A 72,089-nucleotide genomic window follows, 5' to 3' on the forward strand; every position below is an offset into this window, starting at 1 on the left:
TGGAATGCATCTTCCCTTATTAACAAGGAAAATGTTATTTCCATTAAAGAAAAACAACCCTTCCCCCATCAGCCATCCGTGAGAAACTCTCACTGTATTTTCTGTTTGAAATTTAAATTTTTGCGTAATACCGCCCACTGTATGAAATGAATGTGATTAAAATTATGGTTTCTCTAATTTTCAATTAAAATATATTTTAAGTGTTTACCTTTCCACACTAAATGCAAATACAGATGTGTGGTGCAGCGCTGGGAAACCAGAAGGTGGAAACCCACTGACCCAGTTTCCCCATCCCAGTGGGCTAAAATGCAAAAAACCAAACAAAAAGCTGTAAAACATCCCACCTCCCCCTCCCCCTAGCCTGACAGGGCCCCAGAGTAAAATGTGCTGTGTAAAAGTCTCAAAACAAAAAACATTAAAAATTAATTGGTGCAGAAAATGGCAAATGTGGTGGGATTTGTCCCATCTGTGACTCCAGTTCCAGAGGTATTTGGGGGGCTCCCTGTCCAGAGAAGTCACTGCTCCTCACCAGGTGAGGTAAATTTTCACAGAATCCTTTAGGTTGGAAAATACCTCTGAGACTGAGTCTGACTTGTGACCGATCAGCACCGTGTGACCCAGTCCATGGCCCTGAGCGCCACGTCCAGCCTTCCTTACACAGTTCCAGGAATGGTGACTCCACCGCCTCCCTGGGCATCCCATCCCGATGTCTAATCACCCTTTCCATGAAAAAATTCCTTCTGTTGTCCAGCCTAAACCTCCCCTGGCACTGCTTTAGACCATGTCCTCTCTCCTGTCACTTGTCCCCTGGGAAAGGAGCCTGATTCCCACCTGGCCACAGCCTCCTGTCAGGGAGTGGTAGGGAGCCATAAGGTCACCCTTGAGCCTCCTTTTCTCTAAATTTCTCGTGATCAAAATGGCCACTAATCCTGAAAAATTGAAGAAATTGATTTAGTGTGTGCTAGTGTTGGATTTAACATGTATTTAGCATTCAGTAAATATTGATGTGTAATAAATATTATATACATATATGCTATATATATATATTATATATTACAATACATTTATATATGATGTGCTTTTACATTATAATAAACCGGAAATAAATTATATATACACATAATATTTAGATCTATTTCTATAATTATACATATTAATTAATTATTATATGAAAATAAGAATGGATTTATTTCTACTTTGCTACTGCTGACTCTGGGCGCACCCTGAGGCACCCCCACACTTGGTGGGGCCGGGGCTTCTGCGGAGGAAAGCCGGGACCAGCCTGCATCCCCTGGGCCATATCCCGGGATGGAGCAGGTCGGGATGAGGGATCAGGATGAGGGTTTGGGATGAGCGGGTTGGGATGAGCAGTTCGGGATGAGAGGATTGGGGTGGAGCCATTTGGGATGAGGGTTCAGGGTGAGGGTTTGGGATGAGGGTTCGGGATGAGCGGTTCGGGGTGAGAGGATAGGGATGAGGGTTCAGGATGGAGCGGTTTGGGATGAGTGGGTAAGGATGAGGGTTTGGGATGAGTGGTTCGGGATGAGGGTTTGGGATGAGCGGGTTAGGATGGAGCAGTTTGGGATGAGAGGATTGGGATGGAGCAGTTCAGGATGGAGCCATTCGGGATGAGGGTTCAGGGTGAGGGTTCGGGATGGATCCATTCGGGATGGCTCCGTTCGGGATGGATCCGTTCGGGATGAGGGTTCGGGATGGATCAGTTCGGGACGAATCCGTTCGGGATGAGGGATCGGGATGAGGGATCGGGATGGCTCCGTTCGGGATGAGGGATCGGTTCGGGATGAGGGTTCGGGACGGCTCCGTTCGGCGTGGCTCCGTTCGGGATGAGGGTCCGGGATGGATCAATTCGGGATGAGCCCCCGCGGTCTCCCCGCGCCTGTCCCCGCCCCGTGACGTCACGACCGCATGACGTCAGCGCCGCGCGGTCTCCGCGCAGCGGCGGCGGCGGCAGCGGTAGCGGTTGAGGGGCGGCCATGGCGCTGCCGCTGCTGCCCGGCTTCTCCCGCCGCCGCAACGTGAGTGACCGCCCGGGCCGCCTCCTGCCCGCCCTCCTGCCCTGCCCCGGGGCCGCGGGGGCCGTGCCGGAGGCGGTCCCGGGTGTGGCGGGGCCGTTCCTGCCGGCCCCGCAGGTGGAGGCGAGGCGCCCCTGGGTGCGCTGAGCTCCCCCGGCCCCAGCGGCGGGTGAGGGTGCTGTGCGACAGGACAGGGCGAGCTCAGGCCACAGCTGCGCCAGGGGAGGTGTGGGCTGGAGCCCAGGAGGAGTTTCTACACAGAAAGGCTGATTAGACATCGGGGTGGGCTGCCCAGAGAGGTGGTGCAGTCACCGTCCCTGGAGGTGTTCAGTGAAAGACTGGATGTGGCACTCAGGGCCATGGGTGACACGGTGGTGATCTTGGATGTGGCACTCAGGGCCATGGGTGACACGGTGGTGATCTTGGATGTGGCACTCAGGGCCATGGGTGACACGGTGGTGATCTTGGATGTGGCACTCAGGGCCATGGGTGACACGGTGGTGATCTTGGATGTGGCACTCAGGGCCATGGGTGACACGGTGGTGATCCTGGATGTGGCACTCATGCCTGTGGTCTGGGTGACACGGTGGTGATCCTGATGTGGCACTCAGGGCCGTGGGTGACACGGTGGTGATCCTGGATGTGGCACTCAGGGCCATGGTCCGGGTGACACGGTGGTGATCCTGGTGTGGCACTCAGGGCCATGGTCCAGGTGACATGGTGGTGATCCTGGTGTGGCACTCAGGGCCATAGTCCTGGGGACGCAGTGGTGATCCGTCACAGGTTGGACTCAGTGATCTCAGAGATCTTTTCCAGCCTCACTGGTTCTGTAATCTGGCAACTGCTTTGGGGCATTTTGAGCTCTTGGCAGCTCAAACAGAACAAAGAGAGAGGCAGATACCCTCTGCATCAGTAACCAAAAAGGCTTTGCCAGAGAGGGCAGTGACAGAAATGCTGATGTGCTGTTTCAAGGTTTCCAATACTATTAGTGCAGGCTAAATAGACAAGATGGTAATTTTATCACGGCAAACGTAAGAGGAGGCTGCAATCACTACTTCAAAAATCAAGAATAGCTAGGAATTCACTGAGTACACTCTAATGTGAAGCAGTGCAGGGGGTGGGGCAGAATTCGTGCACAGGGCTCTCACTGGTGCCTTCAGGAGGCAAATGAAACAGCGTATTTCAACGTTGTTAATAGTGTTAAAACACCTGGAAGAGAATCTATCATTTTCACACTATAAACATGTCGTGGCCAAGGTTTCCCGTAGAACATGTCAATGCCCCGTTGCTGGAAGTGTTCAAGGCCAGGTCAGGTGCAGCTCTGAGCAATCTGGTCTAGAGGAAGGCGTTCCTACCCATGAAAAGAGGGTTGGAACCGAATGATCTCTAAGGTCTCTTACAACACAGGTCTTTCTATGATTCCAGGATAGACACTAAGCTGCCCAGGTACGGGGGGCATGAAATTGTGTAGAAATATGTGGACTCCCAGAAATATTTTACTCTGTGTGTCAGCACTACACAGGTGTGTGCAAACATGGGACCTCTTTCAAGCCCAGCCTAGAGACAGGGAGGATCTTTCAGGCATCTTCTTCCCTGGAAACAGCTGGATACTGTTGTTTCAGAAGGGGTATAAAAAGAAGGTCTGGTGGTGAATACTCAGTCTCTTGCTGAACTGAGATTTGTTTTGTTAAGGATTGGTTGTGTGTGTGTAACTCTTGAGGTGGCTGCTGAGTGGGTGTGTCAGCAGCCCTGGAATATGTGTGTGCCATTGGTACCTCCTGGCTGGAAGCAGAATAGCTCAGCTCAGGGATATCTGTGGCTTTATTGTTCTCCAAACATCAATTTAACTTAATTCATTTAATAACTTCACATGCTTGGGAAGAGTTACTAACGGTGTGGAACACCCCATGCTGAAGTGCATACAGTGAGTATGTTATGAGAACTAAAGGTGTGAAAGCTGTCACCAAGTGCCACGAGACAACTTTATAAAACCATGGTTAGACCCTTGTTAGGGCTCCAGGCTGCTCTTTTTGTCAGTCCTTGAGACAGTGGAGTTAATAATGACAAGTCACCTCCACAAATGAGAGGCTGAAAATAACATATTTAAAGGAGAAAAAAGGTATCACTGCTATAGATAAATTGAAAAGAAAATGTTTCCACCTGTCAGGGCTGTGAGCATCACCATCAACACCTCTTATTGCACAGAAACAACAGTGGCAAAGCGTTCCCTGAAGAAGGATGCACAGGGGACTGGGGATTCTTGTTCCTATCAGCCCTTGGTTTATAATTATGGATATTAATTCCACTCATTGCTGTTCAAGCTCCTAGTGAAATTCTCTTGTCTCTGCTTCTAATTCTTCCACCTGCCTCATCTGTAGACCCACAAAAGGCATGGAATGGAATGGAGAGTATATGGAAGGGGAGTATATGTGTTCTGTCTACCTTGGATGGGTTTAATAAGGTGGCTGGGCTGCCTCCAGAAAATCAGAGCCTTAAGGTAGTGTTCAAAATCAAAATTACAGTAGTTTGTGTACACAGAAGTCCATTAATAAAAAAAAAAATCCAAAAAACCCTCCACCTCTTTTAAATCAGAAGTCCAAAGATCAGCTGCTCATCAGCAGTGCCTGTATTTTTTGTTTGTGGGTGATGAGGAAGTCTAACAACACAGGTATTTTGAGCACATGGTGGAAACACAGCATATAAAAGGTTTGCTTTATTACTGCAAGAAAAAGTTTGTGCATTTGGAGCCTGGACTGTGTCAGGGATGGCACTGGTTGCAACACAAGTACTCCCTTTATTAGTGTCCCTCGTGTGCCTCCTGTTCTCAAAAGCACCTGCTCCTTCTGATACTGGATTGGTGTCCTTGCCTGTGTCAGCAGCTAAGGAGGAGGGTGACAAACACGTATTCATACGGATCAGATTTGCCAAGTGCCAGCTGATCAGTGTATTTTCTTGCCTGATGTTTGAAATCCCTCTCAGAGAGAAAATCGGACAATAAGTTTATAGATCTCAGGGGGAAACTACATCCTTGAAAAACTGCAGAAAATTCTATTGCAAGCTCTAGTGGCACAGCAGAAATTCCATATCTTTCTTGTTTATTGCAGCAGCTTAGAATTGCCCTCAGCTGTGCTACTGTGGCTGCCTCTGTGTTTCCTGCCTGAAATATTTTCTGCTGCTCTGTAACCCACAAAACAGGACATTAGTTTTTCTTGACCAAGAACACTTCCCAACCTCTTTATAATTGTGTCTGCTCTCTTTTCTTCTTTCCCTGGCCATCTTTCCCTGAACCCCTTCCACTACCTCCTGCCCCTCAGCCCTGCTCCCCCAGATCTGTCTGTTCATGACCCCCAGTCCCAAATCTTCCTGTAGCTGCCCCTTGTGGCTGCATTTTGGGCCCTTTCCTTTATCCATCTTTTGTCTTCTCCCAGGCAGTAAGAGCAGGCCAGGATCACAGAATGGTTTGGGTTGGAAGAGACTTCTAAAGGTTATCCAGGCTATGAGCAGAATACCTTCTGCTAGATCAGGTTACTCAGGGCAACCTGACCTTGAATATTTCCAGGAATGGGGCATCCACCACCTCTGGGCAGCCTGTCCCAGTGTTTCACCACCCTCATTGTTAAAAATTTCCTCCTCATACCTAACCTGCATCAGCTCTCTTCTAATTTAAAGCTATAACCCCTTGTCCTTTTGCAACAGGCTCTGCTAAAATGTCTGTCCCTATTATTCTTATACTCCCCCTTAAAGAAAGGCCACAATGAGGTCTCCCTGGATGCTTCTCTTCTTTGGGCTGAGTAACCCCACTCTCTCAACCTGTCCTTATAGGAGAGGTGCTCCAGCTCCTGCTAATTTTTCTGGCGCTCCTCTGGACCTCTTGCAATAGATCCCTGCCTTTCCTGTACTGATCTACACTTATTCGTGTTGATGCAGCTTATTTTGTGATGTTTTTAGAGTGGCACCAGAGTTGCTTGCAAGATTGTCTTAGGGTGTTCCTCCTTTGCCAGTACACTCAACCCCTGAACATCCTGAGACCTGTGCAGCAAGCAGGGGTGATAAAAGAGTTGGAAATCAGTCACATGAATTTGACTGGCACAGTGTGTACCATTTGCATTTATTTCTGTCACTTAGCTGAAGCAGCCAGGAGACCTTATCAGCAGCCTAGAATAGTTCAGAAGTGCCACAGTTTGTCCTGATACAGAGTTTGAGCAGGACATCCAGGGTGCAGCTGCTGTTCCCAAGGTGGGAACTACAGATGGGTACTGGGTACAGAGCTGTGCTGCCACTCCTGCATAGCTCCCTGTGGGATTGAGTTAAAAACGTGGCTTCTGAGAGCTCACTGAGGGCTCTCCCATCACTCCAGCTGCTGTGCTGGAAGATTTCCAGCTGTGTTTGGTTCAGCTGGAATGTGCAGCTCCCTGGGGAGTTTGCTGTGACTCTATTCCAGAGCAAGATGGAGCGAGCATGAGGCAGCGTTCCCCGAGGACTGCAGGGGCTGAGTTTGCAGAGCCAAGAGCTGCAGTCAGAGAACCCTGACCTTTGTATTAGTCACTCTTGAGTGCATCCTCAATATTTTTCAGGCTCACCACACAGAAAATGTCCAGCTTTGTTCAGCAGACCCATGGCCTGTTCAGTTGAGCTGCATTAGCACAGCAGACACATTCAAACTTTCCCTGCTCTCTGAAAGCTTTCTGTTAGAAGTCATTCAATGTGGAGGTGAATGATGAATGATGTTCTGTCACTATTTTAGGCCGGATGTGGTCTGAGTTCATTAGCTGAAGTTTCCCAAATGTGATTTTTCCCTTTTGTGGTCCTCAATTATAACTAATCTTTTTTTAAAACTTTCTATTTTTGTTGTTGTTGTTGTTCTGTTGTTTGGTTGTTATTTTTTTTTAAGACATAACTGTTCAGATTTTGAGAAGAGATTGTTTTGTCTATGGATCTAGGTGCTTTTTGGAAGAAGGGGATAAGAAATTATGTGATTAGGAATCTAAAATAGTCTTTTTGTCAAACCCTAAAAAGTTACAGGAATGACATAAAAGATTCTTAACAGAATTGAAGCTGTTTCATCATGTATTTTTCATATCAAATTTTAAGAATGTTGTGATTTTAGCCCTAAATTCTGGAAATTCCAGCAGGGTTATTCCTGGATTACTTTGATGAACACTTTGCCATACTTTTGCTGCTAAACCCCAAGGACATATGAACAGCAAATGCTTCTAGAAGAAGTTTTGAGGACAGGAAAAGCTTTCCTTTGCTCAGGAAAACTGCCACCCTCACTGTGCTTCGCTAACTGTGCCTTTCTCCCTAACACATGCTTTGGTAATAGAGGGAAAATAATTAAATACTTGCTGTGCCAGAAAGTGGATCTGTTCTGTAGCACCTTCAGTTTAAATCAGATGTTTCTGCCTAGAAAATCCCCTTTTAAAATTCAGCTTGACTGTAGTTATTGTGCATTTGAACTGATAAATGCAGAAAGCTCCCTTCCTTTCTGACTTCTCCCCAGCTCTTTCTCAGCTTACAGCGGAACAAAATTATTTTTAAAAGAAACAAAAGAACAAAGAGAAGCTCGGTAGCACCCAAAGGAGAGAGAAGAAACCATCCCAAGTGCAGATGTGTTACAAAGCAGGTGCCAGCCCCTGTCAGTGCCTGGCTGTTCCAGATTCCAGGAGAGCACCTGTCCTCACTTCTTGTGGGAGAGGTGGGATAACCACATGAAGCTCTGCTTCTGATGCCTTCAGTGCTCACACTGAAGGATGGCATTTTATGTCACAGCTCACAAATATGTGCTGATATAAAATATTTAATTTTGGGCATCATTCCTGCAAATGTGACTGGTTAAATTCCTGGCTTGAGGAATGCTCTGTGGTAGGGGAACCCATGAGCTCCTAGTCTGCATACAAGCATTTCCTTTTATTGGTTTTCTCTTTTGTTCAGTAACTCTTGTTCTTGAGTTATATCTTGAGGAGAAATTTTCTGTTTCCTTTGTATTATTCTTTAAATTATGATACTTTCTGCATGCTCTTTTATTCACCTTTGTTCAAAACACTGCTTACCTTTAAAGTATCTTCTTTGGGGATGTGCTCTCATAGCTCTGATTGTTTCTGACCCCAGTATGTGAACCTTGTTCCTGTGGAATAACTGTTTGAAAGGGTACTGGCTAGCTCAACTTTTTTTTAACCTAAGCAAGGGTATAGCCATTGATTATCATGGTATTAAAAAGAATTGTTTGTAAAAATAGTAAGTATTCTTTTTCATACTGCTGTCCTTGCAAAAATGGTGCAAAAGGATTTTAAGCAAGGTTAAGCTAGAGCAGTGATTGGGCTGTTCATGTCAGCAGCTCTCTGTCTTGAGCCATTGGATTTGGAGCACCTGAGGGCAGGTGGACAATTCAGACTGTGGCCCCAGTGTGCAGGAGTTCCTGCAGATTGGTGTGGATAATTCTGTGCCATGAGGCTGGTTCCCTGCCTTTCAATTCCAGACTCTTTCAGGCTGGCAGAATGAAATAACTGCTTGAGTACTTTCAGGTTTTGCTGCTTCACTGCTTGCACTTGCTCCCAGAACTGCTCTGCTGGGTGTATGTTATGTTATCTTGGAACACTTGAATGTTGCCATCACGAAAAAGGATTATTTGTACCATTTTATGATTTATGATATTAACTTAGAACTCTCTACACCTTTTGGGGGAGTAGTGGTTTATACATATGCATGTGATAATCAGTGATGCCCAATCTTCCAAATGGAGTGGGGAGGCAATTTTGTTCCCCTGCTACTTTATTGACATGCTGCTCTGGTGCTGCTGTGAAAAATTTTGATGTGCAGCCTTTTCCTCTACCTTTGCTTTTCTCACCCCTAACATCAGTTCCCACTTCTGCCTCATCTTCCCTCAGGTTCCCCCAGCCCCAGGCCAAGGGAGGGCACAGCTCCGATGGCCTCTCCCTTAATGGGCATGCCAGGGTGCAGTGGCCCCTCCTGCTTTCCCAGATGAAGTATTTTGAGGATTTGAGAGGGCAAGAAAGAGAAGAATAGCAGAGTGAGAGGAGCTAACAAGTCAGGATTATTGCTCATGGAAAGAAGTGGAGTTTTCCATTGGAATTTTCTATTTCCCTGTCCTCTTCTATGGGACTGACGTGTGGGGTCATTCGGAGATTGCTGCCCAAGCCCAGCTCACACCAGCTGCCTCTGGCCAGCAAAGCAGGCAGATTATTAGGAGGGACATTCCCAGAGACAGGAGTGATATTTATGTGAGCTCAGAAGCTTTTCTGTGTCACTTGAAGACTGGCTCCAGCCCCAGCCAAGAAATTCAAGTGGGCAAGATGGTTTTCTTTGCTGTTGGTTGTTCCTATATTTTTAAGCGCTCCATCTTTAATTGCCTGAAAAATTAGTAATAATACAGAGGAATCACTACAGAGACCTTCTTTTGAAATACTCCCAGATGAAATGAATGTCTGCCTTTATATTCAGGTCCAGCCTCCTAAAATTCAAGTGTATTCACTAGTACAGAGGAATTTATTTGCACTCAGGGATGCAAGTGTAAATAAGATCTTTGACATGAGTAAGGAGAGCAGGCTGTTCTCTGAGTCCTGCTGAACTGTTTCCATTTGTCCTCTGGAGAGCCGTAGGAAAGGCCTTTCCCCTTTACCTTTTACAACAGTTCTTGGAGGTGATTTGATTCTTTCCCTACCACATACCTCAGTCCTTATTGAAGGGAAGGAGTGTTGGGGGTAAACATCTGGTTCCATCCAGTCTCTCATCCTAGGTAAATGATTGGAATATTATTCCATTTTTGTCTATAAGACTGGTAAATTGGCCACTGGAACATGTCACTTCACTTGCAGCATTCCAGTTGTTACAGGTTTTTAGAGTATTTTTTAAAATCTTTATATTAAAAGTAAACATAAAGAAACTTTTGCATGATTAATTCTCCTTGCCTGGATGGTCAGCTATCATGGACTTCAAAACAAAACCAGAATTTTTTTTCTCTTTTTCTTCTGCACTTTTGACAGACTGGGGGAGAAAATTTCCACAGATCACAGATCTGCGGGTACAGCAATAATGTTCGGAGGCTGTTTGAAGATAAACCTGGAATAGGAGGAGAACTGTTACCTGGTCAGACCCTGAAAATTACCAACAGTGTGTTTCCTGAAGCAATAGGAAGTGGTCCTCCTGCTTGGATAGCATTTGACAAGCAGGTATGTAGAAAACCCTTTTTTTTTTTTTTATATGAATGGCTACAATATGACAGAGTATAAAAATGAAATTTCATTAGTCAGACATTTCAGAAGATTATTTTGTGCATGCAATAAAAGCTCCTTGATAGACAAAAAGAGTGGTAGTGAGTATTTATTTTTCATTATATTAATGTATTGGGCAATTAATATAAACATATGTCATGCCATACAACAATATATAGAAGTGTTTCTGTGCTGGGATACATCTCCTACAGGATTTAACAAAAATAAGGGGGTGAGAAGCATATTTCTTTTTAGTGAAAATGATGACAGTAAGGGAGTTATCTGGCAAGCTGGTAAGAATGAATGTAAGGTAATCCTCAGTCCAGGAGAAAGTGTGTCTGGGCACTTGGGAATCATTAAACTCAGTGGAGTCCTACATCTTGGGGTTCACTCATGCCCTCATACTTGTATGCTCAAAGTCCTGTTGACTTCTGGACTTCTGTGTAATTTGTTATTGTGTAATTGTGTATGTCTGATACAGACACAGAAATTTAAAATTAGAGTTTGTTTTTTTGTTTGTTTTTGTTTGGTTGGTTTTGGGTTTTTTTGGTTTTTTGGTTTGGTTTGGTTTTTTTATTGCAAGAATTTAGTTACACCTTTTAAGTTAAAGAGTTATCAAATAACTGTAACCTGTGATGACAGGAATTTTGTAGCACATTGTTGTTGCTTGCTATGTTTAAATTCACATTAAATTCTACTTAGAGATGTTTTATTTCTAAAGCAAAAAGCCTACAATCAGGGAAGGAAAATGATCCAGAGAAAGGAATCATTCAGCAGATCTCAGAAATGTTGCATGACTAAATGATTATGGTATTTAAATATTGGGAAGAAAGGTAAATCTCATAATTTTTGTTTTAAAAGAGAAGCCATGCAGGTAACTGGAATACAATTACACATTCATTTTTGGCAGAGCAGAGCTACAACAAGAAAATGTAAGGTTTGAAGAGCTCACGTGCCTTTGGTTGGCTTTGCCTCTGAGATCCCTGGAATTGCTCACAGAGCAACATGCTTGGGTATGACCTGGTCCAGTGTGCCCAGGTGGTAAAGCTTCAGCCAGACCTGGACTTGCTTTTCCTACTCCCTTCTTGGAACAAGGAGGCTGTATTGCCTCCTCAGGCCTCGGATCCAAGCCTATGGAGTCAAAGGGGTTCAGTAGGAAGCAGAGGGACCTTCCAGTGAGCATCAAGTCCTGGCCTTGGCTGGTGAGAGGAGCTTGCTGGCCTTTGGCCATTCCTGATCTAATCCATGTGTGCATCCACAGGGCAGTCCAGGACAGGAGTTTGCAGGTTCAGAATTGGCCTCTGGAGGGCTCATGTGTTTGTACTAATGGCAGTTTGTTGCAGGGTACTCACGATGCAAGTAATTTAGCTTCCCCAGTTAAGAGCCTGGAATGCAGCTCTGTCCTCCAGTGCTGCAGTTTGGGACTCAGCAGAATGCACTTAATGCAAAAAGGTTTGAGTAGGTGTTTATCTTTTGAAATGTAAGCTGCTTTCTTACCACTTTGGCTGTTAACTTTCAATAGTACCATAGCAACTGGAAGAAGGACAGGCATAAAACTTCATTATTAAGTAAGCTGAGAAGTAGTCTTTGTGGTTTCACTTGCCTAATAGGAAGCAGGTGTAAATTTAATTTCTTCTATAATTAAGTACACACACAAGGCATCCTGGGCTTTGGAATTATATTTATAATTTGACTACCACAGGCGCCAGAGAAACTTTGTGGCACTTTGCAAAGTGCTACAGAGTTTATTCAATATTTGTTATTTTGGATTTTCATAGGTAACATTTAATTTTTTAAGGAGTGGGATGGGAACTTTGTAGTTCTGTACTGCAGATGAGTCTCCAGTTAGGAAGTTACATTTTGAGTATTTCTAAGACTAACTTTACTCCAAAATGAAAAATAAGTCATCTTCATTTCTGTTCCTTCCCCTCCTCACACTTCCTGAATCATCTGCTTTGATCTGCAAAATTTCAGTTGGTTGCTGCATATATTTCAGTCCCACACTAGCATGTTGATAAGAGTATAAAGAGAATAAAAGTGAGTGCAAAAGAACCTGCACAAACTCCTCAAATGGGATAAACCAGGGCATAAGTGTGTGCTCAGAGAAAGAAATAAATCCAGTGTATTAAGGATGTGGTTGGGCTTGGAGTTCTGTGCAAACAGACTGCTTTGTCTAGCTGGTGTCTCATGAGACAACAGTTCTCAGAAGAGATCATTGACAAAATTAAGAACAATTAGTGATGAAGCAGAGCTCTTGAAGAGTATTCTAGTGGGACTGGCAGAATAGGGATGAGAGGGTGCAGAAGTTTCCATGTTTTGAGTGATTTCATAGGTTATCAGCAGCTTGGCGAGGAATGAAATTCTGATCCTTGCCAGCTGAAGCCCAGGAAGTTCAGACTGGGATACAGTGGTTCTCTCATAGCACCTTTTATGTCTTTTATGTTCAAGAGATTTATACAGGCCTCCTGGTCATTCCAGAACAGCAGCTGGAGGCCAGGAAGGATCATTTGGTCACCAAAAATGGCAACTCTGCACAGTGTTTAGACAAATGGAAAGAGGAAGAGATGTTGCAGGTTGATGGTTTGTGTTGCCTCTGTTGTATGTCAGACATTTTGTCCAGTGTTTTTGTGTTTGATACATGAAACAGTGAAATCCACAGTTTAAAATGTGGACAAGTAATAATTTTTAAATTTATTTTTAAGTCTGTATGTTGTTCAGAAACTTGCATGTTGTACTAATTAAACAAACTATAAATGAGTTTTCTAGATTCCTTTGTGTGAAGATCTAATGGCATCAGTTTTAACAGGTAATGGTTATGTAATTTAAATTTTATTCTCTAGTGTTGGAGGGTCACAGTGCAGGAGAGTTGATGCCAAAATGTGTCTGTCATACTGTTCAATGTTTGCTGAAAATCAGTGGGATCTGAGCCTTTGAAATAACTTCTGGAAACAGAATTATTCTCATCTTGCACTTAACCTGCCTAAGAGAAGGGAATGTGGCTGAGAAGTCTGAGCAGGACACAGGGTGGCTGTTGTTGTGTGTCCTTGGACAGGCTGCTACTTCTCTCTTCCCAGATGTAGAAAAGGAGGATGTTCTTGTCCACGAGGTGTTATAAAATCTCTGGATGACAGAGTACTCATGAGTACTCCATGAGTACTCCTGGAAGTACTTTGAGATTCCCAAAGGCACGTGCAAAAGGAGTGCAGACTATTAACCAATGTGTTCTGTCATGCAGGGAGCTCAGCCAGCTTATTAGATTTCAAACATTTCCAACTCATGATCTGCTAGATGCTTGTTGAAACATAGGGAATGGCTAAACTGTCTTTTTTTCAATGCTTCAGGTTGTCTGATGAATCAAGAGTAAAAGTAATTGCATTTATTAAATATAACCAGTGTGGAAAATAAATTATAAATTAACAGTCATTTGACCCAAATGTGTTGGGGGGACAGGATGGAAACCTGTTTTAATTAATGCCTTCCTGCACATACTTACATTAAAGCAAGCATCCTGCTAGATAATGCCCTAGGAAGTAGATACATCTCTCATGTTCCCTTAACGTTGGTGTTGGTGGTTAAAAACTGATACCAAGAAGTGCAAAATTTGTGTAATGGTGTCTGAGTTTGAGCTGGGATCTCCAGGTATGAGGGCCAGTGAGCACCTACCCCGTGAAGGTGGGTTTTTTTTGCATTCTTGCTGTTACAAGAGACCATGGAGAGAAATGCTGCACTCTGTGAGATTTCCCCACTCACTGAACTGCAGAACCAGGGAAATTTTGAAATGCCCACATCACACAGCTGTAAATGCCTCCTGAAAAATATAATTTCTATTTGATAGTCTTCAGTACCATTCATTTGAACACTTGCAGGATTTGCTTAAAAAGAACTCTTTCCACTTTCCTTGATGGTAACGCCGTTGCTGTCGTCATGCACTGTATTTTCCAGTAATTCATAGAATAGCAGTCTAAAATTTGCTTCAGTACCTAGGCAGCTCATTGAGTTACCAGAAACGCTTTGTTTGGAATATTTTCCAAGCAACCTGCTGATAGTTTTGTATTTGATTTATTTCTTTACTTTAGAGTTCCATCTCTGCTTACATGTTGTGACAATAAAAACGCCAAGCTAAGAATTTTATATTTATGTGCTTTAATGTGAATTTCTGTTCTTACATTTCTGAGAAACAAATCTACCTCCTGAAATCCATACATTTAGTTACTTATGACCTTTACAAGTTTATTTGACATATTTTGCAAAAGCATTGGAGATTTTGCTGCTTTATATTTATTTATTGTTTTTACTAGGTGTTGTGTTTTTATGCCTATTTTGAAGAAGAAGTGCCTGAAAAAAATCAAGAGCTGTATAGAATCAGACACTGTAAAATATATTTCTACCCTGAAGATGATACAATCCAAGTGATTGAGCCTGTAGTGAAAGACAGTGGCATAAATCAAGGTATCTGTTTTTATTGGCACCTTTTTTCTTCCCCTTTATATCTCTTTTCTCTGCAGTCTTGGTCCATTCCAAAGGATATGAAATGGGAGTTCTTATAGCCAAAATGGGGTGTAAATGCACAGGTATAATTGTCTTTTCTTGTTACAGATCATGATGTGAACTTCTTTATTGTCTTAGTTTCTGAAGATGTGGGTTTTCTAAGGCTCAATCTCCTCCCCTACTCAAGCATACAATTTTTTCTCTAATATAGTAGTTTGAAATCATGGTGGTAAGGTCTTTGTCAGTGTTGTGTCTGTCCTGCAAAAACAATTTGTGTTCTAGATCTCCATTCCTGAGCCTGGGTCCTCCCCTCTTGGCACTGACAGGGAGTTCTGTGGCAGCAGCTCTGTAATTGTTCATGAGCTACTTCAGTGTCTCTGCCATTATTGAATAAAAGAGTCTTCTGTGCCTCTGGCTTTTGGTTCTGTTATGATTAAAGTGCTCTTGGCACAGTAATTCTTCCTTGATGTCTTTTAAGTTGAGGAGCTGCCTTGCCTCAGTGTCACAGCCCTGCTCTGGGACCAGCCTGAGGACTTCAGCAGGAGGGTTTGCTGTGCTGATTTACTGGGGTATTACTGGACTTGGTTTATATTAAGAAAATGTGATCTAGCGGTCAACATCCTGTTGCAGAGGGGGAACACAGCTGCTGCTTCTTGGTGTTTATGGGTCACTGCCAGAATTAAAAGTTTTCAAGGGATATAATCCAGAGAAGCAGGATGTCTTGGGATGACTGCACCTCCCAGTCCCCAAAGATGTTTTGTACATTTTATACATTCTTAGCACAGCAATTTTCAAAAATAAGTTAACCATTTAACTACCCTATTCTTTTCCCAGACCAGCAGATGCTATCAATTTCTCTGTCTCCAGAATAAGATCACATTTAAAGGTGTTATGTGCATCATTACTGTTAGGACTGGGATAAAATTGCTTGTGAATCCCTTAAAATGGTATTTCAGGCACTGCTGTTCCTGTGTTGAGTAGTTCCTGCCAGAAGTTTTGTAGGCTCATCAACAGGGACTGATTTTGAATGCAACAAAACCTCATCCTACTCCTACCTGGGCACGTGCTTTTGCATGTGAAGAAAATCATGTTGGAGCTCTTTTTCCTTACCCCCAGCCTGCACCCATATGCAAGATGTGGGAGACATCATAATTTCCTTGGCTTGTGTGTCCCAAGAGTGGGAGCAGCTGCTTCTGGGGTTTGTGGCTTAGAGGAAATGTCCACTGACAAAGGAAGTACAGAGAGTCAGAGGTGATGCCTTTGAGAGAGAAGGTGGAAGCCAGATTCTTTAGAGCAGGATAAAGCAAATTCAAAGCTGATTCCTTTGAAGGAGTTATTTTCATTGTTTTTGTACTATGGGTTGTGCAGGCTGCCTCTTCAGCCCTAATGTTCCTGGCAGTCTAGTCCTGTTCTTTTGGTGACAGGAAGGCTACAATTTCCTCCTGTTTCCTTGGTTGTATCTTGTGTTAGTGATTGTTGGAGTCACCTTTGATACTGGACCTAAAATTAACTGAATAGTATTAGAGAGAAACAAGAATTTTCTCAATCTTCCATGCAAGGATGTTTTGAAAGTCTCTATGAGATTTTCTGAGTATTTTATATGAGATAAATATATATATGCAACATATTTACCTGATGGATTAAAAATAAATGTTCCAGGATCTCCAAAGTGCACTTAATTTATTTGTCACTGGTACCTGGTCTGGTAAGGAAGCTCTGTGTATTGGTTGTGTTTAGGAAGGAAGAAAAACTGTAGATTGAAAGGCCCAGGGACTATTTGGAATGTGTTTGGGCTTCACAGTTGATGCACAGATACGGGGCCTATACTTTGTCATAAACATTTCCATAAATATTCCTGTTGTCCTAGAAATTAGTACGATGTAGAGTGAAAGAGGTGATGGAGACACTCATCAGAGGATTCTCTACTCATATGCACTTGGAGTTTGACCTCATGCTCCATAACTGAAGACCAATGACAAAGTTATTAAGTTAAAAGCTCTAAAAATTTCATGTTGAATACATGCAAAAGCAGTATTTCTTTAAAATATATACTAAGTCATGAACTGCTAATCTTACAATTTTCAATAAAGAATTGTCCCATTCCCTCTTTTAATATAATTCTGTCTATCTATCTATCTATCTATCTATCTTACATTGCTGTCCCATTCACTCTTTTAATATAATTCTATCTATCTGTCTATCTATCTATCTATCTATCTATCTTACATTGTTTAAATTTTTTTATTCTAACTGGGAATTTTTAAGCCCAAGAACAACAGGAGTGGAACTGTCTGCATTGTGAAGCTGGTAAACTGAAGCACAAAGGAATGAAAATCTTACCCGTAATCTTACAGAAAAGGTCATAACAGGGTGAGGAACTGAACTGAGCTGAAGTTCAGGATCTTGACCATTATGCTGCTCTCTGCACATCTGCTGAAATACAACTTTTCAGTTAATTAAAATTCCAGGGATTTGTAGAGGAGAGTTCAGCTGTAGGAGAGCTTGGGCTGCTAAAAGGCAAACTGCACTGAACAAAAGAGCACAGGTGCATGAAGAAAAATGTGTGAGGACATCAGGAGCAGGATGGGCTCGGTCTGTGTGAAGAATTGGAGAGTTGCAGTGCCAGGAAAGGGGTTGTGTAAAGGAACAGCAAAAACCAGTGATGGGTAAAGTAGAATTGAACTGTTGAAGGCAGAAGTTGCTGGTCACTCTAACTTGGATGTTTACCCTGTCAAAAAGGATGTAAGCCAGACAACTGGCATGGCTGTTTTAGGGAGGCTTCTTGGAGAGAAGGTAGAGCTGTGACAGGGTAGATCAAGGGTATCTTGGCTGGTTAATGCCTTGAGGCCATGGGATTACCAAAGCTTGTGCCATAACCCACAAATGAGACTTTGATGGTCTGAATGGGTGTCTGGGAATAGTGGGATTGGAGAAATGCAGTAGTTTCCCCTTGTCCTCTTGTAGTGCTTGTGGTTTTGTGGAAAGAAATTTGGACAGGCTTACAGACTGCAGGAAGATCTGGTGAAGGAACAGTGGTCAAAGAAGTTAGAAGAATTTCTAAATTGAATTATGATTTTACAAAACGAAAACAAATTGGCTTCAGAGAAAAAAGCAAGAAAATGTGTTTTCACCATTGATCAAAATCTCAAAGTAATGAAGTAAATGATCTGTGGGAAATGTTTCAGTGACTTTAAAAACTGCTTTATGAAATTGGCTGCTGTACTTGGACATTAATTTGGACTTACAAGGTTGCTACTAAATAGCTGAAATTTAAACTTATTTAATTTTGGATACTGCCTTGCTATTTGGCAAATATTAGAAACATTAGAAGAAATCTGTACTGAGGAAGGAATGCAGAGACCTTGAACCTGAGAAACTAGAATCAAAGCAAGAAACAGCAGGACAATCACAGTGCACAAGGCCCAAGTCAGGATAAGGAGAGGACAGTAAACTTGACCACATAACAAACTCCAACTGCTTCTTCCACCGCCAGAATGATAATTACTCTTTCAGTATTTAAAAAAAAAAAAATCCCATAGAGAGCCAGGCTACGTATAGCAGTTGCAAGTGTTTTGTACATATAATTCCCAGTTAACAGGACTGTGGCTGGCTGATACTGTCTTATCAAAAGGTCATTTCTGTTCCTGTGGGGATGACTGTAGCTTCCAGTGCAATCCAGACCCTGCAAGCCAGAGCAGAGTGGAGCAGCTGGCTGGTTTCCCCAAGGTCAGCCAGCTGAAAAAGAGAGTGGAGCTGCCTCCTGGCTGGGTTCCCAAGGCTGGCTGGCTGAAGAGAAAAGTACAAGTGGGAAAGTGAAGTTGCATCAGCTCCTCCAATATAACAGATTATCTAAGAGTTTAAGCCTCCCCCAAGGCCTTGAAATAATTGTGATTTTGCCATATTTGATGGTGGCCAAATCATGACCTTGCTATGTTCTGGAAGGGTGAGTAAGTGAATGTAAGAAGCCTCCTTGTTTATTGGGATTAATTCTTTGTGTTGCAAGAATAATAGTGGTGGCTTCTCCTCCTTTCTGTGAAGCAAAGCGTGTACAAACTTCAGGTGTTACTCATTCCTCTCCTCTCTCTAATGCACTCTTGAGCTGTGCAGAGTCAGAGAGCTGTGCTGAGGAAATTCTGTATACCATTTAATATCTTCTGCAGAGAAGAGAAGCAGCAGACAACAAATCATTTTCTGCCCAGCTCCATTGACAAAAGGCCTTCACTGCTAGTGAGATTTCCTCAAGCAGCTGCTGGGGTTGCTAGATAACCCAAAACCCCAAGAGCAAAGAAGATATGCTACAAATGATGGTGTGGGAGCTCAGTGCCACCACCACTGTCAGAGAAAAGCAGTATCTCAACTCCCTTTCCAAGAGCACAGTAGAGCAGAGCTTTAGTCTGACCAGATGCAAATGTTTAAATCAACACTCGGTGGTGCAGTAGAATGTCCTGTTCAATAAACTGACAGCCAAAGAACCATCAGAATTCTAAATGTCCTGCTCAATAAACTGGCAACTGAAGAACCATCAGGATTCAATCCATCCTCAGCAACCTGAAAACTGCACAATCAGATGCTCCTTTAATATCTTGCAACAAATTTCTAGACGAAATGTATTATTTTCCAGAAGGAAGAACAATTTTAAAATGATGAGACCAAACCCCCGCTGATCAGGTTTTATTAAATTTCAAATTCAACATTATGAAATGTACCCTCTACATGTGTACATCAGGCACAGTGATACCTAATAAAAGCAAAAAATTGCTACAGATAATATCTTTACAAGACATTTTCCATTAGGAAAGAAATTCTTCTCCCTCAGAACAAAATGGGTATGTGTCTTTCACTCTTAAAAGTGATATGAAAAACAAGCTGAGGCTGATTCACCAGACCTGAAGTGAATATAATCTCTGGAAACACCTCATATTAGAAAATCATCAACCATTACCTTTTAGTTAGAGTGATGATTCAACAGGATTTGCATGCTCTGACTTACCCCATTATCTGTTGATTGACCTAAGAATTAGCCAAGATCAGGTAAAATATTTTAAAGTATATGGGTTTTTTAAACCTAATACAATGCAGTTATACATCCCACATTTTCTAACATCTTTCATGAGGATACATCCTAAATAGATATATAATATGCTTAAGCAGATACAGGTTCAAGTTTATTTTACAGTCAAAGGTCAGTAACTAGAATGTTGGATTCAGTACATGTGAAACATCAGGATGGTGAATGGGTCTTAAATAATTATTTTAATGGGAACATAAAGTAAATCTGCTTTATTGCTTTATTCCCCTGAAAAATTAAGGATATATTTTCATTGTAGGAATTAGAACTTAACAAACAACTCTGATAATGTAGCAAAGAAAGGTATTTCATACAAATTAGTCTATAGGGAAATAAAGTGAACCATAAAGAATTTCCGTGGACTAAACTAGGAACAAAGCCCTTTAAACACCAAAGCACACAGTGGTATCTTTCTCCCTTCTGCTCTGTCTCTATCCCCTCTCTTCCCTGGACCCCTTAAGTTGGTTCTAAAATTCCAGTAAGTTATTTCTAAAATATTTGTGGTATCCCTAAATCACTGAGGTTGGAAGGGATACCTTAAGATTTTCTAGTCCATACCCCTGCTCCAAGCAGAATCAGCTGGAGACAGCTGCCCAGGGCCATGTCCTTGTGGGTTTCTTCGGGAGTGGAGACTTTGCAACCCTTTTGGAGAGCCTGTTCCAGTATTTGATCACTCTCACAGTAAAAAAAGTGGGTTTGTGTGCTCAGCTGGAATTTTGTATCTTTTCATTTGCTGTCATCCTGTCAATGGGCACCATGGAGAAGAGCCTGGCTCCATCTTCTTCATTCCCTCCGATCAGGTATCTGTAAACTTTGATACGTTTTCCCCACCTCGAGTCATCTCTGTTCCAGACTGAACAGTCCCAGCTCTCTCAGCCTTTCCTCATTTGAAAGATGTTCCAGTCTCTTGCTCACAAGCAGTGAGTACTTTTGAAACATCACCCAATTCATCAGTGTATTTGAGAGTTTTCAGTTGAGAGGCCAATAGCAGTTTCTTTGTCTTTTAATCCTCAAAAGGTAATAAAATTCAGTGCTGTCAGGATAACAGTCCTTTCATTGAAAGACTATGAATAAGAAAATTTAAGTATTTGATTACTTTGTCAAAGTTAAAATATCTCTCTTTTTTCTCCTCTCTCCTCTCCTTTCTTTCTCTTTTGGATAATGTTCCTTTTAGACTGCGGGTTGTGATATTGTGTCACTGTATTTTTGAGATGGATTCTTTGCTTCAGACCAGCAATCAGCCCAACTCACCTCTCTTGTCTCTACTTTCCACGTGCTCCTTAAGGAAGCTCAGTTCAATGTCAGTTTGATGTCCCTTGATAAGTCATACTTTTTTCCCTGCTAAGGCAGATTTTTCTTCTCTAAACCTAGTTCTGTCAGGATGCTTAGAGCAAATATTGTTTACTAATGAATTTACTCTGTTTTCCAGGAACTATTGTTCGACGGCACCAGATTCCACTTCCACCTCCTCATGAGGATCAGTTCTATACTATGTATCATTTCAATATCAACACAGAAATAACCCTTTATGGCCGAAAATATAAGATTATAGATTGTGACCTGTACACAAAAAATTTCCTGAGGAAGATAGGAATCAGACTAAATCCTCCTGCAAGCCGTCCAGACGACCCATACACCACAGAACGGCAAAAGGTCAGGAGGGGCAGCAGTGCTGAAAACTTGATTTGAAGAAAACTTGAATGCATATTACTTATATGCATTACATACATTATTTCTTTAATATCAAATAGAAAATAGCTATTTCAACATAGTAAATCTCAAGAGAAGACTTAGGTTTGAAAATTTTGGTATGTGCCTCATTGTACTATATACATAATTTTCTCTGGATGTGTTTGCATACCTTTTAAAACAGAATAAAATTAATTAGGAAAAATAATATAAGTCTTTCAGTATTAAACTGAAAAGAAAAGAAAGATGTACCTATTACACATTCTACTGTCATTTGCATGTTCTATTAGGATTTTGCTTGAGCTAATCTAATGATAATAAACATTTTAAAGTGTTTAAAGAAGATCTCATTGGAATTGTGGTTCCAGCCCACCCATGGCTTCCTGCAGACTCCTTTCTTCTATTCATATGCATCTTTCATCTCTACTCCAACATGTTTTTAACAGCTCTTTACATGTGTAAAGCAAATTCTTCTGCCATACAGAACCCAGTGTTCTGCAGTTTTAAGTTGAGAGGTTTTATTTGCATCCCTTTTTTGTAAGTGTATGGGATCACATATACACAAACACACACCTCCAGAAGTCTCACTGACAACTCCTAGATTCTATGTGGATTCCCCTTTGCAGGATTGGTTGTTTGTTTTTTTAAATTTTTTTCCCTTCTGGGAATAGTAATGGAAGTGATATTTTCTGTTGGGAATAATGACAAGTTTCTTTCAGTTCTGTTTTTCTTGACTAATATGAGTGCAAATGGCACTTGACCTGACTCTTAGCACTGTTGGCCCACCATATGCAGCCTGTTGTGACAGATCCAGCCTGGTCCTCTGAAAGCAGCAAATACTCCCTGTGTCTGTGGCATCCTCAGTGCTCCCAGTGAGAAAACTGCTGTGGGCCTCAGCAGCAGTAATGGAAGGTGGCTGTGACTGAGATGTGTAGGACAATTGCTATGTCTCTGAGGCACTCTCAGGCCGACAAGTTGGTTTCTCTTCATTCATGCTGCTGGGCTTGTGCAGTCCCCCAGTGAAAAGCAGCATTTGTAACACATCTGGTTCTGTGTTGTGGTGACTCAGCCTGGCCATGGGCTTCTTTTCCCTTACTCAGCCCTTGTAGGTAACAGCTGTGTATATAAACACATGCTGAGTTGTCTTGATACTGTCAGACTGTGTCAACATTTTGTATGATACTGCATAACCCACTTAGGCTTTAATATTTTTTTTAACAAAAAGCAAAACATACAAGAATTGGGCATATCAATCCCTAAAGAGAATGGAGAGGGAAAAAGGTTTGAGAAATAAGAGCTTCAGAAGACAAAAAATTACAAAAAATGATGTCTTCATGTTCTCAGTTGTTGAGAAATTCCAGAAAAGTTATTTAGCAGATTCTGGCTGCCTTATGCTTTCACTTTTCTGTGAAAAAATTACCACCTAATTTGTGGAAGGTAATTTTTTTTTGATTGCTCTGGGCTACTTTGAGCAAAATTAAATTGGTTTTCACTGGACTCCTAGTACATGGCCAGAAAATGAAGGTATGAAGGAAGGTAAGGAATGGGATAAGATAGAAAATGAGGCCAGTGGAAAGTGCAGTAAACCATTCAGACTCATATTTCACAGAATTACAGAACCATTTAGGTTGGAAAAGACCTCTGAGATCATCAAGTCCAACCTGTGACCAATCCCCACCTTGTCATCCAGACCAGATCGCTGAGTGTCTCATCCATGTGTTCCTTGAACACCTCCAGGGATGGGGCCCCACCACTTCCCTGGGCATCCCCTTCCAATGCTTAAGAACCCTTTCCATGAAGAAATTCCTCCTGTATTGCTGGAAATGGTATTCCATGGATGAGAATAGTATTACCTGGTTCTGTGGCTGTGTTTTGTTGCCTATTGCATCTTCAAGGGTCAAGATGGAGGAAAGAGAGCACTGGGAAGGTAAATAACTTGGTTCTGCTCTCTTTATTTTAATATTTGATGCTCTGAAAGAATGGGCCTTTTGCCTCTCAGATTTTTAAGGCCAGAAGGTGTGTTAGTGTGTAAAGAGAAATTTAGACAACAATATAAGCTGTCCACAGTCAACACTGTTTTCTGTTCAGACAGTTCAGTTCACACTGTCTCATCAATGTCTGTCACAATTCTTCTTTGGAAGCAACTTCGTAGATGAGAAGGATTATCTCGTCCCTTTTAATGCACTTTGGTCGTGTGGATTTGGATTTATGAAAAACACTCTGTTCAGGTCACCATTTCTAGATGTGAACTAACAGTATAGAAATGCAGTCCCTGGACTGGATCATCATCCTGGGACCCAGTTTAACCCAGTGCTACTGGTTTTGCAGCAACCATGACTGCACGAAGCACCTTGTCACATCAGCTGGAATATATCTTTAGTTGAACATTGCTGTTCCTTATTAGACCCATGGGTGTGTTTTGAGAGGAGAACAAAGATACCCAGTACCTGCCAACTGTGTAGCATGAATCAAAAGTTAAAAATCTATGTTTTAAAGTTGAACAACAGAAAATACCAAAGGGAAAAGAATAAATTGATTCTTTACACCACATTATCTGTAAGAAATAATTTTTAAGGAAGTAAATCAGGAAGAGTGATGCTATTTGGCATTCTAGTCATCTGATTACCACAGGCAGTTTCTTGAAAATATGAGCTATACTGTAAATAATTTAACAATTCTCTGATCTAGAGGACCTTGTTGCAAGAAAAACAAGGATTAATACCAATCCAAAATTGTTTTCACGTGTTTTATGAGGGCACAGCAACATTGTAAATACTTCTCTGATAATGGCATACATCATATTTCATGTATTACAATGGTGTGGTGTCATTTGAAAATCCTAAAGCCATGTTCTAAGGTTAGGCAGCACCATGCAGTTGTGATCCTGTTTTTAGAGTAAATAATTAAAAATACATTTCTCTTAATTTCTCCTTTACCAGAGACTTCTGGAGAGCACAAATCCTTTTCACCCTTATGAGCGCTTTGACACTTTGAAACAATTTCTGGAGTTTGATGGACAAGTTTTGGGGTTTTCTTGCGTGTGGAACGACCCAGAATCACAGCTCTCTGACCCACGGGAACTTGTTCTTCGTTATTATTTGTCTGATGATACTATTGATATAAGAGAAATTTTACCATCAAATTCAGGCCGGGATGTAGTTCCATTTTTCCTCAAAAGAGATAAGCTTCCAAAGGTGGGCAATAAAAATTTCAAATTCTTCCGATAATTAAGAAATGTTGAATGCCTTGATTTGAACATCCTGCATTAGGATTGTAATGATATTTAGAAGGTGTTTTCAGAGTATTAATCATAATTGCATGATTTAGATTTTGCACACATACTCGTGTAGTAAATTAATAAGTGACGGAAAAATATCTTTAGGCATGTCATGCTTAAACTAAAAGGAGCATTTAGTCACAGCCATGTCTTACGATTTTCTTTCTCCTATGCTAATGTATTAAGGTAACTGTACAAATAAAACTCTGCAATAATGGAAGACAGGAAAATTAATAATGATGAACTTATGTAAAAATGAGGTGAATTCAGATTTGATCTATGACTTACATTTGTAGCCTTTGGAAAAGTCAGTTTTAGTATTCTATAACATGACTTCTTCATAGCAGATCTGGTGTGATTTCTTAAAATTGAGTTTCTGGGTTTGGGACATTAAGCAAAGCCAATTAAAATCAATACAAACCCATCAATAAGCTTTCTTGGGCATTAATCATGAGAAAGGCTCCATTCAGAGAAATCTTCAAAGGCTTTGTATCCTCTGTAACATGTTATGATTATAAAATTACTGATCTGGATACACTTCTGTATCACTCCTGACAGATCCTGATGATAGAATAACATCAGCCAACAGATGGAATAAAATACTTGGGAGTAATTTCCTCCTTTGCTTCTAACAGTGATAATCTATTTGTGATACCATAGATGTACCTGAGATTTTATAATAAAAACCTACCAGCAAAATATTACACTTTTCTCACCTTGTAAGTCCTGTGTTCTGAGATGCTGATTTAGCAGTGGCTCTATGATATCAGACCCCTTTGACCACAGAGGTGCATGTTGCAATTTTAAGGACTGGATTTTTCCTCTGAGAAAGGAAACATTTTCCATTTTGAGAATAGCAGCAGAGGAATCAAAAGCTGAGGGGTCAGGAGAGGTGGTAAGACAAAGTAACTAATTTTGATTACCCTGCATCAGCAGTTTATTCATAATTTTAAAAAATGTGACATAAATGTATATTAAGTTTGATATTATTGGGATGAATTACTTCTGTAATTTTAAAACTAACAATAGAAACAAAAACACATCTTTGCCAACAAAATCATGCTGACTTGAATCTCCTGTGTTTGTGTAGTGGATAGGACCAATCCTGGATGGTTCTTTGCATGTTTTTATAATTATTACCAATCAAAATAATATCCTTCAGAGCAGATGTTGACAATGATGTGGTACTTTGGGTATGCTGACCTTTGCTTTCTGTTTGCTTCCAAGAGAAAGGAGACTTTACCCTTGGAGAGAGAATAAGATTCTGAATGCTGCTTCTGGCATATATACATTCTGGCTTTTGGAATATACACTTTTGTCTTTTAGGTTTGGTAGTAGAATCTTAGAATTTACTGAAAAATCTCCCAGAAAATACTACAATAACATCCAGTGTGTAACAAACCTGCTGGTTCTAAGGTAGCAGAGTTCTCTTTCTTCACTGTCACCCATAATTCTGAAGAGTTGTTCTGTTTCCTTGCAGAATGCTCCTGCTGCTCCATATCATCCAGGCACCATCACCAATTACACTCTGCTCAATGTGTTGGGAAAGTCAGAAAGAAACAAAGGCTATTACATTCGGGACGTTCTACAGGTCAGAAATTATTGAGTGCCTCCAGTTGTTGAATATCTTTATCACAGTTTTTGTAATTTCTATGGTTGTTATCCTCTGCAACCAAGAGAGTTATTTATGAAATTGTGTTGCCACTAGAGAGTAGCTCAAACAAGAGCTACTGAGATTCACTGTATGTAAATCCCACATTTGTAAAAGTGAAGGAGCTTAACTTGGGTTGAAATACACTTACCAATGGACTCCAAAGGTTGTTAAATCACACACACTAAATGACCTGGGTTTTAAAAAAGGTTGTGTGATTCTGAAATTTATGGAACTGCTGTATAAATGTTCCTTCTTTTATTAGACAGGAGCAGTGCATCCGGAATTTTACAAAGACAGTGACTTGAAAATAGGGGCAGTAATTAATGTTTGGGGAAGGCAAATATTACTCTGTGATTGTGATGAATTCACTAAGGAACATTACAGGAAAAAGTATGGAATTGGTAAGTAGTGGTCATTATCCTTTCCTTATGAGCATTTTTATACTTCCGAATTTAGCAGAGCTGTCTTCAAATTTTATTACTGACAAAACATGTTCATTAAAACCTTTAGCAATAACAATCTGTTGTAGGCTGTTAGCAGCAAAGCAGTAATTTTGCAGGTAACCCAGAAGGGCTTTCTTATACATTGCTCCCTTGAAAACTAGCATATGATGTAGGTGTTCTGCTCCTAATGCCTCTATTTGAAAACTACAATGACAAAATAGTCAAATGGATAGACTGGCATTTCTTCTTCTCTCCTTTCCCCTCCGCTTTCAATAGCTGTGTTTGCAGTCAGAAAATAATAAAGAGCATGTAGTAAGTGGATAAGTAGAATGAGCTCAATTATTCCCCCTTATATTTCATTTTATATGGACGTTAGAATCCTCACATAATAAGATTTTGTGACATGACAGTTTTAGTCTATCACATCATTGGTTTTTACAATGCAGTTTTGTGTATTCTGGACCATTAGAGTGTGTATCTTGTGAAGTTTCAGTACTAAATTCTAGAAACATTTAGCAACTATGTCCATTATGGAAAAGCATTTTGGAAATGAATAACAATAGAGGCTTTCATTTATCTGTCTTTGAATGTCTCCAGTCAGACTTGCTAATGGTTCCACCATGGACATCTTCCTGCAAAAATGACTTAGTTATTTTCTGTCAGTTTATTCATTCAATAAATATAGCTGAGCATCTGACTATTCAGAGATGGTTGGAAGAATCCTACTATGGCCTTTCCCTGCCACTGTGAAATAAAACACCTGAGCAGACTATTTCTGTTACCTTGTGGTCAGATAGAAGTGTGTGTATCAGCTTGTCTGCTTCATTGGGGGAATGAAATGCTGTAGCATTGCCATTCAAACACTAGATTTATTATTTGGCAAAATATTTCTCATTAGGACTTTTTCAATAATACCTTGGCATGTCTGTACCAAAGTAAACCTGATCTTGCTAGTGTGTGAGGAAGCCATATTCAATAACCATGGTGTTACCTGTAATAATAGCAAATTTAACTCTAGAGATGCAAAATAGGGGGTTCTGCTCTGAGAATTTCTTCAGCCAAGACCACTGCTGCTTTTTGGCAGCACTATCCTCTGTCTGAGCAAATTATCCTGAACAGAGAATGGGGATTTCTTACTCAGGGCAGGCAATAAATGAAATGCAGCTGACCATCCTGGATCAAACAAGCAGTGCAACCAAGTGATACACAAATGCAAAGGCCCTCCCCCTCCTCTAATGCTGGCTCAGTAATTACTGCTTATGTCTCTGGATGTTAAAAGTTAGGTGGTTTGCAAGTTAGGGGAATTCAGAAGTTGCTGATGTGCAGAATTCTGGAAAACTGTAGGTGGTCTAGTCTGTTCCTGTTCTGCAGTAAACGAGATTTCTTTGTCTCCTGAGGTATTTTGTCCTAACCTCATAGTTAAAAATGCTGCTTAAAAGCTACTCTGAGGCTGGTTTGTGTAAAATGAGAGAGTAAATTTTTTCTCTTATCTCTGTTGGACTTGGGGAACAACTGCTCAATACTCTCTTTTAATAACCTTGTACATATCTGAACATTATTCCAATACAAAACCTTACTCCCCTGCCCCCATCCCAGGCCACTTGCTGCTAAGGGAAAACATTTCAGTCTTTCTTCATAGTCCATTCTTTTCTATCTCTAATAATTTTTCTCAGTGCTCTCTCCAGTTTCTCTGCCTCGTTGACACCAAACACACAAAGATGTGCTCTAGCTGAGACCTTTGGGAAACTGGGAAGTGTTTTACACATACCTTTAAGGATATATGATGGCAGAGACTCTGGCTGACATGGAAAACCATCCATCTTGATGCAACCTGTCTTGTTCACAGACAATACTTTCTTAGAGCTAAGGGATTCACACATTTGGCTGTAAAATTCTTTCCTGCTTTCCCCACAAGGATTAAAAAAATGTAGGTATGACTTTTTAACTGGAAAGGACCAGGAGTAAAATCAGGAGACCAGGGTAGGTTTTGGCTTAAAAGCAGGTTTTTGGAGAGAATTAGTGAGTGTTCACCTTTTACTCTTAGTGATTTACACATTTTGTGTGTGTCTGTGGATGTACAAGGTACTCTCAGTGGACTCAGTCCCACAAAGTGCTCAGAATTCCACTCCCATCCAATTAAAACTGGAATGGACTTAATTGCGGTTCCAGTCCAGGGAGACCATTTACTTGAGTAAGAGTAAGCAAGTAGATAAATTAGTTCTTACATCAAGGCACAGTACTCAGCACCTCATGGCACCAATCCAACTGTTTTGTTATTGTGTTTTTATATTGCTCCCCTTCAATTTATACTCTTCTGCCAAAGCCATTAAAGAAGCTGACATTTATTTTTGAGTCTGCAGTTTCAGCACAAGTCGCTTGCTCACAGAATTTGCCTTTTAGGAGAATGAAGAGTAGTTTAGATTTCTCTTGAAAAACGTGATATATTTCTAATGTGGGGTTTGCCTATTTTAATATGTTTGTGAAAAGCAGAGTTTTTCCATAGATGAATGTAGCTAATGCTCTTTAGTAGGAAGCTGATGGCATTACTGTCACCTAAAAGTACTATGAATGCAAGAGAAAATGCATTAATGTGTAAAGTTACCTGTCCAGACTTGCTAGTGCAGCCTCAGAGGAGGAGAAAAAGACTCTGTAGCCATGTAGGTGTTGTGGTCACCCTGCTGAAATGGGAAACAGGGTGATGTGCAGCAAGGGGGAAGCTGGTACTTGTCCTTCTCACTTAACACAATATCTTAGCACAGAGTATAAAGTATTCTTTCTTAAATAACAGATTACTCAAGATGGAACAAAACCAGGAAAATCTGGTTTCCTACAGCTTTTTCTTCCCTGTCCCAGCACCTCCCAAGCCTGGCTGTTGAGGCTTTTCAGAGCACCCTGCAATCCCTCTCCTGTGCCGGCTCTCCACCCCTCCCACCCCCTCATTTCTCAGGCTCCGGCCCTGACCCGCTGCCGGGGCCGGGCCGAGTGCTGCTGGCCAGGCAGCTGCTCCTGGATAACGGGGATAACAGCTGACTCCTTGCTTTCCCCTCAGCGGGGCACTAAAGCCTGCTGCCAATTTTCACTAGGCTCGGCAGAGGTCAGTGTCTCTGGTGTTTAACCTCTCCACTACACGTGGTGGAGACTGAGCAGCAACTTCTAAATATACTTGTGAATATATATATATATTCCTCTTTTTTGCCAAGGTAACTGTAATAATCATTAAGAAGTAAGACTCTAAATGGAGATTTTCTTTGAATCAGGATAAACAGTGTTTCAAGCTGCATGGACAGTTCTGTGAGCACTAGATTTTCTTTATTTCTGCATGTAGAAGTTCTTATTTTCTTCTTATTTTACTTCTTACCTGAGTTGTGAAGTAGACTGTCACTAGAAGGTCTCAGCTGTTTGTCATACATCTTCTCTGATATATAGAGAACACTATGCTAATTGCCATCTCCCAGGTTATCACCACCTCTTTATATTGTCCAAGTCTAGTGGGATTTCTGTTTCCCGTTCCTGGCTTTAATGTTCAGAGGTGCCTGTCCTCTTCCTCTGAAGGCAGGATTTCTTTCCTGCTTCTAAATCCTGATATTCAGTATAGTTATCATTCTAATCCAAAGTATGTAGCACTTGGCTCTTCCTTGAAATATGGTCTTATCTAACACATGAGGGTTTTCCTGCAGTTCTTCAATGAGGGCAGAAGGTAATCTCACACTCTGTACCAAAATCTCAGAATGTATATTGAAATTGAAATCTGACATACTCATTCAAAATGGTTTAATGCTGCCTCTCTGGCAACAAATGCTTCATGAGGAATTTAATTTTTCTTACTAAGGCTTTACTGTCTTCAAATTGTTTATATGCTAAGGATGTGGCTGGAGCTGTTTTGTTTCTTGCTGTTCCCAGTGCTTGTTCCAGTCTCACTCAGGTTTTAAAGTTGTGAGAAATCTACAAGTATGTGGTCCATGTTTGATAAATGAAGTGAAATAACCCCCCAAGTTACTGCAGTAACAAGGGATGAAAATATACATGGCAAAAATACCTGTGCTATTCTTTCTGGAAGTAAAATTTGTAATCCCAGACTTTCACTTTACTCTTTATGCACTGTAAATTTCCACTGAAAATGTTACAGCCTGGAGGAAGCGAGAATTGATTCATTTTCCAGACTGGACAGAGGTAATTTTCTTAAACATCAGTGATCACCTTGAGAAGAGTGCATTTTGTATGTAAGTGCCAGCTGTCTGTCTGATTCTGCCCTAATGCTGTGTGGCAGAGCAAAGATGAAATGAGTTTTGAGCTCGGGTAGCTGGCTCTTCACAAGTTTCAGAAATGAGTTTTTGACTAGTTTTGTAACCTGTATTTTTCCATGGCAATTTCTTTCTGAATTTCCTCATTCACAGAAGAGAATATGAATATATAATCCTTTAAAATCCTGGAAAATATAGGTGACACAAGGCTGGATGTTTGTATTTTTCTACTTAGTGAACCTAGACAGGTGAGGATTGGTCTCTTAGTTAGCAAGTGACAGGACAATATGAAACAGCCTCAGAGGAGGTTTATATTGGATATTAGGAACCATTTCCTGACTGAAAGGGTTGTCAAGCTAGAGCAGACTGCCAGGAAAGTAGTGGGGTGTAGTCACCATCTCTGGAAGTGTTCAAAAAATGTGTAGATGTGGCACTGAGAGACATGGTTTAGTGGTAGACCTGACAGTGCTGAGTGATCTCAGAGGTCTTTTCTAAAATTAGTAATTATATGAATGACACAAGTTCATTTTACTTCAGGGATGAGCTGGGAACCAAAGGGCTGAACTTCCCTTTGGATTTTACTTATTCCAAGCTTCACTTGAGAGGTATTCAACACATCCCCCAGGGATAAAACATTATTCCTCTTAATTTACAATTTCCTTCTAGTTTATAAATCTAATTTTCATCCACATGCGCTGAAGTTTACAAAAGGGGAAATGCTTTAGCTTGTCTTAATTAATGCCTTATGCATGGGTGTGAATGTGCACACTGTGACCAGCGTGTAAACACAGGAGCCTCTTCTCCTCTGCTGCCAGGGTCCCGTGCAAGTGCCCTGGTACTCCGAGGAGGGGTACCTGCTTCTGGCAGGACCTGTGACACCTGAGCAAAAAGGCGGGGCTCGTGTCTGCCAAAATCCGCTGTTCCGTAATGTCTAATTAAAAAAGAGCGCTCGGGCTGATGAGCAGCGTCCGCCCCCCGCCGCCTCCGCCGCGCCGCCACCGGGTGGCGCTGTGGGAGCGCGGAGCCGCCGCTCCCGGCGCGGGACCCGGGAATTCACTGGGAATCCAGCGGGAATCTCGCCGGGAATCCAGCGGGAATCTCGCCGGGAGTCCAGCAGGAATCTCGCCGGCGGATCCTGTGCACTACCTGCGGTGCTCAGCGCCTGTAGGCATCGGGGTTTACTCTCCTGCTCTGTCTATGCAGATTTACAGGCTCCCTTTTATGCTATCAGGAATTGCCTGTATCAAGCACACGCTGTGAAAATGTGGTGTTTTGGTCAAAAACAGTGCTTAGAAAATAGGGGATCTCATAAAGTTTGACGGGAATCACGTGAGGTTTAATAAGAGCAAGTTCAAGGCACTGCAGCTGGGCTGGGGCAATCCCCAGTATCAGTGCAGGCTGTGGGATGGGCAGATCCAGAGTATCCAGGCAGAGAAGGATTTGGGGGTGCTGGACATGCCCTGGCCATGTGCCCCCTCAGCCCAGAGGTCAAGGGTGTGCTGGGCTGTATCCAAAGCACTGCGAGCAGCAGGGGAGGGAAGGATTGTGCCTCTCTGATCCACTCTTCTGAGACTCCCCCTGCAGTGCTGCATCCAGCCCCGGGGTCCCAGGACATGGACCTCTTGGGGAGTCTAGAAGAGGCACCAAGCTGATCAGAGGGAAGGAGCACCTCTCCTGTAGTCAATGGCTTGGAGAACTGGGCAGTTCAGAAGGCTTTGGGATGACCTAAATGTGGCCTTCCAGTACCTGAGAACAGACAGGAAAAATGGAGAGAGACTATACAAGGGCCTGGAGTGACAGGACAAGGGGCAATGGCTTCACACTGAGTGTGCTGAGGTCAGGTATTAAGAGGAAGTTCTGTGCTGTGAGGATGGTGAGGCATTGGAACAAATTGTCCCAAGAAATCTCAGATGCTCCATCCAGAGCAGGTCCAGAGAAGGGCAACAGAGCTGGGGAAGGGTCTGCAGCACAAGTCCTGTGAGGTGTGACTGAGGGAGCTGGGGGTGTTCATCCTGGAGAAAAGGAGGCTCTGGGGTGATCTTATCACTCCCTACAACTCCCTGAATGGAGGTTGGAGCCAGGCAGGGCTGGGCTCTTCTCCCAGGCAAGCAGTGACTGGCTGAGAAGAGCCTAAAGCTCTTCTAAAGCTCAGTCTAAAGCTGCTCCAGGGGAGGTTTGGGTTGGACATTAGGAAGACATTCTTCACAGAAAGGATGATTACACATGGAAATAGGCTCCCCAGGGAGGCAGTGGAGTCACCACCACCAGGTTTTTAAGGAAAGACAGAACATGGCATTCAGTGCCATGGTCTGATTGACAAGGTGGTGTTTGGTCATAGGTTGGACTTCTGATCTCAGATGATCTAATTAATTGTGTGATTTCTGGAGTTATTCAAGGCCAAGCTGGATGGAGCTCTGAGCAACCTCTAATGGAAGTTGTCCCTGCCCATGGCAGGGGGGTTGGAATGAGGTGATCTTTAAGGTCCCTTCCAGCCCAAAGCATTCTATGATCCTATGAGTCTGTGATTTTGGTGCATGTTTACACACACATACTCTTTCATGGTGAAACTTACTTTGAAGATCTCTGAATGGTCTTTCTTTGGGCTTAGCCTTTTTGCTTCTGAGTCCCAGAAGGGGCACATGTAGTTTTTATGGAGAAGAATGCTGGTGTGGTTTTGCAAAACCCTTTTTGACTGATTCAGGTGAAAGTATCAGCTTTTTTAGTCAGACCATGTTCTTCTGAGAGGTAAAGGCTAAAGGAGAACTAATTCTTTACAGGCTAAAGAAAAATTCTGACATCTGAATGCTTGCTTTATTTTTCAACTCACACTGCTGTTAGGCAAGTCAGATTTTAGGAATGTTGTCCTTTGATCTTCTGATATAGCCATGTTCAAAACATTTTAATCACAAACCAGTTCAGTGTTCAAAGTGACAGCAGTTTTGTCACCCTCTTCTATTTGCACTGAAGCCCATACTATTAAGTTTACGTTATCCATCTCCCTTCAGTTCTGGGTAGGAAAGTTAAGTTTTAAAGGAAAAAAATCCCTTTATTTAATTTTATCCACTTTTATGCACTGTTCTCATATCTCGTATATTCCTCTGACCTGAGGCAGATCCTGTGCTGAGCAGACCTCCTGAGGTCCTGCCCAACCTGAGTTATCCTGTGGCTCTTTTCTTCCTTTGCCTCAGATCTGCCCATTTGCTTTCTCCCATAAGTTCTTCATTTTCCTCTCACTTTTCCATTTTCCATGAACCTCATTTCAGCAGCAGACTGAGCTCCTCTTTGAAGTTTTATGTGAACACACTGGAAGCTGTTCTGCAGCAGAAGGGCAGTACAGGGGTGCAACAAGGGGCCAAATGGGACAAGATTTTCACCAAGAGAGCAGTAATGAGAATCAGGGAAGCAGCACTTTTGGGAGGTACCTCTGTGGGAATTGAGTGCAGGTCCCTGGCCAGATGTGCCTCTGCTGAGTCAGGACAGTTCCTGCTGTGTACCTGGGATAGTCAGGACCACTGATCACTGCAAGGCAAGACTTGAGTCTGGGCGAAATGAGGAAAAAACAAAGTTTCCTAAAACTCTGGATATATTGAGTTGTGGGCTGAAGTTATTTGCTTTAGCGTACCAAAGACTTTTAATATATGTATGCTTGAAGTAATGAATAACATTTTATTTATTTATGTATTTTTTTTTTCCTCTAGCCAAAAGCACAGGGCAGGAATCTCACAGGACAGTTATTTACTTAATCACGTTGTCTCAAAGGATGAAACTGAAAAATTTAGAATTTTTAATTTACTATTTTATCCCATTTTGAAACTGTATTTGTCTTTCCTTTTGCCTGTGTATCTTAATGATATTTTTCAAACATTTTAAGATTATAGATGAAATCCTGAAACCCTGAAGAAATAATTTTGCTGTTGGCTCTATGGAGTCTTTTTTTACCCTGTAACAGTAGGAGGGATTCTGGTTTGACTTTGATCTGTGGTCTGTTACAGAAGTAGGCTAATAACTATTCATATTGAAAGTTTAAATCCTTGGTAAAATGCTTTCATCACCAGTAACAAATAAGTCTTGCTCTCTTTGCTGCAGTGGATTTCACCCCAATTCAGTATAAGACTCCACCACCTCCAAAACCAGAAACAATTATTCCTCCTTATAATGGATTTGGTTCTGAAGAAGATTCTTTGAGCTCCTGTAAGGGTGTGGTTATCCAGGCTGCCCATAAGGATTACAGGCAATTCCTGGTGAAAGACAGGTATTTTGTGTGAAAAACTATTTCAGTTTTTTAAATTATGTATTTTTGTGAAGGAGATAAATGTTATGTGGGGATGTCATTTTTTTCCAGCAAAATATACAGCTCATCAGACTTTCAAGGGACAGGTGCATGAGGCCTGGGTCAGTGACATGGTACTCCAATTTTCTACAAACTCTGCAAAATTTCTCTTTGGAGAAGGCAAATATTATGACCCTTCCATCCTCCACCTCCTTCCCTCTGCTGTCTTCAGTGGCAGTTTGACAGAAATCTTAGTCCAGGCATTAGTCAGAAATTTTGGATGATCCAGCAGACCAACACAGATTTGTTTTTGTTTGACTTTCTGATACTTACTTTTTTTTTTTTTTTTTAATCTGCTGAATTTAATGCAGTTTACTGTAGCACTACGAAAGCTTTAACACTTTACTTTCCATTACGAAATGGTTTATTAAGCTGCCACTGTTGAAGCCAAAGCAAAAAAGCAAAGTCTCCTGTTACAGATTCACCTGGAGAGCCTTTGTAAAAGAGGAAAGCAGTTAGAAACGGCATGTATTGATAGTATGTATACAGACACTGCAAATTATTTAAAACACAATCACTTAATAAATATCTAGCTAGTAAGGTCATCTGGTGAACCTGAATTTGTGGGTGATAATCCTTGTATGAATTGCTATTCAGAATTTGCTTTGTAAATATACATACCTGAATGTGTTCTTCCTTTAAAAAATTTCTGGAAAGTAACTTCAGGCTTGATTTGCAACTCAACTTGAATAAAAATTAATTCCAGACCTGTGGCAGAGAAGTAATTTTCCCCTGAAAATTACTCCTTTCTGTCTGACCGACTCTATCTGGTTCTGTTAATTTAAGCTGAAAAGGTTTTTTGACAAAGTAGTGAATCTTATCCATTTTCCTTCTTGGTGCAGTAATAACACAATTAATGTATGTTACAAAACTCAGGAGAAGGCATCTCTTAGGGGTGAAAACTTTTCTCACACTGTTTTTGATTTCTTACCTGTTCCTTTGCTTTTTTAGATATGGCATGGACAGCAAGATACTGCGCTATGCGGCGAAACTCATCACGGACATGGCCGTGGACAAGGATCGTAAATTCATTATTTCCTTCTTCCTGAGTGATGACACCATTTCCATTTTCGAATATACAGAGAGAAACTCAGGTGAGAGGTGGCAATGTCTCTGATCAGCCCCAGTTCCCCTGCTCATTTGGTTGGACTTTGCAGTAAACATTGTGGCCAGATTCAGTAGTAGCAGAAGCAGAGATATGGATTTTTAAAGGCAGTGGGAATTACATCAGCAGGCCTGCTGTGTTATCTTGCATAGCTGGATGTCATAGTAATTCATGATCTTCCTCACTCAGGATTACATTGTTCATTGCATGACAGTACTTTAAAATATCCTTTGGGAACTGCAAGTGTAATGCCTTAGAACTTTTATTGCATTTTAATTTGAAAATCTGACCTTTAAACATTTGCTTTTGTTGTGGATAACATACAGGAGTAGTATTGTAACTGATGATAAATAGGGACAGGAAATACAAGACATCAAGAATGAAAGACTAAATCCTTTGTTTTGCAAAATTGTGTTATGAAACCTATACAGCATCCATTGTATAGAAGCAGCTCATGAAAGCCAAACAGCTGTGACACTTTCTAACATACTTTACCATTAATTATGGAGTGCTGAGCATTTAAAGAGGGAAGATTGCCCTGTGCTAGAGTCTGGATGTGTGTTTGTGTACAATACTGAACTGTATTCCAGGAGCCAAGCTGACAGTACTGAAGTGACAAATAAATGCTTTGTTACTTCTCAGTTCCTTGGCCACATTTATCCTATTGCTGGAGCATGGTGGCCAAATGTTGACATGTTTAAGTTCTTTTGGCCTCTGTTTTCTGTTTTAGGCTGCCTCCAGCTGAGGATATGAAGGGTTTTGTGATTTTCAAGCATCTTTTTATTTTCCAGAAGGGTCTTGTGGCCGGATGGAAGGACACAGCAGTGGGAAGGATGTCAGGAAGTCATTCTGTAGTTCAGAGAGATGGGGGAGCTTTGGCTAAGCATGACCCTGATGGAGAGATTATTGTCTTTCTGTGAAGCCCACTAAACATCTTTAGCAACAGTTTCAGAGCAGTTAACATCCTGAAGTGTCTTTTCAATCCAGAGATCCTCTGATGGCATCTCTGCTTGTATCCAGACATATTATGAGTAATAATAAATAGGACCCTCAACCCCAACTGAAATACAAGCAATTCTCTGAGAAGTGTTTTGATAAGGTGTAGAGTACCTGCTTAGGACTTCAATGACATTCCCAGTTAATCCTGCTCCACTACATCATCAAGATTTAGCACTTTTATGGCAGCAATGTCTTGTTTTCAATACTTTATCTACTTCCTGGGATCCAGTGGCCTGAAACTTATGAAACTTCTTTTGTTGCAGGTAAATACACATACACACACTTATGTATATATTTAATATGTAATGCTGCTGTGAGGCTCAAGAGCAGCTCAGTTCTTCACCACTGAATGACATGTCTGTTTGGCATTTTTTATGTCCAGAGACATAAAGAGTGCTAAAGGTACAGCTACACTGTTAAATTGAAGAAGTCCAGGAAACAGTTTGAATCTTGGGCCTCAAGCATGTCTACTGCCTGTTCAGTCATTTCTACTTCTTTTTTTGCACCATTTCAACTAAACGAGGCCCCAGAGAGCCTTGAACATAGAGTAATAATAGCTGTGACTCCAGATTTATCCTGCAGCACCCAGAGAAGAGTCAAACCTCGCACTGCAGAGCAGATGTGGTCAGCTGGTCAAGTCATCAGCAGCATGAGTGCCAGACCAGAGATTGCTGCCTGTCTTCCTTTTATTTTGGAATGAGAATATGTCCTGGGATTTCATCTGGGAGTCCACTGAACACTGTTGTCTGAAACAGTAAATGTGAAACAGTAAATGGGCAAATTTGCCCACTAATAGTAACAAATGCTGCAAGGCACATATGAAAGGCATGTGTCTGTAAGTGGACTTTTGACTTCCCTGGGTTGTTAAAATGGATGGAGTAGCTGACTTTTAGAGGTGGTAGAAAGGTGAAATGAAAGGATGTGGCTGAGAACTGGCCACTGGAGAGTTTAGTGAGAACAGCATTGAAAAGGCAAGAAATTTGGTGGAGGAGGTAGAGCAGCAGTTGGAAAGGGGCCTGGGTCTGCTCAAGTTTGTTTGTTCCCACCTTCCTTTTCTTTCTTTTCTCTCACTATCCCTCCCTCACTTTAGTCATGTCTGAAGGAAAAGTGAACGAGTTTCTTCAATGTTAAGAATGAGAAGGTTTTGTAGAGGTCAGGTAATAGCGGCTAAGGAAAAGGAGTAAGACATCCAAAATTACAACCTGGCTATGTCTCTTGTGCACAGGTTCAGAGGGCTGAAATGTTACTTTTTTTATTTACATGAACTGGTACAAATTGGCAAGTAATGCTTCAAATCCCAATGCTTCAAATCCCAATGCTAAAAGGGAAGTAGTAAGTTGCTCTTAGTTTTCTTGCTTCAGCAGCTTGAAGGTTTCAGAGAAGTACTTCACTCTAATATTAGTAACACTGAAACTCTATGAAATTCACAGGGCTGGACATCTTGAAGCACTTCTTGAGATGGGGATCAAAGCCTGAGAACTTTGGCTCCCCATGAAGAAGATCACAACCCCGTTTTTACTCAGTGTAAGACCCAGCCAACAGCTGTACAAACACCTGCAAACTCTGATCTGATCTTAATGGAAGAGGGTCTTTCGTAGTGGTGTTTATTTTGTGCTTTGAGCCTGGCTTTTGTAGATTTCCATCAAAACTCCTTATCAGGTTTCAGTGTAAAATCTCTAACTTAATGATATTTTCAGTCATTTTTCTTTATACCACTTGTAATGTATTAACCTGTAACATTTAAAAAACTATTATGGGACAGAAGTAGGTTTCCAATATAAGTGCACAATTGCAGGGGAATAAAGAGGCAAGAGTGAATTTCCACTCTTACAGAGACCTATTAAATATTAAAAAAAGTTGCCAGGATTATATAACCTAAAAATGTCATATTTGTTTTTATAGCTGAGTGAAAAGGAATGTGTTAACATTAGAGTCACATTAATGATTTGAATTGTTTTTTTGATTCAAGCAAGATCTGATGACTACCATAGTGGAGAGGTTTTTTTGTTTTTTATGGTGCTAATAAAACAATTAACACAGACATCTGCTCCAAACTCTGGTTTAATAAGTAGTTTGGGTTTCACACTCATTTATAATTTTGTCTATAAAAGGCATTTGATTACAGTGTTCATCAGCCTTTTTTTACTGGACTTGCATCAGTACCTGGTATTAAGGCGTCATTAAATGTTACTAAAGGAAGATTTTGGCTTTTGGCTTGGAAGCTGAAGTATCAACAGGAAGCAAACCCCAGAGTTGTTGTAGGGCACAAATCCCAGTGAAACTAAACACATGACAGAAGGTTTTCCAGAAAGCTTAGTACATGCAATGCAGTCCTGTGGTACACCAGAAGTTAACAGAGGAAAGTGAAATGTTCCTTTTAGCATCTTACCCACCCTTGAGTACCTCGTGCAGTTTCTACTGACACAAATGAAATCATTATACTGTGAAAAGGAACCATGTGACATATCCACCTCACAAAGCAAAGAGCAGATCACAGTTAAATTGCAGTGGCAGAACAATGTGTGGAAGACAGTATCATGTCACTCCTACGTCTTTATAAAATTTCAAAAGCCCTTTAAAGGAAGTTAGAATTAAAGTACATCAGAATTCACAATCTTTGTAGAACAGCACTCTCTTAAGTGCTGATTTTTATTTTCCTTTTTCTTCTTTTAACAGTTCAGGGGTAATTGCCTGCATCTTAGTGTTTGGATCTTAGGTTTCTCAAGGGCCAGTTCCAAGGCTGGTGACAGGGTTATGGGAACGATTTGAAGAGGCACATTTCTGTCCCATTTTAAAGAAAAGCAAAGCAGGGAAGGTGTTTGGCAGGCATTCAAACGAGACGTGTCACAGAATGCACACAATGTCGCTGTTGCTGTGGACACTGGCAGAGACAGTCCTTTTAGCAGTGAGAGGGAGGGGAAGAGACTGTTCTGAGACAGGAAACTGGAGCACAAAATGTGGTATTTAAATAAAAATACTCTAGTTTGGGGTGTCTTTTTGCTGATGGCTTGGACGGTTTTTGTGTGCATGTGTTTTTTTTTTTTTTTTTTCCAAGTAAAGGTATAAATAATTATTTTTAATTCTATTCCCATAGGGATAGCTGGTGGGAAGTTCCTGGAAAGAGGTCGCATTAAGAAGCCTGGGCAGGAACTCTTTAAGAGTGAGCCATCTGAATACTACAAGGTTCAGGATCTGTTTGTTGGAGCCAGAGTTTGTTTCCATGGTCACAACTTCATTTTGGTGGATGCTGATGAATACACATTCAACTACATGGAGAAGAATGCAAATGAGGTGAAGCAGGCTCTTGTTAATTTCTGTTATCTCTCAGGACTGTGGTTTATCCATATATTTTTCAGAATTATTTATACTTCTTCCTCAGCCAAGTCTCACAGCCCAGTGCTCTCTGTCTAGCAATGGATTTAGGGGATGGCAGCTGGGAGTACAGGCAAATCTGGCCACTCTTTACTGTCCATTCCCTTTTCCTTTCTCAGAATCCACTCAGTCTTCATTAGGGGCTGTGACAAGGGATATCCTTGCCAATTCCTTCTTGAGGGTGTTCATGAACCTCTTGTGCCTGAGCTGATCTAACCCTTGCTGAAGCTACAGATACTGTCAGCTTCCACAACTTTCTGTGGCAGTAGGATGAAAAGTTCACTGCCTGCTATGAAAATCAAATATCTGATAAAAGAAGTATCTTTTATCTGTTTTAAACTACCCTCCCACTAGTTTCAAGCCCAGTTCTACTGTTCTGAGGTTTGGGGAAGATCCTATTCACTTTATGCACCACCTTTATAGTTTTGTAAACCTAAGACATTCTTTCCCCTCAGCCTAATCCTGTGCAGTAACAGTCTCACCCTTTTTAGTCTGTCCTTGTAAAGTCACTGTGAGATGTGGAGACTGGAACAGTGTTCAGTACTCAAGATGTGGACACATCCAATTTAGTCTTACTGATGAGGGTATTTTATGTCCTAATTTGATTTTTTGGGTTCATACACATTCTTCTACCAAAACATTTCCTTTGTAATCTTAGAAATTCATATCCCAGTTAGGAATTCAAGCTTAGAGTGTTAATTGAGTTTTACTGTCTTTTCTTGTTTCCTTCAGAGAGGAGAGCAATAAATTGTGAGCTGGGGTGCTTCTGCTGCTTTATACTTTAGCAGCATGGTGCAATTTTTTGTAAATGTGGATTAGCACCATCTGCCTTCCCTGGAGCAACAAGGAAAATTTGCAAAATGCTTGTGGATGTAAAATGCTAAGGCTGCTAAAAGCTTAAAGCAGTAACATACAAAGTTGAAGCCTCAAAACTGCAATCCACTGTGTTTCCTTCCTGCTGAATGGTTTCTCCTCCTGGTAGAATCAAAACCAAAACTTTTCTCCAAAATCCAGAGATCACCTTTAGATTGATTCTTTGGAATGTTTTTTGCATTGATTTTCCTGGATCAAATGGATGAGACTTCAGTTCTCCAGACTGAATGACTGTATAGTATCAAAATAAAATCTACAAAATGGAAAGAGGCAACACTGAAAATGTGTCATTAAAGTGAATTTTAAAATGTTCTTCGCACAATTAAGGCTTTAATGCAGCTGGTAGGACAAAAAGGTTGATTCTCCCAGAGGTAGGTGCTTTACTCACATCCTTTGACTAGAAAAGTTTGCCTCAGTTCATCAGGGGATCATATACTCAAATCACAACAACTTCAGCAATTACTAGAGAAGATCAGAGCTGGAAGATCGTTTAGAAAAGGGGGAAACAATATACATATGGATATTTGTTAGTTTTTTCTAAAATTAGAAAACAAATAATTTTCCTTCTGAATAGACAAGAGATTTCCTTCCAGCAGAACACATCAGTATGTTTTCTAAAGCGGGCAAAAGAAATCTGTATGGAATGTTTCTTCATGGAAATTGCCATTTTGACCACAGTTATATAGGCATATGGTGATTTAGATGAAATTTTGATTGGTAATTGTAGTGCAGGTGAATATTGAAAATTAGTTTGAAACCATCTAAGATAGTTGGAAAGCTTTAGTTTTCTGTTTCAAAATTATACTTATTGTATTGTTTTTATGTAAAAGGGAGAGAAAAATCACAGAGTCTTGTAATTTTGATTGCCACCTTTACTAAAAGTAACTTCAAGGACCTAGTTTAAAACTTTGCAGCACTTCTGGTTTATTTTTCAATTTGAGTGAAAAAATATTTATTTAGAAAGTGTAGATTTGCTTGCAAAACAGAACAGGTGTGTTGTGCACAGTCCTACTGGCATTATCCAGGTTTGGGGAGGACTGTTTCAAACAAGGCATCACTGGAAGGGAATTCAGCATCTCTGAACTGTATCTATTGCTCTAACTTTGCTGTGTGCTCTAGCACAAACATGGAAAAGGATTTTACTTCCACTGAATTCAGCATAATAATCTGAGTTAAGCAAGGCAATCAAACCAAGCTAGACTGTGACTAGAAACATGTCAGGAGTTACATGAGAAGGGAGAAAGCTGGTGAAGTTATTGCCATGCTGCTCAGATGCCTATGTGGGTGTTTGGAATATGTAGTTTAGGAAAAAAGATGTAAAAATAGCTGTTTTGATAATGTAGAGAAAACAGGCTCTTAAATATTCAGAACACTTTGTCCATCCTGAAACACTCTGCTCTCTGAACCCTTCTGCTCAGACTTTTCTCCCTGTTCCTCACTTGAGCAGCAGAAGGCTGTGTGCTTATGCCCCAAACCGTGACATCTTGGAGAGAGGCCTGGAAAAGCTGCTGCCTCTAAAACTGATTGCAGGTCCAGCTGCTCTAAGTACTGCCTTGCAGGGCATTGCCTGCCAGGGCTGCACCTGGGCTTTTGGCAGAGGCAGAAATTGTCTTCTCCAATTCGGAGAAAAACCTGCAAGAGCTGACGTATTGATTAAACTTGGATCAATTTGTACTGCTCTGGCAGTGCCACAGGGACGTCAAATACCCTTTTCTAGATCACTTTGAACAAACAAAGCTGTAGACACTCTTCAGCACAGTTGGGGCTGAGGCCTGATTTTTATGTCCTGGTCCTTAATACTAGTCATACCAAGTTTCAAATAATTGCTATTGGAAGAAATGGGAAAAAAGTATTTTCAGGCAGTTCATTGTGCTTTTTAAGCTAGATAGAGCATGACAGATATGAGGACATAGCAGATAATCATACTTGAAGTCACCCCCAATTTAATGACTTAATACTTCTATGTTTTATATTAAAAATGAGTATAGCAAATAAATCTTTGGTAGAGCACTAACACAATCTGAATATAGATTGAAAGCCTTAGTGCTTCAGTTCTTTTTAATCTGAGTTCAAATTTATTTTAATGGTCTATTTAGGAAGAAATAAACATTTAAGCATTTTTATACACAACAGGTAAAATTGGTTCCTAAAAAATTTCCAATGTGCTGTTTCTGAGTATGCAAGACAATGTAGTCCAAAATGAATGAGACTATTTGTTGGAACCTTTCTGGAGCCAATGGTGAAAAATTAGCTTTAACACTGTGAAATTTATGACTTGAGAATTCAGTGAGGTGCACCAACATAAAATGATGACTAAGTTATTAGAACTGTACTTTATATGTTTCTACTTCTGCTTTAAAAATGCAATGTTTCAAGCAAAAGTGGATGTTCTTTTATGTAGCTGCACTAAACTTTCTGAAAATGCACCATCTGATGATTTTTGTTTAATTGTTTATATTCTTGATAGTCTTACTGAGATTCCCATGGGCCCATTTCTCCAGCCTGGACAGGTCCCTCTGGATGTCATCCTACCCTTCAGGTCTTTATAATCCATGTCTTACTTTCCTCTTCTAAGTTCCCCATGGCTGATTTTTGTGTCGTCCTCAACAAACTGAAGAGCATGACAGAATCTCATGCCAAAGAAATCAGAAAGACATTTGCTGCTACTGACCCTGAGCGTACCAATGTGATTGGGTATGACACTTTCAGGTAAGACAGTGGGTTTGGGGTCTTAATATTTAATAAAGGCACATTCCCCCAAAAAGTATAAACCAATACTGGGTTTTGATGCTTTCTGTAGCTGACAAGTGGCATAGATTTGTTTTGCATTTACTTGGAGATTATGTGTGAAAAAGAAAGTAAATCCATGTTCCAGGGGAAAAAAAAAGATAGTTTCAAGCAAGCTGAAAAGCACAAGAGAAATCTCTCTACTTTTTATGGAACTGACACAGAGTGTTGTGAAGAAGGGCACAAGTCAGCAGTAATATATATGCTGAAAGATAAAGAAAAGTTCATCCTGGGAGTCAAACAGTAGTTTTGAAATTCAAGTAGGAATGTTCAAGTTGCTGCCTGAAAATGGTGTGTTTTGAACCACTGGTAAAGAAGACAGTCTTTGCAGAACTAAGGTGTATTGAAATTATAGAAGGCAGTGCTAAGCATGTTTAAAAAAGATTGGAAAGCAGTAGTGAGAACCATAATTAATACTTGTGTATTAATTTCAGCCTAGATAAAGGGAGGAGAAATCTGGATTCTGGCAATGATCCACATATGGCAATGGGCAGATGTAGAGATACTTGTAAGAGGAAATAATGTTCAAATACAAACTGATTTCTGTTTATCCCACAGCCAGAATACTTGAGAGTATGAACTGTGTTGGTCACAGTACTGGTAAGGTTAATGATGTGAAGCAGAGGAGAAAACTTTGCTTAGAAGCATTTGGTTTTTACAGAAGTAATGCAATGTCTATTTAGGAACTGTTATAATAACTAAGGCATGTAAGTAGATGAATATTGCATGGAACGTCATCTCCATAGGAATGCTAACCAAGGCAGGAATTGCTTCTGAAATATCTCAGAAGAGAAATAGATCAGCAGAAGATTCTTTCAGCAATTCAAAGTGAAAGTAGTGAGAAATTAAAACAAGCTAGTCTTCAGAAATGAAAAATAAGTGATTTAATGGTAGGATTTAAACAGAAAGAGGCCACAGTTTTTGGCATTTTTTGGTCAAAATATTTCTGAACTCAGATATTTTACTCAGCAGAAGCGAGATTTTGAATTACTAATTGCATTAAGAGGGAAGATGTTATTACTTGAATAAGAAGAGAGAAAATTGAAAGTTCATGTTTAATGGGAGAAAGTTCCTGGTACCTAGAAAAGGTTTTTAATTTATGTGAAAGGTAACTATTTAAAAATTTAAAAATACTGTTTTGGTTCAAATTTTGAAATAATCACTTGCAAAACTTTGTGTATGCACTAAGAGCAACTCAAAGGTTTGGAACATTTGTGTGATAGAATCAGGGAAGCAAACTTTTAGAAGAGATGATTGTGCTTTTAAATGGCAGGGAAAGGTTTTTATTTTATCCAGAAGAGGCTCAGTTGGGTGTAAATTTAATCATGGACATAATCTGTGCAGCTGTGAACAGCTCAACGGTTTAATTTAGGGTGGTGCTATTCTGTGACATGGAGAGAGGCATGTCTGATCACGTGGAATGGAGGGACTTGGTTTCAGCCACAAAAAATGCAGGAGCCCTCTCCATGAGCAGGAAATCTGGGGAACACAAATAATCAGGGTTTTCTGGGGCTCAGTGCTCATCTGGGCCAGTCTCAACACCCTCTAATGGTCCCCATCCCTGCCATGGGGGAAGGCCTGGGGTCTAACAGGAGATGTTCACACTGCCAGAGGAAGAATTTGCCTCTGAGGAACCTTGAACATTTGTGCTCTATAGTGATAGTAGGTTTTGTTTCTGTTAGTTTGTATTACATGCAGTAATCTAAAGGTTCTTCTTATTATCTGGAATCTTATTTTAGAATGAAAGAAGCATTTTTATTGACAAAAACAAGAGCACTTCTTTACATCTATGAAAATTACAAGATACTTCTATCTGAATAGAATATTTTTTCTTTCAGTTTCTTATTGTGTACATCTCTGTTTATTTTTAATCTGCCATGATATTTGATTACTATAACTAACAACAAATGATTATTTTTAGTGCAGGCAATTATCTGTATGACAGCTTCAATGATAATCCTGTTTCCTTATTTTACATAAAGCTGAGGTTTTACTCAGCTCTGAATTTGGCTGTTCAGATTTCTTCCTTTCTACCTATGTAATTTTATATAATCTGCATGTAAAACTACATCTATAAGTATGATGTAGTGAAGAGAATTGTGATTATACAATTTACTTTAACTGCTTTCAGAACCCAAATCTTCAGTACTTCATCCAGGAAATAAATGTGTGATGTACACTGAAGCTGTCCCCTAAGCTATCATTACAACTATTGAAAGCTTTGTTAAAAAGAGAATTAAAAAATCCTTAAAACTTAGATGCCTATGCATCACACAGCCCTAGCCAGGCTGTTTTTTTCTCATAAACTACTGGCAAGACTGTTTGCTCTTAGAGACAAAGAACCATGTGGGTCTAACGAAGATGCCTATCTTCAATTCAGCTTGAGAAGCAGCTCTCTTAAGCAATTAATTGTGATTTCTTCTTTCTGTAATAAATTCAGATTGCAATCTGTCTTATTCTTCTAGAACAAAAAAAAAAAAAAAAAGTAAAACAAGAGATATCTAAGCTGTAGGAACAATTATTGGAGCTTGGTTTTTTTTGGTCAGGGAGAGTATTTTGATGTCGTTCTGTTTGTGAGCCTTGGGTCTTATTCATTAGTCCCTCACAATCCCTAAAATATTCCTTAATTCCCAAGTGAAATAGTTTTATCTGCTGGTTTTGGTGATTTGATTGTCACTGACTGGACTGAGAAAATAAAAGACTTTTTAAATCCTGACAGTGGAAAAATCTGTGCCATGTATGGAAATCCAGTCTGTGGAAATGGCTGATGTTATCTGCAGCCCCCAGCTCTGCCAGCCCAAGCACGGGAGTGCCAGGCTTATCAGGCAGCATTGTCCTCTCTGTGTGTGCAGTGGTGTTTATTGCAGGCTGCTGGAAGGAGGCTCCAGCTTTCACTGGATCTCTGAATGCTGCTGCAATATAAATAATAATATCCAGTAAGTGGAAAAATAATACTGACAAGATAATGACAGTATTAGTAGATGGATCAGTTCTTGGTCATTACGTTTGTGTAATGTCAAATAAGATTTGCTACTGTCAACAACTTGTCACTTCCTTGTATTTGTTTCCTGCCACTGCAAATAAAAGGTTATTCTGATTCATTTAATATGAAAAAAGAAGCAGTTGAATCTAAGTAGACACTCTACAGTATTTAATCTTTCTTTAATAATTGTGTAAGTGCAATCATATTACATGAAGTGATGCTTTCCTTTGAACAGGACCACACAAGCCTCTGAGAGGAAGCAAGTGAAGAACGTTTCTTGTTAAAAGTTTGCAAATTTGGAAGGGTCCTAAATTTCTATGCTTTCAGTTCACATGTGGATGTTAAAGAGATCCCTCATCAGATTAATTCAACAATTCAAGTATTCTCCAGGCAGCCATTTAGCTCTTGTGTCAGAACTTTGTGCATCACTACTAATTTCTTCCATTTGTTTTCAAGGATTGGAGTTTAATCACAGTGATTCAGTGTCCTCATGGGTATCACAGGGTACAGCACTAATTGCACCAGCAATTATGGTGAAGTTTATTCTTAGTGCTGTTTATCCAAAAGTATTATATATAATTAATTTAATTTTGACGAAACACATAGGCCTATGCTGAAGCTTGCTTGTTAAAAAGCCTGGTTGAACATGAATGCACCAGAGGCAAATGTTTGGGATCATAGAGCCAATGTAGTCACAGTAATCCAGATTTGACAAGAGGCCTTGTAACAGCTGAGGGTGCTGACACTGTCCCATCAGATGGATCTCAGGAAAATTTCTCCTTCCATGGGCTGGGCTGATTTGTCTGAGCAGCACACACAGATGTGAGAGAGCACATCCCAGGCTCATCCTTGCATGGGATCTGATTTTCCACTTACAACATCCAAGTGTAAGCTGCTTTTGCTGCTGCCTGCTCTCTTACATTCTTGCCAGGTTGATTTGGAACTTTGGTTGATTTGGAACTTTGGTGATTTGGAACTTTGGTGATTTGGTGTAAATTCTCTGTATGGCATCTCTGGTAAAACGCTTCAGTCGTGGTTAGGATGTATTTTTGTATGTGTAGACAGCTACTGAGGAAATTTGGACATCCTCCCCCAAAATAAGTGATTGTTACTGATTTTAACTTATTTACTTAAAACTAATGTAAGCTGTTCTTTTTGTGCACAGAAATTGGATAGTCAGTGTCACTGGTGGAGGATTTTCAGAACATGAAATTATGACTCTTGGGCGTCATTATGGCATCAGAGATGACAGTGAAACAGACCTGCTCCACCTCCTTTCAGTGGCTCAAGATAAACTAAAGAAAAATGCCTTTGAATATTTTGAACAACTGATTACAGTGTTTTCATACAATGACCGAGAAAAGTAAGTTTCCTCTCTTTATCCCAAACTGATATTTGAGAAGCTTTTCTTGTAAATCCACCTACTTTCTGGTTTTTGCTGAGAAAATGGTATATTGTGGCCAAAGAATATTATGTGTAATGTTAAGCCTCTCTCAGCCCTTGACAATAGACAAGAAGAGGACAGCCTTTTTGTCTATTTTGTATTTTGCACATGGGCTTTTTATCGTAGCTGCTGTACTGAACATGCTGTGACATCAGATACCAGTTCATGGGCAAAACACTGGATTTTAAATCAAAGAGGAGAAAAAGTGATTTAAGGGGGAAAATAAAGGAAAGAATTTGGATTCTTTATGTGACTCATTTGCCCTTTTTGTTCTCTGATGTCATAGATAAAGAATCAGAGAGAATCACTGAGATCTCAGTATGAGAAAGGCTACAGTGTGGCCTTCAAGTTTCTCAGCTTTGTAATAGCAAAATTTCGTAAAACTTTGTTGTCTTTTTCTCTATCCTGATATTCCTCACACATTTTCCTATGCACAGAAATATTCACTTGAAGTAAACCTGGAAAATACCTAATGTGTGTTCCTACCCCTCTCTTTCTTATGTGCAGGTGTGGATTGTTGCCCTATGAGACCTGCAGGACTATTTTTAAATCCTTTAAGTTGCCACTTCCTGATGATCTTCTAGAAACTTTACTGGCCAGGTAACTTAAGGGCAGATAGGGTGACCTGCATGCGTGGGTGCAAGTCAATGCTAAATATCTACTACAGACTCAAATCTCCAGAATTTGTCATTTATCTAATATGAATAATTTCATGACCCAGATTTTGTCCCAACACACACAGACTTTCCTATTTATAGAATATTTATAATCAACAGAGATGCATCCATCTTCGCAACTTCTCTTCATTTTGCCTGGCATAGTAAATCATCTGGGGTTTGGCAGAATTCTATGGAATTCATCTTTCCAGAGTCAGTTACTGATACTTATAATTTTCAATAAGAGTCACTTTTTTTGCTTTAGTTGTTCCTGTGTATAAATGTGAGGTAAAAACAATAATCTTATGAAAACACATTGTGTGAGTTCCAAGGAACACACTAACATGAATACAATGAAGTGTCTTCATCAAGTTGACAGCATCAATAGTAAACAAAATTGGTTTGCTACTCCTGTTAATCTCACCTGAATCATATTTTATTGTCATTTTTAGAAAGGAAAAGGACTGTTGGCATGGCTTTGGTACTTTTCCATGTCACATTTAGCTTTTTTGAGAAATTGCTTTGCTAGCTGTATTAATGGGAATAGAAATGAAAAGAGCTACTATTTAGTGCCCTTGTATTAAAGATCAGAGTTCAGAGTAAAATGTGGTGCTCTGAACACTCATGTCTTGTTGAGTTTGGTTTTCCTGGTCAGATTTTCTGGTAATAGGCTTAAATGCATACTTGCTGGTTTCTTCTTTTCCTTGAGGGAAATCCTTAAATCACTTGTTTTGTCTGTGCTTTCAGAGTGTGTTAAAATCAGGAACAGGTCTTGTCTTCTGTCATGTGTAGATGCTTTCAGGTAAATGTACTTCTTGATTTCAGGAGGAGTTGCAAATTAAGCATCTGGGTTTAGTAAATAATGAAAAGACCCTTGTCAGGCAGAAATGTGGAATCCATTTTGATAAAGCTTCTTTGTACTGCTGTTCATCACTTCTGACACTGAGTTATAAGCATTAGTCCTCAGAAATGTCTGAATTTTAACAGTAATCTACAACTGATATTTCAGAACTCCCACCAAGCTGCCCAACACAATTGTTGAAGGACAATTGACATCCCATGTTAGACAAGAGGTTCATACAGGTTCCATTTCTTAAGGGCTGAGCTTGAATAGATGCACAACAAGGCACTGGAAGTTATCCTTTATGTACTCACTCAGTTCTGATAAGAAGCAGACAAGCCTGACACATCCTGGGCTCTAGGGACATGTTTATTGTTTGTGAATTTATACCAGGAAAGCTTCTGTGCCCTGAACCTCTACTTTCCTAAAGAGTGAGTGTAGGCAGTTAAAAAGAAAAAGCCCAGTACACTATAATAAAAATTAGAGATAAGCTCAGAACACAGGGAGGAGATCAAGGGCTGGATTTCACCCAAATTTAGCAAGGTACCCATGACAGCTGGATGAGGTTTCAGCTGCTGTAGGTTCTTTCTGTAGGTGATGGTGGAGAGAGTTATCTCCTCAGCCTGCATCAGAGCTGCATTTCCAAATTCCCATCCATTTTCCTTTTCTAAAGGTGCTGAGGCCAGCCTGTGTTACAGATTTCTGTATGAGAGAGGTAAATGAGAATGGTGTGAAGCTGGGCCTCAGAAATCAGTGTGGGAAGTGCTTCACTTGACAGAGAGCCTTGTGTAAGGCACTTCTAAGTTACAGCATGTGCTGCTTCAAAGGTGGCAGTTTAGGTGGTGTCACAGCACTGCAGGTAATGAGGAATTGTCACATTCTTCACATGTGTGCACTTGGCACTGCTTGGGAAGTTTGTTGTTTTATTATATTTTTCTGAACTCTATTTAATAGGACTTTTTATCCAGTAGTGTGTAAATCAAAGAGTTGAGACATCTTAATGAGATTTAAACTCTTCCTTTATTTCTGCTTTCTGTAGTTTTTTCAACACTGAAGGATCATGAAACAGGCAGATTTATTGTTGGTGAAGAACAGTCTCATTCCTGGGGAGTTTGCAATTCAGTGTGGGCCAAGTTTGTCAACAATATTCCAATATTTTTTCCTTGTTTCTTTCTTTTTTTTTTTTTTTTTTTTTTTTTTTTAAATGAGGAAACCATGTAGTTTTGTGTCCACTGATATTTCTAAAACAACTGGTGGTTGTGGTCTTACTCTGTGGATCTTTATTTATGAAGGGAGAAAGTGGTACAATAAAAGTTGCTGGACTGATTCCCACAAAATCAGTATATATAGCTAATGCACTAGCTGGACCCCATTCAGCTATAAAATGATGCTGGACAATGTGATCAGATAATAGTTGAAGGCTGAAGCTCTGTGTTTATTCAGCTTTGCTATCTGAGATTAGGTGGCAAAGACTTTCTCCAGGACTTAATGACTCTATTTTTCCATTTTGAAAGGTAGTACTCTTAAAGTATTTATTATTTACATTTGCAAATTATACTGCAATGATCTGTCACTTATTACAAGCATGGGATGGGACTAGAAATTACTGTCTAATTTTGTGGTCACCTCCAAATGACCCAGGACTTTGTTTACTGTACCCGAAGACCACTCAGTTGCCATGGAGTGAAGGGAAACTTAGCACAAAAATTGGGGTTTCATAAGACCTTTTCATATTGTCCATCTAGTGTAAATTTATATTTTTAATTGTGGGGTGTTGAAATAGGAGGATTTAGGTACCCAAAAATAGGAACATTTTTCCAATTTACCTGAGCTGCCATGTTAAAAAGTATTTGCTTTTCCATCAGCATTTTCTCACTTACTTTTTTAATCACAGAACAACACAGAATTTAATCACATTGTATTGAGCAATGCAGGCAGTACACAGTTGTTTCTGCCAGAAAACTACAGTGTCATTGTAAACATGTCTTTAAATTTATGCAGGCATAATGAACAATTACAGTTTGTTTAATAAATAAATTTTGCAAAGTGCTTAAGTAATGAGTTTAGGGGGTTTTTCTGTTATTTTTTATTTTCTGCAATGCTAAATTGATGCTAACAAGGACTTAAAAAGAAGCAGTCTTTCCCTGGAGGATTTATAAACAGGTGGTAACTAAGGAAGAAAAAACTGAGAGGAGAAAGAATGGATGACAAGTTTACAAGCATTACATGTTGATTATTCTGCATTAATTCAGTTGTTAATTGTAGGTCCCTAGTTTTTTTAATTATGTTTTTTAATTTCTGTTAAAAGTAGCTGAGTAGTTTTTCACCTCTCTACACTGCTGGGGGCATTCTGTTTGAAAGGTGCTTGTTGTTTTGAAAAGGAGGATCTCCAGTCCCTCAGGTAGCAGTGCCTGATGACAGAGGGCCTCCAACATGTTTATCCCAGTTCTCAAATCACTTCCAGGTCAGGCCAGGCCACTTCTGCCTGCTCAGTTTTCCTGAGGATTGTGGCTGAGTAGTAGTTTTTATGTGGTTTCCTGCCTGTAGTGGTTTTTTTAGGGCTGACCTTTTTCTTTCAGGAAGAAACCCTCTTTTCCTGCTACAGCAAATGTCCAGTAGCAGGAGCAGCAGTGGAAATGATCATGAGATATTTCTCCTGCTGTCTTCTTATTACCTTTGGTGCCTGAGGCACCATTGTGATGCCATTTGTGATTAAAAGGAGCTCTAGAATTCATATTTTAATATCTTAAGACAGATTATTGCTATTACTCAGTTTGCTGTGGAGCTGATTGTTCAATTCATGGTTGTTCAAGGTGTGAGTAAATGTAGTATAAATATAAATTTAAAAAAGGAGATGGTAGCCATTATTATTTAATAGTGACATGTTGTCCGTGCTGGTTCAAATCCTTTAATTATGAGCAGTTTATGACAATTTAGATGTACACCTGTGGCAATTTGGTCCCTGTAGAACTGTGCTGCACAGAGAGTGTCAAACAGGCTGAAGAATCCCAACATTTTCTTTAAGGTTAAAGCAGCAGATGCTTCTGCTCTGTTATTATCAGATTAACTTGTTAATAACTGTTGTTTGAAACAAAGAAATAAAAAAAACCCCTCTGAATGCACATTAAAATTTCACGTAAATCTTTGGTGTATAGATTTCTTGATGGGAAAGAAGAACTTATTAGTAAGTAACCTTTACTCACCGAAGCATCCTCAGGAATGATCTTAATGTGATTTGACCAGATTTTTCACCTACCTGGAGTATTTAATGACGAATGTATTTTTATAAGCAGAAATGTGTGATTATTTCTGTAATGATAAAGAAAATAAAAAGCTCTGCAAACTGTGATAGGGGTGGAGGAGTGACTTTCATAGTCTAAAATCCCATGCATTGGTGAAATAACAGGGAAAAACTGAAGAGAAGGGTGGTTTAAAGCTATCTTTGGTGCATCTTCTTGATAAGACAAATCTAATTTCCTTTTCTGAAGAGCACTGTCTCAGCATTATTAACTCCAGCCACTGAAATGTATGACATCTCTGTCCTAATAATGCACAAATTGATAACATCTCCTCTGTCCATCTGGATGCTCTGTGCCAAATCTCTAGTGTCTGCTTTTAGTAGATTGATACAATAAGTCACAGCAGTAAAAAGATCTAAGGAGTAGATTTTTCTTTCTTTCTGAGCTATTCTAAAGTAGTATTTTAAGATGCTTTCTGTAGCTATTTAATGGTGAGATTTAGGAATCCCATTTCCTCTGCCCATGTTAAAATTCTTGGCTATAGATAATTTCAAACCCATATTGTCATCTCAGCTCACTAGTGCTGTCACATCAAATTACTTTTCTCCTTGTAAATGTTTGTCAAAAGCAGAAGCAATGCTTTCCTCAACTTTGGTGCCTCAACAAAAAGTTTAAGTAGTTACACACCTTTACTTGTTCTTTGCTTAAAAATCCTGCTTTTACAGCTCAGCATCTTGGTGGTAGAATTAATCTTTTGACTTTTCACAATGAGCAAAAGGTAACTACATAATAGTAGAAGGAAAAATCATTTGTCCTGATTGTTCTGAAATTCCAATCTGTCTGCCATTATTTTCCCAAGAGATATAAGCTTTTTGATTATCTTACTATATCTCATGCAAAACTTGTCTTCCCTATTGCCACCTGCAAAAAAAAAAAACAACCAAAAACCCTGAAACTAAGAATCCACTGGAAGTAAGAATGGAAATTTTCTTGTGTATTGGATATATTCCCCAAAAGTAAGGCTTTGTGGAAATGTTAACTTGCGTGTGAACTGTGGTGAAGAAGCAGGCTGTCATAGGAGGGTTTCTCATGGCTGTGGTTCAGGCTCCATTTAATTCTGGTAGCAGTAGCATTCTTTTCTGACTTTGCTTTCATCTTCAGCATAACTCACTGTACTTAACATTCCAGTTTATCACTGCTATCTCTGTTTATGGCTCTCAATATATTTTATTATTATCTTTCCTGCTGACTATTAAATGAAAGGTGTGGGGGAAGGAGAAATAAAGCATGGTTTGCAGTTTATTGCAGTTTATTTTTGTCACCAGATCTATTTCTCCTCTGGTATTGTTTTCCAAGTCTGTGCTGTAAATTCTCCCTTACAGTGCCTTCATGCTTAATTTTTGTTAGAACCCTCTGTAGTGATTGAAGGGTTTTGAGGCCTGTGTTTGGTGCACTACTATTTCATCAAGGACAAGGCAAAATTATTTTCTGCAATACTTATTTCCTGTGCAGTAGTTTTTGTCTCACCAGATGGAAGGGCAGAATTGTTTAACCTGGTGTCTCCCACCAGGTAAGAGATATTGAGTCTTGCTGGGTGTCTGTGTTTCTCCATGGACCCCAGGGGAGCTCAGACATTTCCAGGCTGTGTTTTTGTGCCCAAACTGGGTCCCTTTTGCAGGTGGGAGGTGTTGGGTGAGACAGGTGTCCTTCCGGAGCTGCCAGTGCTGTATTTATGGCAGAGCATTTCAGCTGTTCTTTTCAAGCTTCAGCCCAAAGGTGACACTGAAAGAACAGTGGTTCCCAAGAATCACCTCAGTGTTCTGCTGAACTGAGGACTTTTATTTCTGAAGCTGCTTCGTCCAAATCAATGGCAGAAGGATGAAGTGATTACAAATGTATTCCTATGTGGCTTATTAGTGCAGGGTAAAGACTTTAGAAATCTGAGGGAGGGAAATAGCATTTTCCACGTGTACCTATAGAGCTGTAGACCTTAGCTGGCAGCATATATGTTTTCTGGCATATATATTTGCTGGCATCATCTATATGCATTTAGGGGACAGCCACAACTGATACAAATATACCTATTTATCCATAGAAATAAAGAACATGCCATAAACCTGTTACCAAATGATTTTAAAATCTGGCTATTATTTGATATGTTAACAAGCTGTCTGTCAATTACCAATTGATCCCAAGGTGTGTGCAAACAGCATTTTTGAAAGATTACTTGTTTTCAGGAGGGGATTGTAGAAGTCATAATAGAGCAGGTCAGTTGTGTTACAGCACAGGTTTCCCGGGTCTTCTGTTTCCTGTGTATTCTGTTTCTTTTCTGCACAAAGGAATCCTACACTGATCATCCCAACTCTATGTTTGTCAAAAGCTGTGAGATCAGTGTTGGAAAAGGTTGGGCAGTGCTTCAAAACTAAAATGAAAATAGTTGAAGTAAAGCTTTTAGGAGTTGAATTCTACTATAAGAGACAATAATAAGGTGTAAGAATATGGAAAAGAATATGTAATATAGATGTTCCTGACATTTTGTACTTTTTTTTCACTCCTGCCAGTGTTTGGGAATAAAGTAGTATAAAAATTAATATCCCAAAGGCAATGATTAGTATTCTGTAGATAACATGATATAACTTTGTTAAAAATTCCCTTTAACCTTGAGTCATCTTATGGATATTCTGCTCAGGTTTGAAGATAACCAAAAGCAAGTGGACTATAGAAAGTTTGTTCATGCACTGAACTGGAGAGAGAATCAAATCCGTGCTTTTGTGGAGGAAAAGGAGCAGCCCAAGGTAAAACCAGTGTCTCAGTATGATTTTCCCAACTTTAATATGACTGTCTTAGCCAACACACACTACAATATCTTTTCCTATTTGTGTATTTGTACCTGTTTTCTTTAAGTAATTATTTTTTAATAGATTTAATAGAGAGGTTTAGGGTGAAGCAGAGAAGTCAAACAGGGATGAGGGGGTGCCTAGTAGGTATCACATCTCTGGGACATTTTATAGAAGAAAAAAGAGAAGGGGATGCAGGTGTACTTATCCATGGACAATGGACATGAGTACTCCTTCCCCCACAAATATCTTTGTCACATGTCAAAAGATCTGTTCAGTTGCTGAGGTAGACAGAAAATACTTTAAGCTCCACTGACACAAATGCAGAAAATAGCTCTGCATTTTGTATAACTCCTCAGAAACCTGTACATAGCACCCCACATCTCTGGTGGGTGTGCACAGAGAGAAGAATTGATGGATCAACTTTGCATATCTTCAGGCTGCTACTTAGGGGGAAAAAAATGCAATATCAACAAACTGCAGAGACTAATCTGATCTTGCCATCTTGTGCTGAGTGGAACTTCTAAAAATAGAAGGTCCATAAGGCAATTATGCTGAATTTTAAATACTTTGTAACAAATAAATCAAAAGACTTCTGCCAACACATCATTTTGCTGTTCTAGCCTGGCCAATGTGTTGTACAGAATGTGTTTGATTGTGTTCAGACCATTTAGAAACACAACATTCCTTTAAATTCAAGTTCACTCATGGCATAGTTTAAACCAGTATTCCTCAGGCACTGTGCTCCTGACTCCTCACTCCTGCCTGCCTTACCAAGACTTTTTTCTGTAGCATCTCAGACTGTTGGTGGTGTCTAATGAGGGCCCAGGGCTGTTGGTTTGCTCTGCTTTCCATGGTTGATTATTTTTACTTTGTTTTTGTGAAGGATTTTTCTGTCTTGTACAGATAAAATCAAAACCCTTCCACATGTTTTATCAGTCCTGAGGATCATGGTGTGGATTAGGCTTTGTTGAAGGGGTATTGTTTGTTTTTACAGATGAATTCTGTGCTTAAGCAATAATTAAATATTTAATATTTTAAGAGCGATAACTACAAAATGGGAAAAAAAAAATCAGGGACAGGAAAAGTTTTCAATCTTGTTCAGCTTTAGAATTCAATTGTCATTCTGTGCGTGGCTTACCATGAATGAATAGCAGTATTTTGAGGCTACAGTACCTGTATTTGACAGGTTGATTTCAGCAGCAGAGTTGTGCTTGTTTAGCTGGCTTTCTTTTTTATTCCTTCTCTTTATCTCATTATTTTGTATGATTTTTGGTGTTGAGACATAGATGACTTTCAAGAATTTGAAGTATAAGCATTTTAATGAAGAAAATTTAGCATTATTTAATTTAAAAATGTCTGCAAAAGGGCTAGTGCTAGAAAATATTTTTAATAAAATATTTTGCAACATTCATAAGAACGTGCATGTTGTAATCTTTTAAGAAGATGTCCTATATGAAGACCCAATTTTTCACAGATTTGTCTGTGGAAGTGAAGCAGTTCATTCAATCTTATGTTGACCAGCTTGTAATGATTCCTGTTTTCATTATTTTATACTAAGATATTCTCTGGGTTACTAATTTCAGAGGGAAGATATCTGGAACCAGCTACCACGATCCCCTCCCGTGACTGGGATCAGATACCCTCCTCTTCTGGATGATCTCTTTGGAAAGGAAGAATAATCTCATCTGTGCAAGGCACTGATTTAAGATTGGTGCTTCAGCTCTAAAGATTACTTAGAAAGATACCAAAAACATTTCTTGTATAATAAGAAAAAAAGCAGGTACAGGTTTTATTGCATTTAATTTCTTGTTCCAACAGAGATGTATACTTGTGTGTTTTTGGAACTCTTTCTAAATCAACAGCACTCTGTCACACTCATAGAAACATAATTAAAGCTAGATCCTCTAATCTCTGCCTGGTTGCATGGAAAATTTGTGAGTATTGAGAAATCTTTGAGTCAAAAACTGCAAAATCTGACTGACCCTGCATTGTTCTGAGATCAAACCTTGTTGGATGACCTCTTAGAACTGGGTTTGACTGCGTTAGCACAATAATGCCATTCCATTCATGATTCCTCCCCTGCTCTGTAGCTCTTATCTGTGGTTTTGCTCTATCCCCGTGGTGATGCTCAAGTGCTGTTCATGTCAAAGTTGGTTATTTTGTGGAGGAAATGCCAGCAAGGTTTTTGCACGCTATAAAGCTGTTCTGGTATCAGAGATAATTATAGCCTTCCAAAGTGGAAGCAAATGTTTTGCAGGCACGGCACAGAAGCTGTCAGTTCTTGCTTTTTGTTTTAGATGTGACTCAGGTTAGTCCCACCCAGCTTTACTTGGGTGGGTCATGTCTGAAGAGAAGGGATTTCAGTGCAATTTCAGTGTGCAGCATTCTTGCAGCAGCAATGTACTTGCCCTTTGAAAATTCATTGATGCCCTTCTCTTTCTCCATGGTTTAATGGAGTTCCTGTTAGCATTTTGTATCTTTTTAAGCTTATGCCAGCTCAAAGCCATGATTAGATCTGGATTTACTTTGTGCTTTTGTGAGAGGAGTAATTACCCCACTCTGAAGAATGGAAGAGCTGAGGTGAAGGTGGAGCTGATTCATCCACAAGATTCCACTGGGGAAGGGGGAGAGGTGTGAGCCAGTGCACCTCTTCTGGGGCTTGGGAAGACTTAGAACCCTGTTTTTTTTCTTTAATTTGAAATTACAGTTTTGGGGAGGAATTGTTTGATGTAGAAAGATGAGGATTCAATGTATCTAAATCCCCAAATTGAGGGAGAGACAATAGTAATTTTCTGGAAACTTGGAGATCCCCCTTACAATTATGATTCTACATAGAAGTACCTTCCTACACCTTTGCATGATAATGTGAATTAAATTCTTCTTCTTTTTGTACCATATGGCAAAATGTAAAGCTTTTGAAAGCTCTTTGCCTTTTTTGCAGCAAAAAAGTTCTTGAGACAAGGCATAATTATGTTGCTGCTGCTGAGGAGGGGTAGCAATAAAATGGGCAAAGAGTGTCTGTATCCAGAGGCTCAAAGTGAAAAAGGCAAAAAACCTAAAGTGCTCCAAGTTGTAGAAAAGACTATGGAATGCTTTTTGATCCAAAAGAGGAAAATGGTTCCTTATATGACAAGAAATATCTGACCACTGGGACAGTGTCAGGATGCAAAACAACAATTTGTGTTTGAAGCCAATTTGGTGAAAGCTGGATATATTTATAACATGCCACCAAGACTGAGATTGATACTAAATGAATGCAGTTTTCCTTGTAAATTTTTAATGTTCCCAAGACTTCAGAAGGATTTGTTTCAGTTGTGGAAATCTTGCATAGCTGAGAGTTTCTAAGAAAAGGGGACTCTGAACATTGAGAACCTCTCAAGTAGCTTCTAGAGAAGATAAATTCACTTCAGTTTGTTTCTCTATATGTGCATGAGACAAAAGCAGCATTTTTTTAAAGAAAAAAATAGTTCAAGAAATGTAATATTTTATAATTTAATGTGGAACCATGTTCATAGGTCTGTTCAGTCATGGTTTGGTCTTGTCTGGTCATGACCAAGAAAGGGGACTATAAACTGGAATCAGTGCAGAGAAGAGCTGGAGAGGTGACCAAGAGAATGGAGATAAGAAAGGTGACTGAAGGAGCATAATTTATTTAGTGTAATAAAATGAAGGCTCAGATTGAATGAATATCCTTTCTCTCTGTAAATACATTGTTGCCAGGTGAAGAAAATTATCTGGTTCAGGTAAGAACATTGGTAGTCTTAAGGAAAAAATGGGTGTAATTTGCCATGAATAAATTAAACCTGGACAACAGAAGGTGGTTTCTCACTTCTAAAACAATGAGGGTCTCAAACTGCCTTCCAAGACTGATGTACTCAGTTTTAAGGTTGAGATGGGTTCATCTGATTGTAATTTTAGGAGGTTTATGATACCATTCTGAATTATTAGTCTCAGTTCTGGTTTTCCCTTTTTCCCATGCATCTTGCATAACCCTGAGAAACACAAAACAATCTCCTAGGAGAGGGCAGACAGGGCCTGAAAAATATTTTCATTGCTTGTCACTGTGCTCAGTGTGTCATACACTGTGGTCCAACATGCTATAAACACTTTTCACCAGGTTTTCTCTCTTACAAGCAGCAGTGCTTCCAGAATGGAAAGCCCTGGCCAATGAGCAATCCAATAATCCTCTTTGTATAATGTGACTTACAGCATATGCTGCCCAGAATATTTCAACCTCTCCTCTAATCCTGCCACCAGCTTCTTCTCTCTTTTCACATTGCTGATGAGGGGCCTGAATGAAGACAATACCACAGGGTTATGTTTCCAGATGGCAGGAGGCCACGGCTTTAAAGCACGCCTGGCACAGAGGGAAGGCAGCCCCCACAGGTGCCATTAATCTCAGCCCTGGATCTCTGCAGGGCAGCCAAGGGTATCTCCTTTCCTCAAATATCTGCACTGGCCCGGCAGGAGCACAGGGATTCACGTTACAGCCCCGCTCACTGCCCTGTGTGCTCAGTGTTAATGTTTGCTTCCTCAGCCTGGCATTTGGGAAGAAGAGGCTCCAAGTTCTCTGGGATAGCTGCTGCTGCTGGCAGGTGGCAAATGGCTGCAAACAGGTTGGCTCAGAGTGCCTGGGCTGTCACCTGCAGTTGGTTCCCCTCGGACATGGGGCATCTGCTGTGGGCAAAACACGGGTGTTCCTCACCAGGCAAATATTTTCTTCGTCATACAGCCAGCTACTGTATTTTTCCAGGCAGATCCACTTGCACCAACATCAGGCAGATGTCCATCTGCATAAATGAAAGGATGAAAATTGCATTTGTTCCTCATGTGCTGGTGTGAGTTCATCCTACTTCATGGAAGAAGTTTGGGCTCAGTTGGCTCCTGTGTCTGCTCTCTGTTTGTCTTTTTAGCCCAGGAGACATCGCTGTCTCCCAAAGGAAAACTTGCTATGGGAAAGCTGCAGGGATCCTAATTCCACAATAACCAAAATACTGGATGTTTTCAGTCACTTGACTGCATCCAGAGAACAGCAATCCTTGTATCATTAGCAGTAATTCACCAGGTGTGTGCTTGCTGCACCCTTCTAAGTGTTTCTGTGGTTTGAGACATGGAACTAATAGAAGAATTTTCCACTTTTTAACATTTTGTAGTTCAGTGTCATGGAGGGAAACACCAGTTCTTTAAGCAATAATGTCCTGTACCCTCAGTAACTGAACTATTGTATGATTACTTGCAGAATTTCTTCGTTTTCAAGGCCACCTAACCATCAAGCTGCACTACAGTGAGAAAGACAGAATAGTGGCTTGTTTGTGGAGAATTTACAATATCAGGAGGAAAAAAGTGTCACAATTTGAGCTCAGTCCGATTTTTAAAATTATTTTTAGGTTTTAGAGGGCAGTATAGATAAAAAAGACTTTTTAAAAGTTATTCTTTGCTCTAAATCAGTTTCTTCTTGTAGTTTGTTTGTGGGAATGACTCAGACCCAGTCAAAAGCAGCACTCCTGATTTGGGCAATGGACAAAGAAGCCAGAGAGAGGTGTGGGGGAAGGTCCATGTCCCTGCCAATTTCCAATGTGAAGTTTAAAGCTAGGAAGCATAACCAAGATTAGGAAGTTAATACAGCTATAATATATTAAGGTTATGAATTGATTAAATGGACTCTTCCTCTTCACATTTCTCTGGTCATTTCTGAATCATCTGGAAGTTTCTTCTGGTATGTATTACACACAAACGAACGAGCTATCCTCATCTGCCCTTCACCCCAGCCATCTGTCCTCTCTGCTCTCCTCTTTCATCAGGATAGTTTCATATTTAGAACCATGAACAAAGAGAAGTAAAGGAGTTGATTCACAAACCTGCCTGAAATTTGATGCACATCCCTGGCAAGCAGCATGGTGGGATGATCTGTAACAGCACAAAATTCACTGTATCACCTGACAGCACTTGAGAAACTCCCACTTCCAAAGTAAATCTGTCAGGATGGCATTGCCTTGGAGGACAAGAGGAAGACCTTTTGCAGAGCAGCCATGCTGCAGGAGGGACAAGGCCACCTCCAAATTAGAATATCTCTGGGTGACACTCATGTCCCTTGCTCTCAGAGGTCAGCAGTGCAGGTGTCTGCACCTTCCCTTGCTCTCTGGATCCCTCACTGCTGATGGAAGGGAATCAGCACCTCTGGGCAGTGACCAGCCCACAGGAATATGCAGAGGATGCCTGATCTCCCTGCCCATCCCTCTGCACCAACTGAAGGGATTGGAACAACCAGCTAAATGTAGATGTCTGCACTGCTGCTGGAGGCGTGAGTGCCACCCTTGGGGTCCACTGGCGTTGTGACAGGAGCTCTGAGGCCAAGCAGGGTGACCTTGGCTGCTCCCTGCCCGTGGGCAGGTTGTGGATGATGTGTAGGATGGGCCAGCTGTGGACAGTCTGGGCTGAGCAGGGTGGAATGGGCAGAGTCCATGAGACCAGGGGTCCACGCTCGACGTGCACAGGATGCCTCTCCTGGGATACTCTGGAGCTCAGGATGAGCAGATTCAGTGCTGTGTTTATCAGGTGGATCTGACTGTGCTTGGGCTTGACTCTGCCTGGTGGGTCTTGCTCAAACTTCACCCCAGCTGGGTAAACAGGAGTATCTGGGTTGATTTAAATGGAACTACAATTTCTTTTGTTAGAGCTCTCTGAGAATCTAATTTAGCCAAGTATTTAAACGTGTGCATAAGGCTGTCCTGTTTGTTCAAAGCCACCCGAGTGTGTGCAGGCAGCTCACTAAAATCTGTCACACAAAGCACTGCTGGAAATGCTTTCCTAACAAAGAGAAATCCCTAATTTGAGGCATTTAGGAATTAAATCATTGTAATAACCCCACTCCCCCCCAGCCATATCAGAAGGTAGCAGTGAAAGGAGGTGATATAGAACTGTCTGGACATGTTTATAGGCTATGTATTGTGTGTTGTTATTGCAGTTCTTCTACAATATAAGCCAGCAATTAGCAATTAAATTCCCATTATGGGATCATGTTGGTAATTGAGATAAACTGTAAGCGTGTAACTGTTTTAAGCCTTTCTTTTAACTAACCCAAATACTATAGTACTTTTATAATTTAGAGATAATATTCCCATTAGTAGAGTTTATGACTCAATAAACAGCTCCCACAAGTTCATAAAAGCCAAAACTGTAAACACCAGGACTATTAATGCGATAGAAATTCTGTGCCTCCCTCTTCTCTTGGTGGTCTGGATAGAGCAAAGGGAAATGCTATCGCAGAAAAAAAACCCCAACATTTATTTTGGCTATATAAATATAAATGAATTGTCTTAAAACCCATCTGGAAATTTCTTCTCCTCCCCATGTCCCAGGTGGTCTGGCAACAGTGATGCATTCTGCTTTTGTCTGCAGGCAAGGGCAGGAGCTCCCGTTGGAAATCATTTACATGAAGGGATTGCATTTGAAAGCCTGGTGGTGTTCTCACCCTGCCTCTCCCTCCGGAGAAATAGGAACAAAATCTTCTCTAGAGTTGGGTTTCAGTGTACTTTTCTATTATTATTGTTATTACATTTATTATTGTTTTAAAGGAAAATCCTCACTGGAGTGCCTAGAGTCCACAGTTTTTGAACATCTCTCCTGCTGGCATTTTTTTTTTTTTCTGTTTTTTGACAGCTAAATGAATTTTAGGAAATTCGCCTGGACATTTATACAATCAGAGCTTTTGTAGCTCAAGCCTCTTTCCATTTAGGGCTGGGGGCAGTGACTAATTTAACTATTTTCAATAAAAAATGAGCACTTTTCTTTGTCCAAGAGAATGTAATTTTGCAGCATATAAGGCTCTGTTCTGCTTAGCAAATCGTTGTGCAAGGAACCACCTCTATCTGGTGTCTTGCTTTGCTGCGGAAGGACATTTCTTCCTGTGTTGTTAAACTCACATTGCTCAAGCTCATCAAAATGCAGGAAGTTTTTATTTTTCTCACTCACCATCTGGGTTGAAGTGGTTGTGAAAAGCTGGAGGAACACACAGAGCCACTGCTCCTGCACTCCCTCTCCCAGTAGGTAACTCACCCTGGGATGGAACACACGGTTTTCATCTGTTTTGCCATTGCATCAGGTCTCCTGTTCCAGCCACTTTTGTTGCAAGAGTTTGTTTCCAGAGTAAGCATCTCAAGTGACTGCTGGGATTCGTGTCTCTCACCTCGCTGCTGCTGGATTCCTGACCTTTACACTTACGAGGGAGTTTGGCTTTCAGAGCCCCGGGAAAGCTCAAAAAGGCAAAAACTCAGACATTTTGTTCTGCAAGGCCTGGTAAGGAGTGAGCAAATGGTCTCTCTTAGGCTTCCTGGCATTTCCATTTCACTGGCCTTCCTGAAGTTTCAAGTTTCCATAACAATGGTATCAAACAGAGAGGGCACTCCATCGGGAATGTGCCTGCCTTCCTCTAACCCCACACATAACACTTGTAGTATCCCATGAACTCTCTTCCCCCAGCCAGTTCTCGAGAATCCATTTAAACACTCCCCAGCAAAGTTTCACAGCATCGCAGCAGGCTCAGAGATGCCCCTTTGACTCCCTGTTGGCCCCTTTGGACTCCCTGTTGTCAGGCACAGAATGAAGACAACACAAGACCCGAAGCAAATCAAGTATGTGAATTAGAAAGACTCAGCATCCTAATGAAGCAAAATTCCTTTTTGAAGACAAACAATCATGAAGGACCTGAGCTGTCACTCCAGAGGCCCCAACAGTTTCACCATTGATTTCTGTGAAACAGAGGAGCAGATTTCCTGTGGGAACAGGGCTTGGCCTTACTTTCAGGGAAAGGGCGATTGCTTTTCTGCATTCCTACCCTTGCACACAAAATCCCTGACTTGTTTTGGGATAGCCCACATGCTTCAACTGCACCAGCCAGGTCCAAAGGACTGGATCAGATCCTGGCAGATCACACTTCAAAATTCAGTATTGCAGATTTTTAGGTTGGGGGTTTGTTATAAACTCACTTGTCCCCTTAACCAAACTAGTGGTTGGCTCCAGAGGAGGTAAAGGCCTAAGCCACAACTGGGCCCAGACGAGTGGAGAAGGCTCCAGTTCTAACCTGTCCTCTGAAAACCCACCAAGGAGCAGGGTGAGAAGCTTGTCCTTTGAAGTCTGCAGGTGAGTGTGGTTCTTGTGGCTCTCAGATCCCTCTGTGCAGCTCAGGAGCTGATGTGGGACTGTTTTCCCAAAGCAAGCCCAGCAATTGTAGGATTGCCTCCACACCAAGGAGAGGCCTCAGCTTTTGGATCATTCTTTTCCCTCCTGGGCTGTTCCTCTCAGTGGCACAAACCTCCCCCTCCCCGTGGGTAAGAGGTAGCACTGCCTTTCTTGGGGGTAAGTGTGGTAATCACGTATCATCTGAACAGAGAGAGACATGGCTCTCTCCCAGGATTTTCCTGGGAAGCTGTGAGAAAGCTCAGAGAAAATGAGAAACAATTCTTATCTCCATTTGCTGCACCTGTTGTTGTGCACATGTGGAATGTGTTATGGAGATTGCTTACCAAAGGGTGCTTTCTTAATTGGAAAGATGGTGTTTGGATGGATTGACCAATTGGATCCACGTGTCTGGCAAGGGTGATGAGTTTTTCTTAATATTTATTAATATAATGTAGTGGAGTAGTAATAAAGCAATTGATCAGCCTTCTGCAATCATGGAGTCCATGCACATTATTCCCCATTCCAGGGACTGTTGCTACAAGAGGTGAGGGTGAGTGCATGGTCTTCGTCCTGCTCCCTCAGCTGAGGCTTTCAGATACTCTGGGCCTGTTGAGCGCTGCCCTGCAGAGCCCCAGGCCGAGCTTTTCCTGGCACATGGCACTGGTGGCACATGGAGAGCTATGGAAAGCACGAGTGGCATGAGCATTAACACCAGGCAAGCAGGGGGAGGACCTGCACCACTGATGTGTGGATGCTGATAACACTTCCCTCCCCTCATAATCTTTTTATAAGATTGTACCACTGGTGGCATTTGAGGCATCTCAGGCTCAGTGTGCCAAAGGCCTCTCCTCTTGCAGGAGGTAAGCTATAAATCATAGAGCAAGAGACATTTTTTTGGAATTAATATTGCTAATTTAATACACATTAGTGATGCTGACCATGCATCAACTAAAAAAAGCAATCATCTTTCCACCTCTGGGGAATATTTTCAGAATGTTTAAGGTCCAAAAGCTGGATCCCATGTTTGTGAAACAGGAGGTTTTCAGCACAGGTAAGCAAAAATAATTTTCAGGATGATACAGTATAAAGCTGCATTTATCTCAGGAGTTTAACTAATAAATAATGTACCATGCCAATAGATTTAAAGTATGATGTCATCTGTGTGCCTAAATATTCAAACCATCCTTGAGTGAAATGATCACTGTCTTTCTGAAGGGTAATAATGCAGGAGTCAGCATAAAAGGTTTGCCTTGTTCTGGACTGCATCAGTTAAAATGATGGTGGTAAGCAGAAGAGAGGTGGGTTTATTAGGACAGTAATGGGATTGTTCCCTCCTTCTGCTTGCATCACTCACTGTATCTGCTATGGGTGATGCAGGGAAAATGGGGACCCCCGAGTCTGCCAGGAAAGCAAGGGTGGGTTGCAGCAGGATGTGTTGTTTCCAAGAGTTGGTTTTAGGAATGATGAGCAAGAAGGACTGGGAAGGACTGGCTGCACAGAGATGATTACAGTTGGATGAGTAAGCCTTGGCTCACCCTCTGGGAACTCACAGCCACTGCTTCAAGAAAATCAGATGGCCAAAGGTGACTCATTAGACAGCATGTGCTGGAATTGCACTGATGTAGTGGTGAGAAGGATCAGGAATGGAAAGTGAAAGGGACAATCAACAGTTATTTTAACAAAACTGAAATTAAGTTTTGGGTTTTTTTTTATTATTATTTTCATGAGGTTGCTATGCTCTCAGAACCTCTGTTCACAGCTGTTGCTGTTCCTTATCCAGAGTAGTTTTCAACACAAGGTGAACGCCACATTGTGAGTTGGGCACTGGCTGGTGTGACCAAGGAGGGCTCGGTCTCTGCCAGGCTGCACTTGCCATTCAAGTGGTAAAGATTTCAGTCTGGGTTTTTTATCAGTTTGTGAGAGTGATGCTGTAACGTTGGCCTGGTGGAAACACTGCTGCACACAGTTGCTAGGGAAACATCTTCAAGTTCATTTTTCTTTGAGTTTTGTCATTCAACTCACAGCATTGCTGTAATTATTCTTTTAAAAGTGGGATGTGGGAGCCATGAAGGGGTGCCAGTCACTGATGTAAGAGCTGGCATTGACCAAACACTCTGGCTTGAATCTCACCAAGGGTCTCAGGGTCAGCAGAGAGGTTTCTGCAGGTGCTGGAGGGGTGTGGGAAGCAAAACAGCTTCAACATTAATTTGAATAATGTGTGGAGAAACCCCTCCAATTATGCCTGCAGTAATGAGTCAAGTTCAAGCTTATATGAGTGAGATGTCTGGCTAGACTTTGTATTTACATTTCAGTAGCCTTTTCTTCCGACAGTGATGCCCCTTGTCTTGCTAATGAGTCTGCTAAAAGTGTATTGGTGGGCTCTGTAATGAAAGAAAATGTGACAGGATTTATTGACACAATGCCCAAACCTATCCGAAAATTTTCCTCTAAAGAGGAAAGGAAATGACAAGACTTTTTAAATTATTCTACTTTGAGCGTTATTAAAATCACCCCGATCAGATGTCACAGAGGTGGTGGTGGTTGTCCTAAACACAAACCTTTGTGGAAGAAGAGGCTTCTCAAAATAGGTGCATCTTCCAAACATTTGTATGTCTAAACTGTACCTCAAAGGGATAATCACTCATCCCTCTTTGAGGATTGAGTTGGGGACTAATTTTCGGTTGGACAGTTCTAGGAATTGCTTTGTGAGCAGAGGCAAAGCAGAGATTTTGGAAAATCAGCTACACTTTTGGTATGACCCCTCTGTAATGCCTGTTTGTCAGCAAAGCTGCTCCTGGAGCCTGTTGTCTCTGCACAGACACAGCAGGAGCTTGGTTGTGATCCACAGGTCCTGCCCTGGAGGTACATCCAACAAAAGTCAGGAAGGGTTCCCCAGCTGTGAGCTGAAGTGGCACATCTGAGATCAGCACAGCAACCCAAGATGAAATCCTGACCCTCTGAAGCTCTGAATAGCTCCTTCTCCAGTGTCTTCATCTTTACCTCTTTCCTTTTGGCTCTACAGCTCAGGTAATGTCTTCAGAGGCCCCAGGACCTGCTAGCTGAACCAGCTGGGCTCCTCTCTGTGTTTTGTCTTCCCTGGGGGCCCAGTGTCCTGCACTGGGTGATGATGTGCAGAGAGGGGACACAAGGAAGGCCATGCAGGTTTGGTGACAAAGCCAGGGCCATGCAGAAGGGTGACAAACTCTGGGCCATGAGCTGCTCCTGGCAGGCTTGACCATTTCTCCTGCTCCTGTCCTTGGTATCCTGCACAGCTACAGGCTGCCAAGCCCAGGGAGGTTTTTTGGAGTGAGGTGGGATCCTGGGCTTCGGGAGAGAAAGGAGAATGATGCCATACCAGCTCTCTCATCCCCACCCCCGCTTTGATGGAAAGTTGGGTCAGTGTTGTTTTTGTTTCTGCTTCTTTCTCCCTTGCCAAAGAAATCATTGTGACTAACTCCTCATCATACGTGTTCAACAGTGTTTCTGGGATCAGGTCCTCCTCATGAAAACAAAAATAATCCCTCTTGTTTCTCCTCCCAGCTATCCTGTAACATACGTAAGTGTTCAAGGAAGCCAGGAATGTATTTTAATTCAGATCATTATTAATAAGTTCAGGAGCTATGAGTTTTCCTCTCTTCATTCAAAATGAATTATGGCTTGGAGAAAAATATATCCATCTTACAAAGTTTTAATCCAAAGGGACACCTCCTAATTAAATTAACCAGCAAAAAGGAAATACTTGTAATAAGGGTGCAAGATAAATATTTGTACCATGCACATTCTAATTTATCACAGCCTTAAAAGAGTCCATAAGGTTTGTTTTTCTTCACTGCAGTGTGATGCACTCAGATCTCATTCTCATTTATGAATTAGTGTGTGTCACATGGGACACCCCCCCATGGGCTGGGGTATTGGCCTGCCAGTGATATATTGCAGCTGGAAGAGCTGAGCAGTGAAGACGAGTAGTCCTCAAACTCAGGCCCTAAATTTAACATTACCCAGAGACAGAGCCCTGAACTGACTCAGGGCTAGAGGCAAAGCTGCACAGCCCTGATGTGTTATCTTGTGGGATTGCACACTGCAGTGGTGCTGCCAATTTTGAGGGAGCGAGGGGAAAGCACCTACACTTCCTCCATTGATCTGCTTTTATTTGCCTGGGTGGTACCATGGTGATACTCGCTGAAGCCCTGGGTGGGCAAAATGTTTAAGTGGGAGCCTATTTTTAAGGCAGCTGATAGGTTGCATCAATTTCACAGGCAGTGCTCTCATGTTTGTAGCTGTGTTCATGATTAAATGATGCCTTCACTGCTATAGGTAACTTCTACATATTTGGGTTTTATTTAGTAGTTTTCAGGGAAAAAAAATACCCAAATCACAACTCCTGCACATATGCATTTGTTTGTACATTTCTTCTCTCCAATGTCTGCATGAATGCTCATGGAGTATTTTGCGTACTCACACGTGCTGGGGTGCACAGGACACACAGACATATCCAATATAGACTTTCATATTTTTACCCAATGTTATACATCTGACTACATTTTAAAAGTTTGCAAATTTCTGGTTTGCAAAACAGGGAATAATCAGGCTGAAGGAAAATATGCTAAAGTATCAATAAACATGTGCAATTATTCCAGGAATTGACTGTGCACAGGTCTGATTTAGACTAGGCTGGAATAATTTCAGTTGGAAGGGACCTACAAAGTACAAAGTCCAATTGCCTGTCCACCTCAGGGCTGACCAAAGGTTAAATCATGTTGTTAAGGACATTGTTTGAATGTCCCTTGGACACTGACAGGCTTGGAGCATCAACCACTGCACCAATATTTCTGAAATTTTAGAGGCAAGACAACGCTAGTGCATTTCCCAGTGTAGGAGGGCTCTAATTATGAACTCAGATCATAGCATTAATTGCAGATGCCAAACAATGTGACAATGTCTGGATGTTCAGTTGGTGTCATGTGTTGTGTTTGACCCACGAGAGATTATAGGAGTGAAAATTGTCAATGGAAAATTGGAGTTGACAGGGGGAAATTTTCCATGCGTTTTGCAGAAATCGATGCTTTATTCAAGGAAGAGTGAAAACTTTCTAAGTATTTTAATTGTGGGTATACTTTGGCCCAGTTTGTGGAAGAAGCTGCAATTTTAACAGGAAAATTAGCACAGATAATTGAATATCTCCCTGTCTACAGGGAATATTTTAATTATTAATAAAACCTCACATCTGAACATTTTATTCCATATATAAGAACTATAACTAGAAATAATTCAAGAATGAACCTAAGAACTACAAACTAATGTTCTGACCTTCTATACCAGTCAGGGAATTGAAAATTCTATCACACATTAGAACTGGTAGGTATGGATGGATCCTGTGTGCATGAGAGAGATGGTGGCAAGAAAGAAATGTTGCTCTTACTGGGGAGATCCAGGCTGTTCAAATCTGTTGGCAGGCTTTGCAGAGGTCAGTGAGGATGTGCCTCAGCAAGGCATCACTGATAAAGCACATCCAGCTTTCCAAAAATGGCACTTTGCCCCAGGCACACTGGGGAGCCAAACTGTGGATGAAAAAGGGCTGAAGTTCTCTCATGGAGTTGCTCCAGTCCAGAAAACAGTGTAGATGTGTGTGGTGTACTCCAATGGGTTAATTAAATGTCTGTAAGATGGGATAAGCAGTGAATTAATGACATTTATGGAAGATGCAGGACTTCAGAACTGCCAACAGCCAAGAATTGCAGGAGGATCTCACTCGCTCCCAGCTGAGTGACTGGGAGATCAAATACCAGTAGAAAACCAGTGCTGGGAAAAGCAAAGTAATGAAACAGAGGAGAAGTGACAAAATGGCCACAGCTCAGGCAGCAGCTGGCAGTCAGCACCCTGCTGCCTTTTAGAAAAGAATTTGGAATATTGATGGCAAATTCTCTGAAAGCAGAGTTCTGATACTCAGCAATGGAAGGAAAAAATAGTCAAATTAAGCACTGGATACTACCAGGGGAGGAAATTGTCATATGAATCATAAACCCAAGCCATGCCATGCTTCAACCACCCTAAAATGGATATGGGGGAGCCAGAGGTAGAGAGAAAATTAAAACAAGAACAAGGAGGCTGTGACCAAGCTTGCACGAGAGGGGTGATGGAACAGTTTATGAAAAAGGCCTGTTCAGGGAAAAAAAGCCTATTCAGTGTTTCTCAAAGTAAGAACAAAGAGCCTCCCAAGGACATGACCAGGTTTAAAAAGAGGGTGAGGATTTGCTGATTTCACAGTGTAGCTGCCTCATGCCTGTGCTCCCACCACAAGATTCTGCGAAGGCCAAGAGGGCAG

General features: G+C 40.8%; 1 protein-coding gene across 1 annotated transcript; it reads left to right on the forward strand.

Annotated features, from left to right (window-relative positions):
* Nucleotides 1-1,986: 1,986 nt before the first annotated feature.
* On the forward strand, nucleotides 1,987-58,324 carry EFHC2 (EF-hand domain containing 2). The gene is made up of 15 exons (XM_041487925.1): nucleotides 1,987-2,036; nucleotides 10,034-10,219; nucleotides 14,560-14,710; nucleotides 21,247-21,470; nucleotides 24,446-24,700; nucleotides 26,264-26,374; nucleotides 26,700-26,838; nucleotides 35,208-35,373; nucleotides 36,403-36,545; nucleotides 40,650-40,846; nucleotides 44,376-44,509; nucleotides 48,736-48,933; nucleotides 49,522-49,614; nucleotides 56,440-56,545; nucleotides 58,174-58,324. Exons 1-15 carry the CDS (start codon nucleotides 1,995-1,997, stop codon nucleotides 58,267-58,269), a joined length of 2,241 nt encoding a protein of 746 aa, XP_041343859.1. The 5' UTR covers nucleotides 1,987-1,994; the 3' UTR covers nucleotides 58,270-58,324.
* Nucleotides 58,325-72,089: the final 13,765 nt, after the last annotated feature.

This window comes from Pyrgilauda ruficollis, unplaced genomic scaffold (genome assembly GCF_017590135.1).
Source record: "Pyrgilauda ruficollis isolate IOZ18807 unplaced genomic scaffold, ASM1759013v1 scaffold85, whole genome shotgun sequence".
Lineage (NCBI taxonomy): Eukaryota > Metazoa > Chordata > Aves > Passeriformes > Passeridae > Pyrgilauda > Pyrgilauda ruficollis.

What these genes read in the sequence shown, in the direction of transcription:
- EFHC2 (XM_041487925.1), top strand. Translation starts at nt 1,995, where the DNA reads ATGGCGCTGCCGCTGCTGCCCGGCTTCTCCCGCCGCCGCAAC. An exon ending in ACATTCGGGACGTTCTACAG is followed by an intron (nt 26,375 to 26,699) that starts GTCAGAAATTAT and finishes TTCTTTTATTAG; the next exon opens with ACAGGAGCAGTGCATCCGGA. An exon ending in ATATACAGAGAGAAACTCAG is followed by an intron (nt 36,546 to 40,649) that starts GTGAGAGGTGGC and finishes CTATTCCCATAG; the next exon opens with GGATAGCTGGTGGGAAGTTC.